The sequence below is a fragment of the Mesoplodon mirus genome (assembly GCF_964341445.2).
Source record: "Mesoplodon mirus genome assembly, chromosome: 2".
NCBI classification, from domain to species: domain Eukaryota; kingdom Metazoa; phylum Chordata; class Mammalia; order Artiodactyla; family Ziphiidae; genus Mesoplodon; species Mesoplodon mirus.
Window position 1 is genome coordinate 81,093,854 of NC_138977.1, and position 63,858 is coordinate 81,157,711.

A 63,858-nucleotide genomic window follows, 5' to 3' on the forward strand; every position below is an offset into this window, starting at 1 on the left:
TACCATCAGTTTCCTGCCAGGACCCATATATTATAAACAGTAAATGATCTAGTCTATTACCACCAAGCACAATAAAAGAATACTAAGAAATGCTAGTTTCCCTTCTTGTCCCTGTTATAATTTTTATACCCCCTGCAGTGGTTATCAGTAGTGCCTTTAACAAAATAGCTATTTAATAAATACTTGTTGAATGAAAGAGAAAGATTTCTAAGACACTTCTGATCACAGTTTTGTATTCAAATACATGGAAATCAATTAATTGTACATTAATCTAAGTTATCAAGTATTAAATTTAGAGAAGTTTTTATTTCAGTAGTTGAAAATCAGTGAGTAGTTCTGCTTTACAAATTTAGATTCTCTCTTTTCTCATGTTCCAAGTGAAACAATGATTAGCCTGCTGGGCTTATGACTCAACCCCAGGAAACAATACCAAGAGATGAGCAGACATCTCAGGGCACATGTTGTTCAACAGACTAAGTGATTAGTTTACTGGTCCTTCCTAGACCTTGGAGGAAACAGTGATTTTATTTCATGTCATCTAATTCATATGAACCGATTTTGCAAGTTCGTCACTTTCTATCTCCTACACCTGGATAGAAATGCAGATTGGGGCAAACTATACCTCCTTGGATCTATTCACGTTTATAATGAATAGTCAAATTGTCAATGAAGCTGAAGCATCACTCACCGTGTATATTGATCTTGCTGATGCGCCGTGGAAATAACTTCTAGTTCTGGTATTGGAGGAAGCGCGTCCTTGACATGAGCCATAGGCAGCCTCTGCGTGGTCTCTGCTGTTTAAGAAGGAGAGATGTTCTAGTCTGTATTTAGTCAAAAGCAATGCGAAAGTAGACACAGTATATTCCAATGTAGTAAGAGAACCATGCCTTCCACCTAGACAACTTTGGCAGTTTCCACGACTTACTAAATTTCCTGCCTGCAACTCTGACACCTTTTTTTTCCTCATTAATCATCAATTTTATACACATCAGTGTATACATGTCAATCCCAATCGCCCAATTCATCACACCACCATTCCCACCCCCCAGCGGCTTTCCCCCTTGGTGTCCATACATTTGTTCTCTACATCTGTGTCTCAACTTCTGCCCTGCAAACTGGTTCATCTGTACCATTTTTCTAGGTTCCACATACATGCATTAATATACGATATTTGTTTTTCTCTTTCTGACTTACTTCACTCTGTATGACAGTCTCTAGATCCATCCACGTCTCAACAAATGACCCAATTTCATTCCTTTATATGGCTGAGTAATATTCCATTGTATATATATGTACCACATCTTCTTTATCGATTCATCTGTCGATGGGCATTTAGGTTGCCTCCATGACTTGGCTATTGTAAATAGTGCTGCAATGAACATTGGGGTGCATATGTCTTTTTGAATTATGGTTTTCTCTGGGTATATGCCCAGTAGTGGGATTGCTAGATCATATGATAATTCTATTTTTAGGTTTTTAAGGAACCTCCATATTGTTCTCCATAGTGGCTGTATCAATTTACATTCCCACCAACAGTGCAAGAGGGTTCCCTTTTCTCCACACCCTCTCCAGCATTTGTTGTTTGTAGATTTTCTGTTGATGTCCATTCTAACTGGTGTGAGGTGATAGCTCATTGTAGTTTTGATTTGCATTTCTCTAATAATTAGTGATGTTGAGCAGCTTTTCATGTGCTTTTTGGCCATCTGTAGGTCTTCTTTGGAGAAATGTCTATTTAGGTCTTCTGCCCATTTTTGCATTGGGTTGTTTGTTTCTTTAATATTAAGCTGCATGAGCTGTTTATATATTTTGGAGATTAATCCTTTGTTCATTCGTTTGCAAAAATTTTCTCCCATTCTGAGGGTTGTCTTTTAATCTTGTTTACAGTTTCCTTTGCTGTACAAAAGCTTGTAAGTTTCATTAGGTCCCATTTGTTTATTTTTGTTTTTATTTCCATTACTCTAGTAGGTGGATCAAAAAAGATCTTGCTGTGATTTATGTCAAAGAGTGTTCTTCCTATGTTTTCCTCTAAGAGTTTTATAGTGTCTGGTCTTACATTTAGGTCTCAAATCCATTTTTAGTTTATTTTTGTGTATGGTATTAGGGAGTGTTCTAATTTCATTCTTTTACATATAGCTGTCCAGTTTTACCAGCACCACTTATTAAAGAGACTGTCTTTTCTCCATTGTATATCCTTGCCTCCTTTGTCATAGATTAGTTGACCATAGGTTTGTGGGTTTATCTCTGGGCTTTCTATCTTCTTCCATTGATCTATGTTTCTTTTTTTTTGTGCCGGTACCATACTGTCTTGATTACTATAGATTTGTAGTATAGTCTGAAGTCAGGGAGTCTGATTCCTCCAGCTCCATTTTTTTCCCTCAAGCCTGCTTTGCTATTCGGGGTCTTTTGTGTCTCCATATAAATTTTAAGAATTTTTGTTCTAGTTCTGTAAAAAACACCATTGGTAATTTGATAGGGATTGCATTGAACCTGTAGATTGCTTTGGGTAGTAGAGTCATTTTCACAATATTGATTCATCCAATCCAAGAACATGGTATATCTCTCCATCTGTTGGTATCACCTTTAATTTCTTCCATCAGTGTCCTATAGTTTTCTGCATACAGGTCTTTTGTCTCCCTAGGTAGGTTTATTCCTAGGTATTTTATTCTTTTTGTTGCAATGGTAAATGGGAGTGTTTCCTTAATTTCTCTTTCAGATTTTTCATCATTAGTGTATAGGAATGCAAGAGATTTCTGTGCATTAATTTTGTATCCTGCAACTTTACCAAATTCATTGATTAGCTCTAGTAGTTTTCTGGTGGCATTTTTAGGATTCTCTATGTATAGTATCATGGCATCTGCAAACAGTGACAGTTTTACTTCTTCTTTTCCAACTTGTATTCCTTTTATTTCTTTTTCTTCTCTGATTGCCGTGGCTAGGACTTCCAAAACTATGTTGAATAATAGCAGTGAGAGTGGACATCCTTGTCTTGTTCCTGATCTTAGAGGAAATGCTTTCAGTTTTTCACCATGGAGAATGATGCTTGCTGTGGATTTGTCATATATGGCTTTTATTATGTTGAGGTAGGTTTCCTCTATGCCCACTTTCTGGAGAGTTTTTTATCATAAATCGGTGTTGAATTTTGTCAAAAGCTTTTTCTGCATCTATTGAGATGATATATGGTTTTTATTCTTCAATTTGTTAATATAATGTATCACATTGATTGATTTGCGTATATTGAAGAATCCTTGCATCCCTGGGATAAATCCCACTTGATCATGGTGTATGATCCTTTTAATGTGTTGTTGGATTCTGTTTGCTAGTATTTTGTTGAGGATTTTTGCATCTATATTCATCAGTGATATTGGTCTGTAATTTTCCTTTTTTGTAGTATCTTTGTCTGGTTTTGGTATCAGGGTGATGGTGGCCTCATAGAATGAGTTTAGGAGTGTTCCTTCCTCTGCAATTTTTGGAAGAGTTTGAGAAGGATGGGTGTTAGCTGTTCTCTAAATGTTTGAGAACAATTTCAATTTCATTACTTGTGATTTGTCTGTTCATATTTTCTATTTCTTCCTGGTTCAGTCTTGGAAGGTTATACCTTTCTAAGAATTTGTCCATTTCTTCCAGGTTGTCCATTTTATTGGCATAGAGTTGCTTGTAGTAGTCTCTCAGGATGCTTTGTATTTATTCAGTGTCTGTTGTAACTTCTCCTTTTTCATTTCTAATTTTATTGATTTGAGTCCTCTCCCTCTTTTTTTGGATGAGTCTGGCTAATGGTTTATCAATTTTGTTTATCTCAAAGAACCAGGTTTTAGTTTTATTGATCTTTGCTGTTGTTTTCTTTGTTTCTATTTCATTTATTTTGGCTCTGATCTTTGTGATTTCTTTCCTTCTGCTAACTTTGGGTTTTGTTTGTTCTTCTTTCTCTAGTTCCTTGAGGTGTAAGGTTAGATTGTTTATTTGAGATTTTTCTTGTTTCTTGAGGTAGGCTTGTATAGCTATAAACTTCCCTCTTAGAACTGCTTTTGCTGCATCCCACAGGTTTTGGATCATCGTGTTTTCATTGTCATTTGTTTCTAGGTATTTTTTGATTTCCTCTTTGATTTCTTCAGCGATCTCTGGGTTATTTAGTCATGTATTGTTTAGCCTCCATGTGTTTGTGTTTTTTACATTTTTTCCCTGTAATTCATTTCTAATCTCATAGCATTGTGGTCAGAAAAGATGCTTGATATGATTTCAATTTTCTTAAATTTACTGAGGCTCGATTTGTGACCCAAGATGTGATCTATCCTGGAGAATGTTCTGTGCGCACTTGAGAAGAAAGTGTAATCTGCTGTTTTTGGATGGAATGTCCTATAAATATCAATTAAATCTATCTGGTCTATTGTGTCATTTAAAGCTTCTGTTTCCTTATTTATTTTCATTTTGGATGATCTGTCCATTGGTGTAAGTGAGTTGTTAAAGTCCCCCAGTATTATTGTGTTACTGTCGATTTCCTCTTTTATAGCTGTTAGCAGTTGCCTTATGTATTGAGGTGCTCCTATGTTGGGTGCATATATAGTTATAATTGTTATATGTTCTTCTTGGATTGATCCCTTGATCATTATGTAGTTTCCTTCCTTGTCTCTTGTAACATTCTTTATTTTAAAGTCTATTTTATCTGATGTGAGTATTGCTACTCCAGCTTTCTTTTGATTTCCATTGGCATGGAATATCTTTTTCCATCCCCTCACTTTCAGTCTGTATGTGTCCCTAGGTCTGGACTGGGTCTCTTGTACACAGCATATATACGAGTCTTGTTTTTGTGTCCATTCAGCAAGCCTGTTTCTTTTTGTTGGAGCATTTAATCCATTCACGTTTAAGGTAATTATCAATATGTGTGTTCCTATGACCATATTCTTAATTGTTTTGGGTTTGTTTTTGTAGGTCCTTTTCTTCTCTTGTGTTTCCCACTTAGAGAAGTTCCTTTAGCATTTGTTGTAGAGCTGGTTTGGTGGTGCTGAATTCTCTTAGCCTTTGCTTATCTGTAAAGCTTTTGATTTCTCCATCAAATCTGAATGAGATCCTGCTGGGTAGAGTAATCTTGGTTGTAGGTTCTTCCCTTTCATCACTTTAAGTATATCATGCCACTCCCTTCTGGCTTATAGAGTTTCCCCTGAGAAATCAGCTGTTAACCTTATGGGAGTTCCCTTGTATGTTATTTGTCATTTTTCCCTTGCTGCTTTCAATAATTTTTCTTTGTCTTTAATTTTTGCCAGTTTGATTACTATGTGTCTCAGCGTTTTTCTCCTTGGGTTTATCCTGTATGGGACTCGCTGTGCTTCCTGGACTTGGCTGGCTATTTCCTTTCCCATGTTAGGGAAGTTTTCGACTATAATCTCTTCAAATATTTTCTCTGGTCCTTTCTCTCTCTCTTCTCCTTCTGGGACCCCTATAATGTGAATGTTGTTATGTTTAATGTTTTCCCAGAGGTCTCTTAGGCTGTCTTCATTTCTTCTCATTCTTTTTTTCTTTATTCTGTTCCACAGCAGTGAATTCCACCATTCTGTCTTCCAGGTCACTTATCTGTTCTTCTGCCTCAGTTATTCTGCTATTGATTCCTTCTAGTGTAGTATTCATTTCAGTTATTGTATTGTTCATCTCTGTTTGTTTGTTCTTTAATTCTTCTAGGTCTTTGTTAAACATTTCTTGCATCTTCTCGATCTTTGCCTCCATTCTTTATGAGGTCCTGGATCATCTTCACTATCATTATTCTCAATTCTTTTTCTGGAAGTTTGCCTATCTCCATGTCATTTAGTTGTTTTTCTGGGGTTTTATCTTCTTCCTTCATCTGGTACATAGCCCTCTGCCTTTTCATCTTGTCTATCTTTCTGTGAATGTGGTTTTTGTTTCACAGGCTGCAGGATTGTAGTTCTTCTTGCTTCTGCTGTCTGCCCTCTCAACCCTGACACTTTTGACCCATTTCTCTCAACTCTGTATCTATCCTTTCAATTCCTCCTCTCGCATCTCCTTCTCAGCACAAGATCTGCAGTATAGTTAAGAAGGAGCAAAGTAAAGAAAAAATTTAAGGTACAATGTCAAGTTGCAAGAAAAGAATTTTAGTTTCGAAAGTACAAACATTTCCTTCTTTGCATATTGTTGAAATATGTCCCTAAGAGTAATATTAATAAATAACATCCTTGATTTCAGGGACAATTTTACCAAAAAGCAAAGTTACAAATTAGATGAACTCTAACCTGTCCTCCTTTGCTATGACTCTGTGACTTTATAAAATTCTTCTAATATTATCTTCAACTGACTTCAAGTAGAAGGTAAAACTTGATGTCCATGGCTCAATGGTATCTCTTTTATTCCACTGGGGTCCTGGGTCTTGCTTTTCTTGTCTTTATATTGAAACTTGAGTTCTACATAATACACGTGGTTTTTTGCTTCACAAATGTCTCTACTTTTTATACAAAGCCCTGAACATGGATGGAAATGAGGTGACCTCTAATTTAAAGAGAAATTTGTGTAGTTGCTTCTTAAGAATAGATATCAGAAAGGAAGATTTAAGTATAATCAAGAATATGATCCTTTTTTTCCAAGATTATTAAACACTGATGTAGTTTACCAAAAGGGAAATTCTGTCAAAGCTTCTCTCAGAATGTTATTCCTTTAATTAGAAAAAAATTTTTGATAAGAAAAACTTATTTTTTGGCTTTAATTTTCTGTATAAGGAATACATTAACCTGATTAAAAAAATTTAAACTATGAAGGGATATTCAATGAATATTCCTTTTTACCCCATCTCCCAGGCAATCACTTCCCACCATATCACATAGTTCTTTCCCTTCTAGATATTTAGATAGATAGATGATAAATGTATACTTTAATATATGTATTATTAAAATGTTGTTTTTGTCCTTCTTTACACAATTGGTAGAATACCATACATATATATCATGAATGATGTATCTTAGGGATCTTTCCACATAAGTGCTTCCTCTTTCCTTTTTACAACTTCCTGGTATTCCACAGTATGGATGTAACACCATGTCTTTAAACAGCCTAGATGGTGTCTGCTTAGATGGTGTCTAATCATTTTTGATCTTATAAATATACAAGCAATAAACATTGTATAGATGCCATTTCTCTCCTATGTGAGTAAATCTATAGGATAAATTCCTAGAAATAGAATTGCTGGCTCAAAGGGCTTATACATTTGTTACTTTGATAGTTATTGCCAAATTACCTATCCTGGAAGTTGCACCAATTTCGCCTCTCAGTTTACCTCAGTAAAGTATGAGTACCTCTTGCCCCTTGCCATAGAGTGTGACGTCAAACTTCTGGATTTTTGCCAATCTGATAAATGAAAGTGGCATCTCAGTGTAGCTTCAACTTGCTTTCCCACATTAATGAAGCTCCATAAGAGCAGAAATCTTTATTTTGTTTGGTTCACTGCTGTGTCTCCTATACCCAAGTGACCAATATTATTGGCACATAGTAAACAACAAAAAAAAAATTTTTTTTTAAGAATTTGGTCTGAGTGAAACCAAACAACCTTTCATATGTTTAAGAACTATTTGTATTTCCTTTTTCTGTAAACAGTCCATTCTTGTCCTTTACCCATTTGCCTACTAGGTTATGGTCTTTTCTTCATCAGTTATTAGAAGCTCCTTATATACTAGGAAAGGTTGCTTATCTGTGATGAACTACAAATAACTTTCCCCCAATTGCTTTTGCTGTGTACATTCTTTTTCACAGGGTCAAATTTATTAGTGTTTTAGCTGAGTTTTGTGTCATGATTAGTTCTCCATTAGTTGTAAATGAATTCTACCATTGTTTCTTCTATTACTTTTGTGGTTTCATGTTTTCTTTAAAATCACTGATCTGTATGGAATTTACTCCAGTATTCGTGTGGGCTCTGGATTAAGTAAAATTTTTTTTCCTAGATGATTATTCAGTTGTTCCAACATCATTCAGTATTTCTTTGTTTTCCTACTGATTTGATATGCCATTTTCATCATTTACTAAAGTCCTGAACTTTCTAATGTTTAATTGGATATTTTTATCTAGTCTGTACCAGTACCATAATGGAATGGATACTTCTCCTGTTTATTCTTCTATGTCCATTTTTTTCCTGTCTACTATTGACAGTTTATTTTTCATTGGGATATGGAAATGAACTTGTTTATTTATTGATTTAGGGAAAATTGGCATCTTTTTATATTCATCTTCCTTTCAAGAACATTATATACCATTCCTTTTCTTCAAGTCATTTTTATGTCTCTCAGGAGCATTTTTCTGAAGTTTTCTTCAGAAAGATCATGCACATTTCTTATGAAGTTTATTCCTAATTACTTTATTTTCTGCAGCTGTTTTAAATGCAGTATATCTTCTAACTGGTTGTTGTTTAAATATATAAATGTTGTTTGACTTTTTATATTAATTTTGTACCCTACCCCTTACTGAACTTTTCAAAGATGTTTTTAGGGAATTAGATTTCTTGGGTACATATCATCTGCAAAATAAGTGATCATTTTACCTATCCTTTCCAACTTGTGAACCTTGTAGTTCTGCCTCTTATCTAATTATGTTGACTAGTACTTCTAGGATAACTGTAGATAAAGTGGCAATAGTGAACATTCTTGAACATTTCTGGCTTTAGCTAAGCATGCTTTTAGTATTTCCCTACTAAGCATGATTCTGAGTTTTTGTTTGAGACAGATATATTTTATCATATTATGGAAGTACCTATTTATCTTGTTTTTATTAGGTGTTTTTATGAAGAATGGGTATTGTATTTTGTCAAGTACATTTTTTTCACTTTTAACAACTTTATTGACACCTTTGACATATAAAAATAGTAATTATATAAGGTGTACATACAACTTGATATTCTGATATATGCATACATTGTGAAAAGATCACCACGATAAAGCTAAATAACTTATCCATCACCTCCACATAGTTACCATTGTGTGTGTGTGTTGAGAAATTTTAATTTAAAATATATGCTTTTAGCAGATTTCAAGTATACAATGCAGATTAAATAACACTTATACAAAATACCCAATTGTTTATACTTAGCATTATATCTTCCTTACTTTGTCTAAATTTTATACATTTTGCTTTTTGTGTGTGGTTTCTGGATTTTTAATTTAGATTTTACTATATGAATTATGCTTTCTGTAATTTAGTCTTAGGTGTTTTGATTGTTAGGTAAATTGTTTTTAATTTTACTAGTTTTACTAAAGGTTTACAAAATCCCTACAGCTATTGCTGTGAAATGACCTAAGCTAATCTAACCATGCACAACCCTTAGGTTCTTCTCAGTAGATAATATCAACCACCAAAAAGTTTGAGCATGGGTAGTCTCACCAGGAGAAATTTTTCCTCACATACAGGCGTTTATTAAGTATTTGTTAGCCAGTAGAGAGAGGGCAAGGACACATCTTGGAAAACTTGCTGTATAGGCTTGATGTGAGTCCATGCTCCCTGTCACTTGGGCTTCACAGCTCACTTGGGGAGGACAGGACATGCTCCAGAGGTAGGACTTGGTTAGGCTTGCAGTTGGCATCATGCAACCAGGGACCTGTGCAAGGAGTTGGACGATTCCTTAAGTAGAGGTTACAGTGTTGGCTGGGTTCTCATATCCCATTAGTGCAACCATGGAGCATTTTTCTACAATATTTTATTCAACTAACAAATCTTGAATGCCTCTAATTTCAACAATGAACATATAATTCGGACTTTGATTACCACTAATTTTACTAATGAAAACTCATTTCTAATATTCATCATTCTACTTAGCAAAATCTCTGGTTGATAGCTCAGACCCTTGTGGTGTGCTTAATATTTAACTGTAACATCATATTATCTATGCTGAAATGTTTTCAATCAATTGAATATAGCATAACAGCTATATTTGTCTTTTAAAAATTAGAAGTAAATTTGTAGAATAAATAATGAGAAAAGTAGGCCTTCTAAGTCTTCTTCTTTTGTGCATATAATCAAATACATTTTTTTCATCTATAGAAATGATCCAACAATCGTTCCCTTGGATCTGTTAATATGATGAGTGATATTAATAGATCTCCTAATGCTGAACTGTTCTTGTATTCGTGGAATAAGCCCCACTTGATCATAGGAGTGTGTGTATGTATGTATGTATACATATTTTCTTAAACTGTGCTACTGGATTCTTTTGCTAATATTTGTTGAGGATTTTTGCATAGATAGACATAAGTAAGATTGCTTGATACTTTCATTTTAGACACAGTGTTCCTTGGGCTTGAATATAAATGTTTATTTCATAAATAGACGTAGGAAACATCCTTTTTTTCTATGGTCTATAACAGTTAAAATACCACTGGAAATATCTGTTGTTTAGAAATTGTTAAAATTCCGCTGTGTACTGCTCTTCCTGTTATTTTTTTGAGAGATAACTGACAAATTTTCTATTTCTTCTATGATAATGGTTTTGTTTAGATTTTCTGTTCTTCTGATGTGAGGTTTTGTAAGTTTTCTCAGAAAAGTATCCGTCTTAACTAGACATTTTAAAAATTAAGGTAGCAACTACTCTTTAAGGGAATTAGATGCCTTTTTGAGGCCATGTCCAGAAGACACCGAGGGCCATTTCATTCCTATAGAAATGCTAAAATCACCACCAAAGTCCACATTTTTTTCTATGGAGCCCATGGACATATATACACTACCAAACGTAAAATAGCTAGTGGGAAGCAGCCGCATAGCACAGGGAGATCAGCTCGGTGCTTTTTGACCACCTAGAGGGGTGGGATAGGGAGGGTGGGAAGGAGGGAGATGCAAGAGGGAAGAGATATGGGAACATATGTATATGTATAATTGATTCACTTTGTTATAAAACAGAAATTAACACACCATTGTAAAGCAATTATACTCCAATAAAGATGTAAAAAAAAAAGAAAAAGAGTAAATGACAAAGCTTTCCTGACTGATTAAAGCAAAGGTGGGAAAACAAGACCAGTCTTTCCATTTTTATTTTATTGTCAGTAAGGAGCAACGGCACCTATGAGACTAGATCTATCAGCCTTATCTGTGTCACACTGAAAGTTCCCAGGCGTCTGTGATTTTTGTCTTCTGAAATCTGTGCTTCTCAAGGGTGGCTGTAGCAAGCAGGATCTCAAGCAGCCCCCAGATTCCGCCCCCTGGTGTACATGGCCACCCTCGTGACTCCCTTCCCTTGAGCGTGGGCAGGGCGGTAAATAGCATCTCATTCCGGTGACTAGGTTACACTAAGGTGAAGAGCTTTTGCAGGCGTAATTAACATCCCAAATCAGTTGATTTTGAGAGAGACTATGTTGGGTGGGTCTGACTTAAAGGGTGAAAGCTTTTAATAGAGAGACTGGGCCCTCCCTGGGGTCAGAGAGCATCCCTCCCTGGGCTCAGGAAGCATGCCGCCATGTCTGCACTGTCTATGGAAAGGGTCCTGTAGCAGGGGTCTGCAGCTGGCCTCTAGGACCTGAGAGTGGCCTCTGACTGAGAGCCAGTTAAGAAGCCAGGGCCTTCAGTCTATAGCCTCAAAGAAAGGAATTCTGCCAACAACCTGAACCAGCTTGGAAGGAGAGCCTCCAGATGAGAACACAGGCCAGTTCACATCTTGATTTCAAGCTTGTGAGTCCCTGAGATCCAGCAAAGTTGTTCCCAAATTTCTCACTCACAGAAACTGTGAGATAATGAACATGTGTTGTTTTAAGCCCCTAAGGTTGTGGTAATTTGTTACACAACTATAGAAAACGAATAAAGTGGTCAACAGAGCCTTGGCTTGAAAATCCCCAGAGGTAGTAATTTAAAATGCAGGTTCTAGGACCCTGCCCCAGATCTACTGAATTACAATCTCCTTTCATAAAGGCCCAGGAGCCTTTGATGGTTAATTCTGATGCACTTTAAAGCTTCAGAATGAACTTACCATGCGAATAATTGTTTAGACATCTTTGACAAAGCACATTTTTTTAAACTTTTTATCTTATATTGGAGTATAGTTGATTAACAATGTTGTGTTAGTTTCGGGTGTACAGCAAAGTGATTCTGTTACACATATACATGTATCTATTCTTTTTCAAATTATTTTCCCATTTAGGTTGTTACCAAATATTGAGCAGAGTTCCCTGTGCTATACAGTAGGTTCTTGTTGGTTATCTATTTTAAATATAGCAGTGTGTACATGTCAATCCCAAACTCCCTAACTATCCCTTCCCACAACCCTTCCGCCCTGACAAAACATCTTATAACCTTCCAGAATTTGAGATTTGGAGGTAATTCTTTTTAAAGGTTAAAATCTCAAAAGAGCCTATTCATGAAACCAAATAATTGTCAAAGAAAATTAACAGAGCTCTTTTGGTTGGAAAGCCAAACTGCTCATCATTTGCTTATTCATTAGGTTTGCTGATGATTTGTAGTATGGTATAACCATAATTCAGAAAACCATTATCTGTCAAAATGACAGCTAGTCCAAAGTAACTCTCTAGTGGTACGTTATCTTCTATTTCTCCTAGTATCCAAAGTCATGTAAGTTACATGCTAATAGGAAAATTTCTGAAAATTTGATAAAAAGGCAAAAAGGTAGGATATGTTGTCATTTTTATACCTTCTTTAGAATAGCTAAAACAGGTGGAATTTTTTTCTAGTTTTACACTGAGAAATAGGGTTTCTTTCAAAGCATATTAATTCAGCAACACTAGTTAAGTCAGCAGAAGCAGTCAGAAGTATTTTAAAACCTCACAGAAGTCTTTTCATGAGTGTGTCAAATCTCTAAACCAAATATTTCTTTGACTTTTTCCAAGAACCTTAACAGAACCTAAAAAATTAAAAAGAACCCCGGTCTGAGTTTTGACCTGGTTGAGTCTAGTGAACAAAATGGATTTCCAACAGTAGAAACTTTGATTAAAAATAAAACTCCATGCCTTAGGTTCTTGAATAAAGCCCCTATCATTCCATCCATGACAGTGTCCAAGTTGACCTCTGATATTTCTTCCTCTTATTTTTAAAAAATGTTATCACTTTTCAAAATGCTTTATATCTATGTCATCTGGTATCTAACCTCAATTCATCTTTCCAAAGTAATTCTTGATTCCCACTTAGTAATGGACACTTATGAGGTATTTTCTTCACTTTGTTCCTGATGATTTTCGTGTCAAAGACAAGGTACATCTCCCACACTGAAGACACATCTAAAACTTCCCCATCCTAGTCAGGCTGTCTTGGCCACTAAGGGAATTTGCCCCATCAATGTTTGATATTCGTTATCTCCAAAAATACTTGTTCAGCTAAATTTTACTTGGTTATTAAATTGGAAAGCCAAAAAACAAAAGAAGGAGAACAAAACAGATTTATGTATCCATACTATCTATGACCCTCTGTGACTTCTACTTTCCCAATAGTGAATTTATCCAATTTTGCATAAATTTGCATAATTTATCCTTATTTGTCTGCCTCCTTGTGTACAGAGATTGTATTTTTATGCATTTTTTTGTACTCCCCAGAACCCACCTTGGAGCATGACACAAAATAGGTACTCAATAAATACATGTTGAATGACTGAAAGAATGTTATTTAACTTCTTTGTGCCTCATGTTTCTTAATAAAATGGTGTGGGTTCAAGCAGAACAGAAAGTCAACTCTGGGGTGCCACCCAGGAATTTGGAGATAAGGAAAATAAGAGTGCCCTGTGAGAAAGCACTACCAAGTGCAAAAGAAAGTATTTTTACTGGCATCTTTTTAAGCCCAATGGAGGGCCCTGCTCAGAACTTAGTAGGACCTGTGTGTGAACTCAGCAGGGAAGGGCTATGGATAGCTAAACTCGGAAGCAATGACCTTGGGCACTTCCTTCTCTCCTTCGTACTTTGGGAGATTCAGCCATGACTCTTTGTGGAGACAATGGCAATAAATGTCTAAACTGTTACCCACAAAGTACTTGGTTTCCTCATAAGAGCCTCTCCAGAAAAGAAGGAATTCAAGTTAATCATCACAGATTACTTCGGTCAAGACAGATGTGGACATTTTCAGATGGTTTGGTGATTCTTATTCAGTTCTCTAATCTGGCTTCAAAAAAACTTTTCAGTCTTAATTATTTCTTCTTACTGTCATAGGAATGCAGAATTTCAATATAGCTATGCATCATTCTGACCTTTCCATCACATAAAAACACAGGCACTTCTGTGCAAGCCTAAGATAGCTAGTAGCCTTTTAGGGTTAATAGAACCAATTATGGTGGCTTAAAATAGATTTCCATTATTCAAGACGCCAACTCCCTACTATGTTCAAAGATCAATCTGTTATTTTTAACAGTGATCCTAAAACTACTCAGCTATTCCAAATCTGGCCAGTGTGAAAATCAAATGAGGATGGAAAAATAAATGACTGCAGAATTATCTAGAAATAGCAATTAAAGAGGGAAAAAAACCCTCCTTGAACAGACAGCTGCCAATATTCTGAGCCATTGACTCAGTTTCCAATTCATTCACACTGCAGGTATCCTTAATACTCCAAGGAATAAAACTTATGAAGTGCTTAACCATTCTCCTTTTGTTATTTTGGGCAGGCATTATCAAAACTTATAATCTGGGGGGGGGGGAGTATTTGAAAGGTCTTTGTAAGACAGCAGCAGTCATTCTTTCAACAGAGTGTAAAGTTGTATTCATTTAACAAATATTTATTGGGTACCTATTCTGAACTCATATGCACTGTGCCATGATCTGGGGATGCAGTGATAAGTATTATCAGATAGTGTCCCGGATCTCAAGGAGCTAACTGGCTCATAGGAGAGACATCAATAAAATAATAACAGAAATGTAAAAGAGCAACAGTGATAATTGCCGCAAAGAGAGATGTGTGATGTTATGAGGGTGTAATTTACCTGGTCCACCAGCTCTGAGACAACTTTCCTGAGGAAGTGTTAGTTAAGCCAAAATCAGAAGGACAGGGTTGGACTTAACTAGATAAAGGCAGGGTGGGAAAAGGGGAGGATTGCAAGGGAGGTGTCAAGGGAGGCCAGATGGTTCAGGGAGGGGGAGTCTGTGCGAAGATGGAGATGTTTATCTGCATATGTTTTATCATCAGTTTTTTCAGACCTGGCACAAATGGCTGTCACATAAAGTCATTCAATGAATGAATAGAATAAATCATCCTATTTTGCCTATAGATTCTTCACACTTTATGAATTTCCTCCTGCATGTAGAGTCACCCTCTGAATCTTGATCTATTCTGTAACCAAGCAGATGGCTATAACCTTTACTGTTTTATGAACCCCAATGTGTATTTTGAGTCTTAAATATTATAGTTAAGCAAGTAAAAATTAAATTTTCATGTTATCTTGCTTGGTTGCTAGACATCTGGCTCCAGTAATTTATCTTCTCTTCGGCAGAAAATTGAAACCTGCTTAGTCTTTATTATGTTGGCCTTAAACATGTTGCAAACTATAATTTTACATTGCCACTAGTTTTATTTTGGGGTAATATATATTACTGGGTCATCCACTTCCTTTTGGCATTTAGCAATTCTCCTTTACAATGAATTTCCGTTTTCTTTGCTTTGTGGTCCCTAAGAGCCCACCCACATTAAGTGCCAATGCTGAAATGTTACTTTGAGGATGACTCACATTGTCTCACACAAGCTTCTGATACCTTACAGAGAAAATGTCTCATCTTGGTTCCCAGCGCTAAATGTAAAAGAGCGAGAAAAGTTTTGATCTGTGGCTTGAACCAGCAGGAGTAAACTCCCCAGTTCATCTTGCCATTAAGTGATGCACTGGAAAGTGCAGCCATTGGACAGAACTGAGTTTGAACCCTAACCTGCTGGGATCTGGCAGTGGGTCAGTTACTTTAAACTCACTTTAGCTTCAGTTTTCTCACCAGGAAAAAAAGTGAGGTTCTTATGAAACGAAGTCAAATGATGTGTGTGGAAGTACTGTGCATGTGGAAGGTGCTGAATGAGTTTGTATAGCTTAATTAGCTTCCCTTCTCCTAAGGAACTAGGAATTGAATCTCCTGAAGGGTGGTGTCAGCTCCATGGAGGCGAGGACTGCGCTGTGGTACAGCCACTGCATTGGCAATGCTTAGCACAATTTCTGGCCCATAGTCAGTGTTCAACAGATTTTTGGTTGAATATTAGAAGGTGAAGAACTTCAAGTTTTAAAGATCTCACCATTTTTGATGGACAGAGTAGAGAGATGACAGGACTCCCTTGGCTGACCCATGCAGTGAAGGCTCGAATCCTAGGAACCTGGTGTTGTGCTTGTAGATATTTATTTGTTGGCTGACCAGCATGTGGACATCTCAGGGGTACTCTCAAGTATGCAGGAAGCCAGAGGGGCAGATATCTCCTCTCCCTGCCTTCTGGTACCCAGAGTACCAATCTGTGGCCTGCATTCAGTCAACCAGATACCCCTCCTTAGGACAGTGATGCAAAGTTGCAAGGTGGTCAAAGGGAAGCTCTAGCAGCCCAGAGGGAGCATCCAGTGATGGTGACACCAGCAGAAGCATTCTCACCAGACCATTCCTATGGGGCTGTATTTTTGGCTGCTTGGCCTCTCTTGACTCCTGCATAAGCTCAGCTTGCCTAATGTTCCTGTTGCTTGCATGGGTTACCTACTGGTTTTCCAATAAATTTCCTTTCTGCCAAGTCAGCCAAGTTGGTTTCTATTGTCTGCATCCAATAATTTGAGTCCTAGTACACTGCTCCTGCCCCTGGCCTTGGTCTCCCAATGTGGTCAACTCAATAAGCACTGTTTCTAGAGATGCATTTCAAAGTTACTTTTGCATCGTTCTCAAAATCTCTTCTTCAAGATTTTTTTTATTATTCTTTGATATCCTTAGCAATTCTACAAAGTGCATTTTATGTTCTTCAATGAAATGGAATTATGTTCCCTCTGAACACTCTTTGTCTCTCCATTTGTTTTCACATTTCCCAACCCCCAAGATTCATTTCTCGTTCATCTTCTCTTTTTACTCAATACTCATTTCCCCTTAGGGTTTGCGCAATTTACTAAGCTTTTATTGTGCATGAACTACATGCCAGATATTATGCTAGGGACAGGGATCCAAAGATGACTAAGACAGAGTTATCACCTGTGTGAAGAGAATAGTCAAGTGAATAAAATGTAAATAGATTAATACCAAGGCAGGCAACAGAAGGTATCACACTTCCCCAAGCAAGGAAGAAAATATCAGAGACACATAAAAGCTTGGGATTTGAGTCTGTATGATATCTCTTTCTACAGCGATGAGGCTCATTTACTGTCGGGGTTTAACCTGCCCCAGTACATGCCAAGCCCCGTGCGGTGCCAGGGTGTTGGTAATCTCTCCTTATTCCTCTCTTATCTTTTTGAGAGTGTGAGTTATCTAATAGCTCTGTGTGTATGTGTGTCACAATACTTACTTTGCAATACATGAGCAACTAGAGACATTCTGGAATGTACAGCCAGAGCTGACAGCAAGCTGCTCGGCTGAATGTGACTATAGTTACTGCTCTCTTTGAACTACATTTTTTTTTTCGCTCGTGTTACTGCTTCTCCCGAGAACCACGCTGGCACATATTTTTCCCTTAGATTCTCACTGCTGCCTATAATCCATCATTACAAAGAGAGGCCTTAAAAACAGCACTCGGGGGAGACATTATTTCCTTCCCATTTCGCTCTCAGAAAGAGCAACTTATAATGGGAGGGGAAAATTGCATTTATGTTAAAGGAATATATATAACAAGAAAGCCTCTGCTTCTACCCCTCTTTAAGATGCTAAGCTTCAAAAGGCCTCTTAGTTTTAAAAAAGGCCATCACCCCTTGGCCTGCTCTAAACATTAATATTATATGCCTGGTAATAAAGCCAGAGGATTTTTTGTGAGAGCCATTAAAGGGAAAGGATGGCCGAGACAGATTTCTCTGGTGAGTGAAAATCACAGGCTCATAAATAGAACCTGTGAGGTTGGTCTTGTGGTTAGCTAGTACTTTAAATTTGTGATTCCCCCAATTATACTGGTTGATGGGAACTGCTGACCTTTTCTCAGACGAGGCTGTGATGCTCAAAATTATGACTTAAAAAGAGAAAGTACCAGAATTCCTAAGGAAACCAAAAGCCCAGCAGCACCAGGTTAAAACACGCCTGGTACATGCACGTCACGGTACTGATAAGAGGGGAGAACAGAGGAAATGTAATTTTCTCCCCATAAAAATTAATTTTGCCATTTGAAACCGCCCTGTGATATTTATATCATACATCAAACAAGATTGTCACTGACCCCACAAAATTTTCATCACATTTAGCTGGTGTCAAATGACTACTTAGCTAATGCTTATTATTAGCCATAGGTTAATAATTTTACTGCTAATTATGAGACTAGAAAGTCTAAATTCTTTTTAATTGAGCTCTTTAGGTGCACCCAACCCAATTTTTCCTCACGCTAGGGATGTGAGTACCTCCTAGTTTAAATAACTAAGGAAAGTCTCAGCACAGTTCCCAGTGAAATGCTGTGCAAATCTCCATGTGGTTACAGATGCAGCTATGGTGGGCGCTCAGGGTTTGTTTGGTTTCCTTACATTTTTGAAAACCGTTTACACACCAGACTTGAAGCTCCTTATCTAACTTGTCACAGAGTACGAAGGCGCCCGCTCCCTGGCTGTGTGCAAGGAGCTGTGGTAACATTAGTCATAATTCTGTGGTTTTCAAAGAGTCAAGGACATTATTTCTCCCTGATGAAAAAGAGGCCTTTGCCCACGTTGCACTCTCTCTCTCCTTCTTTTTAATGCGGTTTGACAACTTGAATTCAGAAGGAGGTTTCACAATTAGAAGAACGAGATCGAACCACAGCATCTGTGCTCACAGACCCCTTAGCTGCTCTAATTAGGATTCCCTTATTCCATTTCTAGTTCTCAGAAGAGGACAGGGGACTTTTTTTTTTTTTTTTTTCTCGGTACGCGGGCCTCTCACTGTTGTGGCCTCTCCCGTTGCGGAGCACAGGCTCCAGACGCGCAGGTTCAGCGGCCATGGCTCATGGGCCCAGCTGCTTCGCGGCATGTGGGATCCTCCCGGACCGGGGCACGAACCCGTGTCCCCTGCATCGGAAGGCGGACTCTCAACAACTGCGCCACCAGGGAAGCCCGGACAGGGGACTTTTTAATTGGGGCTATTAGACGTTCTCTTTGTACAATGGCACCCTCTGCTAAGCGAAGGCTCCAGCAAAAGCCATACCCACTCTGCAGTTACTTCTTGCAATTCCGAGGAATAATGGTATCTCGTCTCATTTAAAAATAAACCTGAGGCTTCTTCCTTATTGCTTTCTCTCCTCTGCCTACTCACATGAATTTCTTCTTGCCAATTAAACCAACTTTCCATTATTTAAGGAGGTAGTTTTGATCATAACTGTCGCCTGATAATAAGACATATTAAACTAGATTTCATTTGCTCACAGCTCCTTTCTTCCAGCTACAAGACTAATTTAAATGAGCTCAGATCACTCGATCTTATGTTTACTCAATAGTGAGTGGTGAAGTGTTGGAATTTCATAAGTGGTACTCTGCATGTCGCAGAACTCACCTGAAATAACCTGCACGTTCAATGTTCGCAGTTTCTCAGAATCACTTCCTCTTAAGAGGACAGATGTAGGTTTGTATTTATGACCTATTCCAAGAAAAGAAATTAAATATTTAGATGATAAGCAAGCACGTTCTTAATATATATTCCCCATGTTGGTTCCAAGGATTACCAAGGAAAATGGGCCATTCACAGCAGAGCCTGGAGTAACAAGACATTAACAGCCTTTTCTTATTGTTATTTTCCATTAACAAATAGGTACTTTCTAAAACCAGTGGCTTCTCCACTGCCATAAATGCCATTATGCATCTCTTCTTAAATGCAGAATATTATTTACATTATTACATACAATAGATAAATACAGAATATTTGATGTATATTTAATATTTAATAATATTTAATGTCATAAATGACGTGGTATTTTCCACTACTTCATATGCTTGGATTTGCAAGGCAAGCTTTTGAAAGCCAGTAAGCCTGTCATTTAGGTAGATGTTCATAAAAATTTAATGTCACTCCCCACTATTGGTCTCTTTCTAGGCATTTTTTTCTATCTGGCTTCTATTCTGTCTTTCCTAATATGTAATCATTTATAGAAAAACAGATCAAGAAACTCAAAACTATGCACTAATTGCAAATGACACACATTTATTTAAAATAATATAATTTTCAAAACTGAAAGACCCTGGGTCTTAATTCTGTCATTTTATTAGCTGTATTACTTTGGACAAAACACTTAATCTCTCTGAGGCTCAGGGGTTTTTTCATCTATAAAAAATGAAAAGAATAGCACATACCCTGTTTATAAACTTTGAGAATCTAGTAAGAATCTCATGAAAATGTTCTGAAAATGTTTATTCTACAAATATACAATACTGATGATGTTATTAACCAATGCATTTAGGGCCTTATATACTAAAGTACCAATGACAAGACTTGATATGAAACTGCTCTCAGAAATATCTCCAACAAACACTTAGCCAAAAAAATTAATGAAACTTTCACTCAACCCTACAGGCAACCACTTTTTCTGCCTACTGAAAGGACTAACACAGCCTTGCCTGGTAAAGAACACAAGAGCCTTGGAAAATACTACACCAGCACAATGCTACTATCCTTTATTGAGGACTATTAGGCACAGGGCACTGTGTTACACTGCTTTGTAATCTCTTTAGTTCAATCCTTACCTCAGCCCTGTGGGAATGGTGATTATTCTTGTTTTACAGAGGAGGAAAGGGACGCTCAAATATGGCAAGTAACTTGCACAAAGTCACATAACTAGTAAGTGGTAGCACTAGGATTCTAACCTAAGTCCACCTGACTCCAAAGCCTAGTCTTGTAATGACACATTTTATCCTGTCTTTAAGAGACCAACTACTCATATTATAAACTGTCCATCAGGTCTGATATTCAGCCAGTATGTGCACGGGTGCACACCAGAAGGGTCATGTATACATACTCACACACCACTAGGGCCAGTATATACATGGGTACACACCATAAGACCACGATAGTAGTTGACAGTCAATGTCCATTCTGATAGGTGGATGCCCATGTTATACTCGTTAATTCTTTTTAATACCATCCCTACTTCCTGATTTCCAACTACACATTTTAGTGCTTCATAGTCAAAAATCTACTGTACCCCCACACTTATTAAAGACTGACTCCTGTTCATTACGTAGAGCCTAGAGCTCAAGACTTCCAACTCCGAAATTCTTTATCACCACTCCCTATTCTTCTACCCCTCTTCTGCCCTCACTTCTACCAAGCTCTGTTCAACCTCCAGTCCACCAACTCCTCCCAGTTCACGAAGCCTTTCTTCCCCTTCTATTCACTTGTCTGGGCTGGAGAAAGACACATGAAAATCCTTGAGTGCTGGCACTATGTCTTACTTATGCTTATGTTCCTTGGGTTACCTAGAATCACCACTTACACACAGTAGGTGCTCAGTTAGTGGTAAATTGAACTAGAAAAAGAAATTGAACCTACAGATAAGATTAGGAGTACCTTGATACTAGATGAATTCTCCCAAAAGGTGGATTTATTTTTCAATACTTACCCTGACACTTCTGCACTCTCCTGTGGGCTTCAAGTATTTTGTGGATAATGAAGATGAGCAAAAATATAAAAACTAATAGAACCAGAACATACCAAGTGATCTTCATGGAACAAATAAAATCTGCAAAGAAAAATGTACTATAAAAATACGGTAAAATGATGCAGCAGATAAGAGGCAATATGGTGATGTAGCTGGCTTCTACTATATATTCTGCCCATAACTGAAAAGTTGAATATATAACCATCACTGTTACAAGGTCACTTGCTTTCCTGAGTTCTTTCCTAATGTATTAAATGAAGAAACATGACCAAGTGGTTTCCAGGGATCCATTTAATTTCAAAATTCTAGGATTAATTTCACTTCCAAGTTATATTGATATTAATTTTGCTATCATTGCTATCACTAGGTTAAGACCACAACAAGCAGAGTGCCAAAATCAGAGCCATTTGTGATTAACAATTTGGCCCTGGACCAAGCAGCCAAAAAATGTTTCCTCAAATCAACAAAGATGCAGTGTGTAAGATGAGGATGGGGAATAAAGGGAAAGGCAAAGAAAGAGGTTGGATTGAGGCATATAAGAGACCAGGGTAGACGATTAATCAGATCTTCTTTCCACAGGGGCTCACATGGCAATGATCAGATCAAGTGCATTCATTAGTTAAACATACAGTTACTCTCACCTAAATTTAATAAGGATACAGGTAAAAAATCGCTCATTCAAATGACAGTGAGGCAACATGGAAGTAGAGTCACCATCAGCAATAGCTTAGCACGATATTCTTTCGTCCCATAAACACACACTGGCCAGCAGACCCAGGAATCAGTGACTTAAAGGAGGTTGACTTCATTATGTCCAAAACACAATTGTCTACTGACTTTCTAAGCAACCCTATGTACTCTCTTCCTTGTGTGCAAAATACATCTAGTGCTTACTCAACTTAAAAAGATATATAACTTGTTCATACCCTTAGATGACTGCTCTTTTGGGGCTCATGATCTGGGTACCCCTTTTACAGGTCCCCACTCCATAAGCAGATGTACATTAAATAGGCAGTGAACATTTATTTAGAGAAGACACTGAATGGAGAAGGTAGAGGTCGACTGGAATGACAGCACTCAGCCTTCCTAACATCATTCCATACTATTTAGACTTGCATACCTCACTCAGAAAAATAAAAGCATGCAGTTAACTGCCATAGAAAATGTTCATTGCCAGCAAGAGTCAAGGTGGGCCCAATACCAAGGTATCATGGGGCATTGATCAAGCTATGAAAAAAAGAACCATGCATTCACCAACTTTATATTACAATAGCAGAATGTACACAGTTGGGGCCAAGCCAGCCAGAACACCCACCAAAGCACCAGTGAGAACACAGATGAGTGTATCTCCCTACATCCTATGCTGTCCCCCTACTCCCTGTCCCTGTAGCCGTCTTGGAGAGAAACATGGGGAAATGGACAGGAATCTGAAAAAAATCTAAAGAGGTAGATTAAATTATTTTTTCTGAGTAAATTTGCCAGATTGGACTAAATTTAGTCCCCCCACCCCGCCCTCCAGTAGATAGGACTTTTAAGGGAGATCAACTTAGTCTTTGCACAGCAGAGTAAAATATGAATAAATTTTTAATCTTCTACACATGGCAAAATAGGTATACTTTTTCCCAAATACAAGACTATATATTTGCACTGCTATATATAAAATAGATAACTAATGAGAACCTACTGTATAGCACAGGGAACTCTACTCAGTGCTCTGTGGTGACGTAAATGGGAAGGAGATCCAAAAAAGAGGGGATATGTGTACATGTATAGCTGATTCACTTTGCTGTACAGCAGAAACTAACACAACATTATAAAGCAACTACAATAAAAATTAATTTAAAAAAGACTTCATATTTGTACACCTCTGTTATCTTTCTGATTTATGGACCCATAAAAGCTGTCAATTACTACTTCACTTTGACTGAAATTTATGATTTTTTCCATTAACACAAAAATTAATTCTCAAAATAATGAATATGGTAAGCTTATTTTGCCTTCATGTTTTAGAAAACATAAAAAGCAATTAGATAGATACATAAATGGACATTGAAACAAATATAAGTTTTGAATATCTATAATCTAAACCTCTTTATCTTTCAGATTTCATCATAGTCTCCTTCTCCATGTGGTCTTTTCAGAACCTCCAAACTCATTCCTGAGCCAGAGGGAATTAACCCCTCTGTTCAGCTTCTCAGATCCTCTCCCATACCCCCTACACATACGCACACATTGAAATACCCCCCCTAACTGCAGAGACTGTAGGGCCTTGGGCAAACTAACTCACAGGAGAAATTTATTTGAAGTCTTATATTTCACTTTAAAAATGCATACATATTATATATTTGTGTTTGCTTTAAAATAAATATAACATTTTAAAATAATTACCTCTAATAGAAGTAAGGCTTTAGAAACTCATTCTAAGGCAATCTGAAAGGCTTCCCTATGTCTGGAACCTCAGAAAACACAGCAAGTTACTCTGCCATAGCACCTGTGCGACTGATTGCACTGACTCCATTGTTTTACGTACATCTATCTCTGTGTCTCCAGTGCCTGGCACACTGATTGGCATACAGCAGGCACTCATTAAATGGTTATATCATAAAATGCTCTTCAAGAGTAGAGCTTATGGGTCAAGTGAGGGTACCCTGCTTAGTAGTGAGGATCAACTGTGTTAATTCAGAATAGGGTGACTAGAGTGTTAATCAACCTTAAGCAGAATTAAGATATATGTAAGTTTTATATTTCAGACTCCTACCTTTCCCTCAGAGTCATCCAGTGCCTCAAAATGCTTAATCTGTACCCCACCTAACTTCACAGCAATATATCAAAAATCCCTTTAATTCAGGTCTGTTTCTCAGCTCTAAGAGAGGACATGTTAAATCAATTCAAAATGTAATAGCACATCACAATGTATATGTATATTTACATTTAAAAAGAAATATCATCCTTTAATACACAAGTGTGATAGTGTTACCTCAAGCACAGCTAATAGGCATTCCCAGAAGTTATTCTGGGGCAGAGGGTCTTTCTAATGCCCCTCAGATCACAACTCATAGATGTCTCCTCCACCTCTGAGTACAGCTGGGCTCCACAAAAAGCACATTTTGAAAGAAAAATAAACAGATAAAGGGCTAACATTCTTTCCAGCGTTGCTATTTCATCAATAAAATTCTTCAACTATTCGACTTACAATGCAGTTAATGTGATAGTCCTTACTTAACTTTGTGTCTATATTCCATTCTCCTTTTCCCTCTAATTTCCTTAAAAACTTACTTTTTACATCCATTTCTAGGTGCAAAGAAATATTTATACAATTATTCGGGTGTTCCATAATTCTACAAGTATGGTTTATATCTGTTTCCTTGGGTGGATCTTCCTCTTTGATTGCTGACCTTCTAGTGTGGGTTTTTAGATTACAGGTAATGTTATATTCCTCCAAGTGGTCAACCATAGGAGTTACAGTGAAGTTAAAATGTTGACAAGGTGAATGAAAATCATTTGCCTTCACTTCCATTGATCCTCTCATGATAAGAACTAGAAAGAGATTAAGAAAATGTTATTCACAAAAAATAGTAATACATAGTAAGAAAACACATACAACTCAAAACTAAATCCCCTCCTTCCTATACAACAAAAAAGAGTAGAAACAAGAAGTTACCAGCACTAAAAATAACAATTACAGTGCTTACATTTTTTCAGAGAGTGAAAACCAGGTGAGTTTGAAATAAAATTGGAGCATCTCAAAGAAAAAGAAAACATTTCCCTGATGACTTGTGGGACAGATTTTATTTTCCAAAATGGTCACAACAATATTTCCCATCCCACATTATACTAGTTTGCTAGGGTTGTCATAACAAAGTACCACAAAATGGGTGGCTTAAACAACAGAAATTTATTGTCTCACAGTTCTGGAGGCTACACTTTCAAGATTAAGGTGTTGTTGACAAGGTTCCTTCCTTCTGAGGGCTGTGAGGAACAATCTGTCCCATGCTTCTCTTCTAGCTTCTGGTGGTTTGCTGGCAGTCTTTAGTGTTCCTTGTCATAGAAGCATCACCCTGATCTCTGCTTTCATCTTCACATGGCATTCTCCCTATGTGTGCATGTCTATATCCAAATTTTTTTTATTTATAAGGATGCATCAAGGATTCAATGACTCCTTGGGGAATCAAAGTGTGATTTTATATGAGAACCTGCAAGTTTACTTAGAATTTTTTCAGTACTTTTGAAGAGAGCTTGCTAAATAATACTTTAACCATTAAATGTACATGGATTATAGTGGCATTTTGATGTATTTTAAGCATAGATTTTTTGATAAATCAAAGTAAACCAAGAACAAGTTATTATACTATCTCAAAGCCTGTAAGTCACTCATTAAGCACCACATGGCTGAGTGTTCCAGGGCCACTAGACTTAAAATTGGGATGTATTATTAATACATTTTAACAGAATATGGTTATTTATCCTTGATAATTTTAATTCTCACTTTTCTTTTGCATTTACCTTTTGATGTTTGTTCCTGAGAAATAAAATCCATGTTTCCTTTGGACTCACAAGCCAAACATGAGCAGCACGTTTTAAATTCACTTGTGATGTCTTGGCAAATCCTGGTGAAGTTTTGAAAACTGGAGTGATTTAGAAAGATTCCCATAATAGTCTGAGTTTCTTTTATTGGTTGCAGAAAAGTCACGAAAGAAAAATTTAAAGAGGAGAATGAATAGGTGAAATTAGGTTGTAAGCATACTTCCAGGCATGATAGCTCCAACGTGTTTCCTATAAAGGAAAAAACAAAACAAAACAAAAAACAACTTTCTTTACTGTAAAATTTTGAGTTTTTGGCATTCAAATGAATACACAATAAGCTCCCAGTTTTTCTTAGGCAGATTCAGTACATTTCAGTTTACCACTGACAAGACTTTGTTTTCACATGAATTAACAATATCTAGTCCATTTAAATATATTTTTTTAATTTGTCAACATTCCCTATTAATTTTCAGAGAAGAGAAGTCCTGCTGAGATCTTTGAAACCCTAGCATTGTAACCATTCTCTTTTCTAGGAAAGTTTTTTTTTTGTTTTTGTTTTTGTTTTTGTTTTTGCGGTACGCGGGCCTCTCACTGTTGTGACCTCTCCCGTTGCGGAGCACAGGCTCCGGATGCGCAGGCTCAGCGGCCATGGCTCACGGGCCCAGCTCCTCCGCGGCATGTGGGATCTTCCCGTACCAGGGCACGAACCCGTGTCCCCTGCATCGGCAGGCGGACTCTCAACCACTGCGCCACCAGGGAAGCCCCTCTAGGAAAGTTTTAATGGAGAAACCTTAGTTTCCTCTGAATCCATCTGTTCCCAAATAGAGGTTCAAGTGAATTGCGTGGAGTTGAACAGGGAATGGAAAACTTGAACAGTATCTCTGTATTAGTTTCTGAGGGCTGCTGTAACAAACTACTACAATCTTGGTGGCTTAAAACAAGAGAAATTTATTCTTTTACAGTCCTGAAGGCCAGAAGTTCAATGCCAATGTTTCTGGTCTGAAATCGAGGCGTTCCCAAGGCCTCACTCCCTCTGAAGACCTTGCACCTCTTCCAAATTTTGGGGACTGTTGGCATTCCTTGGCTTGTGACCATATCACTCCACTCTCTGCTTCCATGGTCACGTTACCTTCTCCTCTGTATCTCCATCTCCTACACTTCTGTCTGTGTCAAATCTCCCTCTGCCTCTCTCTTATAAGGACACTTGTGATTAGATTTAGGTCCCACCGGGATAAGACTCAGGATAATCTCCCCATCTCAAGATCCTTAACTTAATCACATGTGTAGAGACCCTTTTTCCCTATAAGGGAATCTTTATAGGTTCCCAGAGAGTAACACCTGATATATTTGGGTGACCGTTATTCAACCTACTTGAAATTTAATAGGATAACATCATAATTTTTATTTTGGTCTGAAGACAAGTATCAGATTTGGAAATAATGGCATGATAGAAGGAAGACTGAGTTCAAAGCAAAAGACAAAGACTTTAGTGCTAAAGCTGTTATTAGCAAAGATACCTGAATGATTTACTTTGTCTCCACAAGTCTCATTTTCTCATTAGCAAAATAGAGATAATAACAAGATCCTGCTAACCTTGTGGGGTTATAGTAGCATCAAGTGATATATATGAAAATATTTTTGAAAATTGTTCAAATGTATATTATTAAAATGCAAACCCATATTCCAAAGTAAAAATTTTAAATTCATCCTTTATTTAAGATGACATTATGTAAGATTTAATCCACATGAGTAATTAAAGCTCACTATATGAAAATTGGGAATCCCTATGGAGCAGTAATGATAAACTAAGGAATAGGTAACCTCTTTCAGATATTCTCAGTTTGACAGTCATTTACTAGCATGAGAAAATAGCTGACATGCTCAGTTCCACATTTATGTGGCTTTCTTTACCATTTCTCATAATCATATGGGGCAAAATATATTTTTAAAATTTTCTAAATAATGTGGAGCACAATGGAAGAATTACTTCATTTCTAAGAATGATTACTCCTAGTCATACCTCTTGATTCAAACATAAAAGAAAATCAAACTATTGATTGATATTAAAACACATTTTTTATTTGTTGAATTTGTACTGATAGTAATTTCATAATTGTTTCATTGCTGATGATTATATTTTTATTACTTAACAAATTAAAGGTTCATTTACCAGCCCTCTACATTTGAAATTGCTTCTGTAATAATTCACATGTAATTTCCAGCTATAAACACATTTCATACTTGAGTTGCTATAAAAGTTTTGGGAGGTAGAGATTGTATTTTAGTCAAATACACAATTTTGTAATGTCTCAATATATTTGTAAACAAAGTTGTAATCAAATTAAAGCTAATTTTTTAAAAAATTGTCTTCAATAATAATGTCTCAAAAAGAAGATAGGAATGTACCATTTGATAGGAATCTATAATCTGTAGATTTTTTGTATTACTAAACACATGAAAAACTTATTTCTTGCCATCTTTCCATTTTCCTCACTGGCATTTTTCATCTTATGAAATTTTCAACTTCTTGAATTTATATTCTTATGTTATAACCTAGAAGGGAGATAGAGAAATTTTTACTGTCATAGAGAAATTTTTACTGTCAATATTGCAGTCTTCTTATCCATTAAGTGACAAACTTGGCTTTCTAGAATTGTTGAGATATATCCTTTGTATTTGGCTATGAGGTCATTTTATGATGGTTTTTAAATCTTAGTTTTAAATAATTCAATTAGGAAAGAAAGAAATACAGGACATATCCTTCCCCAGTATAATTTTAAGAAATAAATGAATTCTACTCATTGATTTTTGTTATCAGGTGGGCTGTATTCTCATCTTCATAAACAAGGATATATGAATTTAACTACTGCCATTAATATTGCTGAAAGTCAGACATCTAAATTCTCACTCCCAGAGATAGAAACGCATTCCAGAATTACTCCAGTACTAAGACTGCAATCTTTCAAGATAAGGATATAGAATACTAAGTAGAATTAGGAAAATAAGTTACAGTTATAGGACAAATGTCCAAGTCAATGATGTTTTCTTTTTAAAGAAAAGCAAAGAGTAAGGTTAAACTGTCTTTATTTTCTTTTTTAACTTTTACTGTAAACATATATCATATACAAGCATATATAAAATGTATTGTTCCAGTTAAAGAATAATAAAAATAAACGAACACCCATGTATCTATCACACAGATTAAGAAATAGAATATTAGCAACATCTCTGAAGCACCCTATCCCTCCCTGCCCCTACATACTCCTTCTTTCACAGAGGTTAAGCACCACATTGAATTTTGTTGCATTAGCATACTGTATACATATATATGGACTATATTGTAGGTATTCATCTATGACTTGATTTTTTTTGCAGAATATGTTTTAGTTGTGTTGCTACACATGGCTGTAGTTAATTATTTGTGGTACGTTTTGAATGAATATACTACAATTTATATATCTATTCTTCTGACAGTGAGCATTTGGGTTGTTTCTATTTTTGCTGTTCTGGATAATATTGCTATGAACCATAACTCTCATACATTGTTGGTAGGAATGTAAAATAGTACAACCACTTTGGAAAACATTTTTATTTTCTTTAAGTTAAACATATACTTAGCACATGACCCAACAGTTCTCCTAGGAGTTTACAAAAGAGAAATAAAAACATATGTCCATACATATACCTGTACATGAATTTTCATGGCACCTTTAAAATTTATAATAGCTAAGAACTGGAAACAATCCAAAAGTCCAACAGCTAGTGAATATATAAACAATTCCTGACATAGCCATAGAATGAAATACTACTCAGCAACAAAAAGGAAGAAAATGCTAATACAAACAACAACACGGATGAATCTCAAATGCATTATGCCAAAGGAAAGAAGCCAAACACAAGTGACTATATACTAATGTGATTCCATTCATATGAAGTTCTAGAAAATGGAAAACTATATTGATAGTGGGAGAAGGGTTCTTCTGCAAAGGAGAAAGAAGGACATTTTGGAGGTACTGGAAGGTTGTATAACTTGATTGTGTTGATAATTACATTGCTGTAAACATTTGTCAAACCTCAAACTTTATACTTAAAAATGGCAGCATTTTATTATATGTAAATTATATCTCAATAAAGCTTATTTTAAAATAGTGCTACTATGAATATTCATGAACATGTCTCCTGGTACACAAATACAGAAGTTTCTCTAGCATACATATTGAATGAAATTGTTGGGTATTCAGTATGCACATCTTTGATTTTACTAGAAAATGCCAAATCATTATACAAAGCAGTTGGACCAATTTAATCTCCCACCTGCAGTGTGTAAAGGTTTCCCATTGATGCATATCTTGGCCAGCACTTTTCAAGTTTTGACAGTTCAGTGAATGTTAAATAGAACCTCATCATGGTTTAAAAGTGTATTTTCCTGTTTTTCCCTACTTTTTCTATTTTTCCATTTTTCCGGTAGGTTGTGTGTCTTTTCCTTATTAATGTTTAGGAGTTTTTAACTTTCCTTTTTAAAATTTTAAGAAGTTCTTTACATTTTTTATCAAGATATCTTCTCACAGTTTGTACCTTGTCCATTCATTTTCTTTATGATCTTTTAGTTAAAGGAAGTTCTTAACTTGAATGTATTGAATTTATCAATCATTTTCTTTACAATTTGTGCTTTGCGTCTTGTTAAAGAAATCCTTCTCCTGGACTTCCTTGGTGGCACAGTGATTAGGAATCGCCTGCTAATGCAGGGGACACAGGTTCAAGCCCTGGTCTGGGAAGATCCCACATGCCGCAGAGGAGCTAAGCCCATGCGCCACAACTACTGAGCCTGCACTCTAGAGCCCACGAGCCACAACTACTGAGCCTGTGTGCCACAACTACTGAAGCCTGCACACCTAGAGCCCGTGCTCCGCAAAGAGAGAAGCCACTGCAGTAAGAAGCCTGCACACCACAACAAAGAGTAGCCCCCACGCGCCACAACTAGAGAAAAACCCGCGTGAAGCAACGAAAACCCAACGTAGCCAAAAATAAAATAAATAAATAAATAAATAAATTTATTTAAAAAATAATCCTTCTCCTTTAAAAAGATCTTCACCCACATGGTCTTCTAAAAGTTTTGAAGTTTTGCCTTTTATGTTTAAGTTCTTAATCTATCTGATATTGTGTACAGTATGAAGTAGGAAACCAGATTAATTTCTCCCACATGTGATAATCGTACTACCAATTATTAAGTAGTCTATCTTTTCTCCACTGTCTGTAATGACATCTCTATAATCTATCAAAGTATCCATGTATGTATGACTGTGTTTCTAGGTTCTCAATTTTGTTCCATCAGTCCATTTTTCTATCTTGGCAAAGATATCTTACTGACTTAATTACTTTTGCTCTGTAAAGCTCTTATATCTGACAGGAAAAATCCCCTCACCTTGTTCACTTCTTTAGGAACATCTTAGTGCTTCTTGGCCCTTTGCTCTTTCCAATACATTTTAGAATCAGCTAACTAAGTTCAGTGAAGAACCCAGTTGTGATTCTGACTTGAATCTCAAAATCAGTTGGAGAAAAAAGATATGCTACTGAGTTTCTCCTATCACTCCTTTCTTCCTTTCTTTCTCTCTATTTATATAGGTATTCTTTGATATCTTTTAATAAAGCCTCCAAATTTTCACCATTATGGTCCCATATATCTTTTGTTAGATTTCCTCCTGGCTACCTTATTTTTTGTTGCTATTGCCAATAGTATCTTTCAAGAAATACGTTTTCTGTTTATTAGTGGTACATGGAAATACAGTTGACTCTTGGATATCAATTTTATTTTTTACCACTTTATAAACTTCCTTATTAATTTTAACTTTTCCTATAAATCTTTTGAGTTTTCTCTGCAGATATGCATGTTGACTGCAGATAATGACACTTTTATCTCTTGCTTTTCAATCCTTATACCTTTTATTTCTTTTGCTTGTCTTAATGCACTGACTAGGACTTCCAGTACCATGATAAATAGAGGTGTTGAGAGCGGACATCCTTGCTTGCTCCTGCATGCTTATGATGTTCAACGCTGAGAGTGATGTATAATCATTTTTAGATATCCTCTTTCACTTTAAGGAAGTTCTCTTCTATTCCTAGTTTGCTAAGAGTTTTTAATTATAAGCGTTGTTGAATATAATTGAATGCTCTTTCAACAACTATTGAGATGATTATTTAGTCTTTCTTCTTTAATCAGTTAATACAGTGAATTACATTATTAGATTTTCTAATGCTAACTCAATCTTGCATTCCAGGAATAAATCTAATTTGATCATCTTTGTACATTGCTGCAATCAGATTCTTTTTTTTAAATCAGATTCTTAATGTTTTGTTTAAATGTTTTTTACCTATATTTATAAATGAGATTGGCCTGTAAAGTTTTCCTTTTTGTCTTCGTTGGGTTTGGATACTAAGATATACTAGCCTTAAAAATAAATTGGAAAATGTTCCCCTTTTTCTATTTTCTAAAAAGTTTTATTATAAAATTGCATTTATGCATTGCACAGGGAGATCAGCTTGGTGCTTTGTGACCACCTAGAGGGGTGGGATAGGGACGGCGGGAGGGAGATGCAAGAGGGAGGGGAAATGGGGACATATGTATACGTATAGCTGATTCACTTTGTTATACAGCAGAAACTAACACAACAATGTAAAGCAATTATACTCCAATAAAGATGTTAAAATAAATAAATAAATAAATAAAAATAAAATTGCATTTATCTGTTCAATCCATTTCTTGAAAGTTTGACAGAACTTGCATATAAAAGCATCTGAACCTAGTGCTTTTTCAGGAAAATAAAACCACTGGTTCAATTTTCTTTATTGCTGTATGATTCTTGGGTTTTCCATTTCTTCCCAAGTAAGTTTTGGTAAGTTATATTTTTCTAGAAATGTGTCTTTATACATTAAATTTATTGACTTAAAGTTATTCATAATAATCGCATTATATTTTAAATTTCTATGTCCCTTTTTCATTCCTAACATTTGTTACTTGTGCCTTCTCTTTTCTGATTATTCAGTTTTAGTAGGTAGAATAATGGCCTCCCTAAGATATCCATATCCTAATTCCCAGAACCTGTGAATATGTTATATTACATGGCAAAGAGGAATTAAGGCAAAAGATGGAATTCAAGTTGCTAATGAACTGTTCTTAAAATAAGGAAATTATCCTGGCTTATCTGGGTGGGCATAATGTAATCATACATGTGTCAGATGGGAGAAAAACTCAACAGGCCATCCCAGGCTTTGAAGATGGAAAGAAGCCACAAGCCAAAGAAAGCAGGCAGCTTCTAGAAGCTGGAAAAGACAAGAAAATGAATGTATTCTTTCCTAGAGCCTCTGAAATGAATGTAACACTACTAACACCTTGATTTTAGCTCAGTGAGAACTCTGTGGGACTTTTACAGGCTGTAAGATAATATATTTGTGCTGTTTGAAGCTACTGTTTGTGGTCATTTGTACAGTGGCCATAAGAAACGAATACATCCGTCATTCCAGAAGTGTGTCCATTTAATTAGTCTTTCCAAAGAACCAACTTTTGACTTTATTGATCCTTTCTATTGTATCTTTTCATTTCTTTGACTTTTGCTTTTGTCTTTATTATTTCCTGCCTTCTACTTTCCTTGGGTTTATCTCACTGTCCTTCTTCTGACATCTTACATATAAGTACTTAAAGCTATAAATTTTCTTCTAAATATCTGCCATTTTTATAATATCCCACAAGTTTTAATAGATGTTATTTTATTATCATTAATTTTTACCATTTTCTAATTTCCATTATGATTTCTTCTCATCCATGGGTTATTCAGAAGTGAACTTTTTACATTTCCAAATACAGTGTTTGTTTTTAGTTTTCTTTTTGTTACTAGATTCTAGCTTAATTGCATTTAGTTAGATATATATTAAAGATGGTTTGAAATTTATTGAGGCTTACGTACTTTCATAACCTAGTATGTGGTGAATTTGTATTAATGTTTCATAAGTGACCCAAAATAATACGTATTTCCAGATGTTGAGTTAAGTATTCTAAATATGTCATTAGATAAAACAAGTTATATAAATTGTTTGAATCATCTGTATTCTTATTATCTGTCTGATTATATTTTATACTGGAGGATCATGTTTAAAATCTCCCACTCTAATAATGAATTTATAAATGTCTCTTTTAAGCTATCTCATTAGGGGCATACAAATTTAGAACTGATAGATATTTTTGTGAAGTGAACTCTTTTCCATACATACTGACCTTCTTTATTGCTAATAATGACTTTGATCTTAAATCTTATATTAAGACAGTGATACGTGCTTTCTTCAATTACTATTTGCACCTTATATTTTTCTCATCCTTTTATTTTTATCTTTCTCATATTCTAATGCTTTAGGTGCATCTCGTTTAAATGTCATATTGCTGAAATTTTTAAAATTTAACCTGATAATTTTTTGTCTCTTTACCTGGATCGATTTACCTACTTACATTTACTGAGATCATTGATATATTTGGATTTAACTCCCTCATATTATTTAGTGCTTTCTATTTTTACCACTTTCCCTATTACCTTTCTTGCTATCTATTGATTTAATGATTTTTTAAATTCCATTGTTTTTCTCTTTAGTTATTTGTAGGTTAGACACTATATTTCTATTATTTTAGTAATTTTTAACATGCATCCTTAACAAGTCTAAAGCCAATCAATAATGTTACCCTCTTTCAAACAATATAAAGATCTTAGAATACTTTAACTCTTCCTGACTTAAATGCTATTTTTGTACATTTTAGTTCTACCTTGTTTTTTCATTGACACACAAATTAGTAGTTAATTTTGTTTTATACAGTAATATTTTCAAGCTTTATTTGTATTTATTCATATGTTTATAATTGTTGTTGAGGGTTCTTTTCCTGCCACTTCTTCTTTCATCTCTGTCTTTTCTCCTGGGATTATATTCTTTCTCCTGAAGTTAATTCTCTAGCACTTCCTTCACTGAGGATCTGCTGATTATACACTCCCTGTTTTTGTTCATCTGAAGATATATATCTCACCAATTCTAGATTGACAATAATTTTCCCCAGCACTTAGCAGACATTATTCCATTGCCTTCTGATTTTCATTGTTGCTTTCAAGAAGTGAGTTCTCAGCCTAACTATTGTTCCTTTGAAGACAATCTGCCTTTATCTCTGGTTATTTTTAAGATCTCTTTAGGTTTCATGTTCTACAGAATTTCTTTTTATTTATTCTATCTAGAATTTATTGGGTTTTCTGAATCTGAGGATTTGAGTTCTTCATTGCTTCTGTAAAATTATCAGCCACATCTCTACAAACATTTTCCCCATTCTGTCTCTTCTCTCCTTTCATAGGTTTAGTTAGAAATATCTCCCTTTGTTCTCCCATGGAGAGCTATTTCTAATTCAACTCTGTTTCACATTTTTTATTTCTTTGGTTCTCTGAAATGTGTTCTAAGTAAATTCCTTACATCTACATTCCACTTCATTAATTCATTATTCAGTTGCATCTAATCTATTTATTACATTCCTTGTGTTTCTACTTCAAATTATTATATTTTCGTAATTAGAATTTCTAGTAGGGTTCTTTTTCAAATCTGCCTGGTTATATTTAATAATCTTGTTTCTTAATCATATATTTTGATACCATTTTTAATGTATTGAAGCAAATTCAATACTTATTTTATATTTTCTGTCTCATAATTCTGATATCTGAATTCTTTAAAGGTCTGACTATATTTGTTGTTTCTGTTGACTCTTGTCAACTGGAGTCTTAATATGTTTTATGATTTTTGATAGTAGCACATGTTCCTTAGAATTTTATTCAGGAATATCTGAGACCTGGTTTGAAGGTATTTTCCTCCAGAGAGGATTGTGTTTGCCTCTACTTGATGTCTAATGGCACCATTAATCCAAAATCACTTTAAATTAAATTTTTGGATTGGGCTTTTCACACCTCATAGACAATGAACCTCAGTATCCAAATTATGACCATCTTGTGTTCACAGACTCTCAAAGGAACTTTTTCCTTACAAAATTTACTTACAAACCAACAGGTTATATTCCTTGATTACTCTTTCATGGAGCATATCATCTTTTGGGTCCCAGACTTACATGTCCTGCCCATGTATGGCCCAATGAAACTGAGACTCTAGCCACCAGGAATTGGTAGATGCTCCTAAGGTGACCAATTTCTTCACTCTTGCTTATCCACCTAGATTTGTAATTTCTAGTCATTTTCCAACTTTAAGGAGTTTTTTTTATTTTCTTATCAGTTCAACTATGTATTTTTAAAGTTTTTAATATGTTTTATCTCTTATTTTTAGATATTTTGTGCCAGAAGTGTTTTTCAAAGTATGACTGCAAGAACAGAAGTCTCATCTATCTGCTGACCTTCAAAAGTAAGTGAGAATTTATAATAAAATCTTCATTGTTTGGCCCACAATAGGAGCTCCAGAAACTACTTTATGTCATACTTTCCCAATACCTAGGTTATTCCTCTGTTAATCAGTTGTCAGGGAACTCTAAGGAAGCATGGATTATTTCAGACAATATATATATTCTAAGTGTTATTGCTCCAATATATTAGATATAAACCAGAGAAGATAAATTTTACCATGAGCTATAGTGAGTACAACTCCTTTGGAGAAGCATTTGGTGATTTCTTATAAAATTAAATATACTCAGCTATTTCACTACTAGATGGTTATCCAATGAAATGAAGACATATATTTATTCAAAGATTTGTAGAAGAATATTCATAACCACATTTTTATAAAAGCCAAAAACTGGAAACAACCCAGTGGTTGAAAGGAAAATTGTAGTGTATTTGGACAATGGGCTACTTGGCAATAAACAGAAGGGAACTACTGATACACTCAATAACATGGATAAATCTCAGAAACATTATACTAAGCTAAAGAAGCCAGACCAAAAGTAGATACTTTGTGATTATTCCATTTATACAAAGTATAAGGGACTTCGCTGGTGATCCAGTGGTTAAGACTCCATGCTCCCAGTACAGGGGGCCTGGGTTCAATCCTCTGGTCAGGGCACTAGATCCCGCATGCCACAACTAAGACCTGGTGCAGCCAAATAAACAAATAAACAAATATTTTAAAAAATATATACCAAGTAAGGGGCTTCCCTGGTGGCACAGTGGTTAAGAGTCCGCCTGCCGATGCAGGGGACACGGGCTCGTGCCCCGGTCCAGGAAGATCCCACATGCCGCGGAGCAGCTAGGCCCGTGAGCCATGGCCACTGGGCCTGCGCATCCGGAGCCTGTGCTCCGCAACGGGAGAGGCCACAACAGTGAGAAGCCCACGTATCGCAAAAAACAAACAAACAAACAAACAAACAAACAAACAATATATATATATATACACACCAAGTATAAGAAGGGACAAAACTAAACTATGGTGAGCTAGGTCAGAAAGTTGCCATGGAGTTGGAAGGAGAATGATCGGAAAGAGCAGAAGGAATCTTCCTGAGAGTGATGACAATCTGTACCTTGTATGGGGTGATAGATAGGTGCATACAACTGTGAAAATTCATGAAACTGAACACTTAAGACCTTTCCATTTTATTATATGTAAATTATGTCTTTAAAAAAATAGTCAAACAGAACAAAAGGTAGCCAATTGTTTCTAAAGATCTTTCAACATTACTGGATATTCTGTAGCTAAATTCAGCAATTTAAAAATATTAGCTGCCAGAGGTGTAGACAAGATGGCAGAGTAGGAAGATCTTGAGCTCACATCCTCCCATGGGCACATGAAAATTACAAATATTTATAGGTCAGCTATCAATGAGAACAAACTGAAGACTAGCAGAAAAGATTTTTCACAACTAAAGGTATAGAGAAGAAAGCACATTTAGATGGGAAGGAGGAGCAGAGACGTGGTACAGTCAAGACCATGCCTCCAGGTAGGTGGCCCACAAATGGGAGCATAATCACAACTGCAAAGGTTCTTGCCACGGAGCGAGGGGTTTGAGCCCCACTTTGGGCTCCCTAGCCCAGGGTTTCTGCACCAAAAACATGAGCTCCCAGACCACTTGGTTTTGAAGGCCAGAGGGGTTTATATATGGGAGAGTCAGAGGGCTGTAGGAAACAGAGACTCCACTGAAAATCTCACACCCCCTAAGTCTCAGCACAGAAGTAGTAATTTGAAAGAAGCCTGGGTCAGGCTGATCCTGGAGAGCCTCCCAGCGACGTGGGAAGCACCTGGGATTCTTGCTTGTGGACATAGATGCTGGTGGCAGCCATTCTTGGGAGCTCATTCTACCACAAGAACACAGGTGCAGGGAAGTGCCATTTTGGAGTCCTCCCTCCAGCCTATTAGCATCAGAGGCTTACCCACCCACTAGCAGGCCAGCCACTAGCACCAGGCCCCCGCAGGCCCCACAGCCACCTGCACCAGGGCCTGGCTCCACCAGCTGGCCAGCAGCCACCACACAAGCAGAGCATGGCAGTCAACCAGCCAGGGGCCAGCCCCGCCTACCAGAGTGCAAACAGTAGTTGGCCCCAAAACAACAAAAGGGCCCACACAGCCAAGTAGGAAGTACCCCTAGAGCATATAGCTCCAGTGACCATGAAGGAGTGTTCTGTTGGGCCCCGTGAGACTTCTCCTACATAAGGCCACTTCTCCAAGATTGGGAAATGTAAATGACCTAATAAATACATATAAATAAACACAGAGAACTGGGCAAAATCCGGAGACAGAGGAATGTGTTCCAAACAAAGGAAAAAGACAAAATCCCAGAAGAACTAAGTGAAATTGAGACGAGCAATCTATGCAATAAAGAATTCAGGGCAATGATCATAAAGATGCTCAATGAACTCAGAAGAATAAATGAACACAGTGAGAGGTTTAACAAAGAGCAAATATAAAGAAGAACTCAAAAGCTAAAGAATACAATAACTGAAATAAAAAACACACTAGAAGGAATCAACAATAGATTAGATGATACAGAGAAACAGATTAGCAAACGAGGAGACAAAGTAGTGGAAATCATCCAAGTTGAACAGAAAAAGGAATTTTTTTCAATTTCAAGCATACTAATATTTGCATTATAGGGATCCCAGGAGAAGAGATAGAGAGAAATGTGCAGATAATTTATTTGAAGACATAATAGCTTAAAAATTTCCTAACCTGGGAAAGGAAATAGACATCCAGTTTCAAGAAGTACAGAAAGTCCCAAATAAGATGAACCCAAAGTGTTCCACACCAAGATACATTATAATTAAAATGACAAAAATTAAAGATAAAGAGAATCTTAAAATCAGCAAGGGAAAAGCAACTAGTTATGTATAAGGAAACTCCCATAAAACTCTCAGCTGACTTTTCAGCAGAAACTTTGCAGGCCAGAAGGGATATATTCAAAATGATGAAAGGAAAAAAACCTACAACCGAGAACACTCTATCCTGCAAGGCTATCATTCAGATTTGTAGGAAAGGTAAAGAGTTTTACAGATAAGCAGAAGCTAAGAGTTCAGAACCACTAAACTGGCTTTACAAGAAATAGTAGGGGCTTCCCTGGTGGCGCAGTGGTTGCGAATCTGCCTGCTAATGCAGGGGACACGGGTTCAAGCCCTGGGCTGGCAGGATCCCACATGCCATGGAGCAACTAGACCCGTGAGCCGCAACTACTGAGCCTGCACATCTGGAGCCTGTGCTCCGCAACAAGAGAGGCCGCAATAGTGAGAGACCTGCGCACTGCGATGAAGAGTGCCCCCCACTTGCCACAAATAGAGAAAGCCCTCACACAGAAACGAAGACCCAACACAGCAAAAAAATTAATTAATTAATTAATAAACTCCTACCCCCAACATCTAAAAAAAAAGAAAAGAAAAGAAATATTAAAGGGACTTCTCTAAGTGGAAAAGAAAGACCACAACTAGAAATATGAAGTTACAAAAGGAAAAATCTCATTGGTGAAAGCAAACAGTAGATCAACCACTTATATTATGATGGTTAAAAAACAAAAGTAGTAAAATCATCTATATCTACAATAAGTAGTTAAGGGACACACAAAACAAAAAATGTAAAATATGATGTTAAAGGCATTAAACATTTGGGGGATAGTAAAAATGCAGGGTTATTATAATACATGCAAACATAAGAGATCATCAACTGGGCTTCCCTGGTGGCGCAGTGGTTGAGAGTCTGCCTGCCGATGCAGGGGACACGGGTTTGTGCCCCAGTCTGGGAAGATCCCACATGCCGCAGAGCAGCTGGGCCCGTGAGCCATGGCCACTGAGCCTGCGCGTCCAGAGCCTGTGCTCCGCAATGGGTGAAGACACAACAGTGAGAGGCCCACATACCACCAAAAAAAAAAAAAAAAGAGATCATCAACTTAAAACAATTACATATATTATAGGTTGTCATATATACCTGTTGGTAACTACAAACCAAAAATCCATAATAGATACTCACACAAAAAATGAAAAAGGAACCCAAACATAACACTAAAGATAATCATCAAATCACAAGAGAAGAGAGCAAAAGAAGAGGAAAGGAACAAAAAAGGACTGCAAAACAACCCCAAAACAATTAACAAAATGTCAGTAAGTACATACCTATCAATAATTACTTTAAATTTAAGTGGACTAAATGCTCCAATCAAAAGATATAGCATGGCTGAATGCATACAAAAACAAAACCCATATACATGCTGCCTACAAGAAACTCACTTCAGATCTACAGACACACGCAGACTGAAAGTGAGGGGATGGAAAAGAATGCTCCATGCAAATGAAAAATAAAACTGAGGTAACAATAATTATATAAGACAAAATAGACTTCAAAACAAAGGCTATAACAAGAACCAAAGAAGAACATTATGTAATGATAATGGGATCAATCCAAGAAGGTAAAACAACTCTAAACATATATGCACCCAACATAAGAGCACCTAAGTACATAAAGCACATATTAACAAATGTAAAGAGAGAAATTGACAGTAACACAACAACAGTGAGGGACTTTTAACACTGCACTTACATCAATGGACAGATCATACAGGCATAATATCAATAAGGAAACACTGGCCAACAGATTAGAGCAGATAGACTTAATAGATATACATAAAACATTCCACAGAAAAGCAGCAGAATACACATTCTCTTCAAGTGAACATAAAATGTTCTCCAAGATAGATCTCATGCTACTCCACAACACAAGTCTCAGTAAATTTAAGAAGATTGAAATCTTATCAAGCACCTTTTCTGACTACAACAGTATGAGACTAGAAATCAACTACAAGAAAAAAACTGCAAAAAACACAAACACATGGAGGCCAAACAATATGCTAAGTGACCAATGGGTCACTGAAGAAATTAAAGAGGAAATCAAAAAATACCTGGACAAATGAAAATGGAAACACAACAATCCAAAATCTATGGCATGCAGCAAAAGCAGTTCTAAAAGGAAAGTTTATAGCAATATAAGCTTACCTCAGGAAACAAGAAAAATAAATAAACAATCTAACCTTACACCTAAAGGAACCAGAAAAGGAAGACAAAGTTAGCAGAAGGAAAAAATCATAAAGATCAGAGCAAAAATAAATGAAATTGAGACTGAAAAAAAAAAAAACCAGAAAGGATCAATGAAACTAAGAGCTGGTTCTTGGAAAAGATAAACAAAATTGATGACCCTTTCACCAGACTATCAAGAGGAAAGGATGGCTTCCCTGGTGGCGCAGTGGTTAAGAATCCATCTGCCAATGTAGGAGACATGGGTTCGAGCCCTGGTCCGGGAAGATCCCACATGCCGTGGAGCAGCTAAGCCCGTGTGCCACAACTACTGAGACTGCATGCCTAAAGCCCATGCTCTGTGACAAGAGAAGCCACCGCAATAAGAAGCCCTCACACTGCAACGAAAAGCAGTCCCTGCTTGCCACAACTAGAGAAAGTCTGCACACAGCAATGAAGACACAACCGAGCCATAAACAAACAAACAAACAAATAAATAAAATTTTAAAAAGAGAGAGAGAGAAAAGGAGACAGCCCAAATAAATAAAATCACAGTAGTTACAACCAACATCACAGTAATACAAAGGAATCATAAGAGATTAGTACAAACAATTATATACCAATAAAAAGGACAACCGAGAGAAATGGATAAATTCCTAGAAACGTTCAATCTCCCAGGACCAAATCAGGAAGAAATAGAAAGTATGAACAGACTGATTAGCAATAATGAAATTGAATCAGTAACTTTAAAACTCCCAACAAACGATAGTCCAGGACCAGAGAGCTTTGCAGGTAAAGTCCACCCAACATTTAAAAAGAGTTAATACCTATCCTACTTAAACTATTTCAAAAAATTTAAAGGGAAGGAATGCCTCCAAACTCATTCTACAAAGACGGCATCACTCTGATACAAAAACCAGATAAAGACACCACCAAAAACAAAAAGAAAATTATAGGCCAATATCACTGAAAATATTAGCAAACCAAAGTCAACAATACATTAAAAGGATCATACACCATGATCAAGTGGGATTTATCCCAGAGATACAAGGATGGCATTTTTCACAGAACTAGAACAAATAATTCTAAAATTTGTATGGAACCACAAAACCACAAAGACCCCGGATAGTTTAAAAAAAAAATCTTAAAAAAGAAAAGCTTGAGGTATCACACTACCTGATTTCAAATTATACTACAAAGCTACAGTAATCAAAGAGTATTACTGGCACAAAACAGATACATAGATCAATGGAACAGAATAGAGAGCTCAGAAATAAACCCACACTTAAATGGTCAATTAATCTATGACAAAGGAGGCAAGAATATGCAATGAGGAAAAGACAGCCTCTTCAATAAACAGTGTTGGAAAAACTGGACAGATACATGCAAAAGAATCGAGCTGGGGTACTTTCTCACACCATATACAAAAATGAACTGAAAATGGATTAAAGACTTAAATGTAAGACTTAAAACCATAAATCTTCCAGAAGAAAACATAGGCAGTAAGTTCTTTGATATTGGTCTTATTAATATTTTTGGATCTGTCTCCTGAGGCAAGGGAAGCCAAAGCAAAAATAAACAAAAAGGACTATGTCAAACTAAAAATCTTTTGCACAGTGAAGGAAAATAGCAGCAAAATGAAAAGGCTGCCTACTGAATGAGAGAAGATACTTGCAAACAGTGTATCTGATAAGGGGTTAATATCACAAAGAGCTCATACAATTCAACAGCAAAAAATCCAACAACTAAATTAAAAATGGGCCAAGGACCCAAATAACATTTTCCAAAGAAGACATACAGATGGCCAACAGACACATGAAAAGATGCTCAACGTGACTAATCATCAGGTAAATGCAAATCAAAATCACAATAAGATACCACCACACACCTGTCAGAATGGCTGTTATAAAAATACAACAAATAGGGCTTCCCTGGTGGCGCAGTGGTTGAGAGTCCACCTGCCGATTCAGGGGACACGGGTTCGTGCCCTGGTCCGGGAAGATTCCACATGCCGCGGAGCGGCTGGGCCCGTGAGCCATGGCCGCTGAGCCTGTGCATCTGGAGCCTGTGCTCCGCAACAGGAGAGGCCACAACAGTGAGAGGCCCACGTATCACACACACAAAAAAAAATACAAGTAAGTGTTGGCAAGAATGTGAAGAAAAGGATACCCTTGTGCACTACTGGTGGGAATGTAAACTGGTGCAACCACTATGGAAAATAGTATGGAGGTTACTCAAAAAATAAAAACAGAACTACCATATGATCCAGCAATTCCATTTCTGGGTATTTTTCCAAAGAAAACAAAAACACTAATTTGAAAAGATATATGCATCCCTATATTCATTGCAGCATTATTTACAATAGCCAAGATATGGAAGCAACCTAAGTATCCATTGAGAGATGAATACATGAACAATATGTGGTATACACAGTTGACCCTTGAACAACACAGGTTTGGAACTGCATGGGTCCAAACTTCTACATGGATTTTTTTCAATAGTAAATACTACAGTACTACAAGATCCACAGTTGATTGAATCTGCAGATGCAGAACAGTGGGTGGGTGTGGAGGAACTGCATGTTTGGAGGGCCAATTATAAGTTATGCATGGATTTTTTACTTTAAGGAGGGTCAGCACCCCTAACAGCTATGTTGTTTAAGGGTCAATTGTATATTCAATGGAATATTGCTCAGCCATAGAAAATAACGAAATCTTGACAGTTGTGACAACATGGATGGACCTAGAGGGTATTATGTAAGTAAAATCAGTCAGACGGAGAAAGACAAATACTGTATTATTTCACTTATATGTGGAATCTAAAAACAAAACAAACATCAAAACAGAAACAGACTCATACAGAACAAACTGATAGTTGTTAGAGGGGAGAGGGGTGAGGGGAAAAGTGAAATAGATGAGAGAGATTAACTCTCAGGGATGTAATGTCCAGCATAGGGAATATAATCAATAATATTGTAAAAACTTTATATGATGACAGATGGTAACTAGACTTATTGTGGCAATCATTTTGTAATATATAAAGATATCAAATCACTATGTTGTACACCTGAAACTAATATAATATGGTAAGTCAATTATACTTAAATTTAAAATTTTTAATTAAAATATTCTTGTCTCTAACCACATAAACAGCATAAAAGATATGCCATGATAAATTTCTATTCCACAAGAATTAAAATATGCATATTGGTTGCCAGGATAGAAGTTCATGGCTTAGCTGCCTAATTTACAAAGACGTTAGTTAATATATATTGCTTTCCTTTGGTCACAGGTCTGCTTCTTTAACAACTGGCATAGACTCAAAAGAGTATCAATTTCAATAGCAAAAACTCAATTATATTTCCATTTGAGTACAATAGTTGAAGCTTCTCTAGCAATATTGAGCAGGAAAGGGTGAAAAAATATCATGTTGTGTATGGATGATACATCCATGATGGTAACCAGATTAGGAAAAGGGCAGTCTAGAGAGAATATAGATTTATTCAGAGTTCATTTGGGAAAGACAATATAAAATATTTCCTAGGAGGAAGGGGCAAGGTTTGGGATTACTTTTAACCTATGGTCGCTGTATATGAATGTCAGGTTTGGGACATAAGAAAGAGATTACTGGTTTTATTTGTCAAAACAAGGAAAGTAAATGCACACTGTGAAATTCTCCATTGGGGAAAAAAATGGTAGGTAAATGATTCAGGGTAAAGTGATGCATATCTTTTAAGTAAAATATTCTGTGAAATAAATTTCAGAGGCTGCACAACCTAAAAGTTCTAGTTTGTGGTGAAATTTTATGTTTCAAAAATGTAAGATGAAGATAATAATGCCTGGCCTACCTAAATTAAAAGATGGTTGTGAGGGTCTGATGGGAAATACTTCCTTCCAGAAAGCATTTTCTTTTTTATTTCCTTTATAATATTTTTAATTGCCTTTACAATATGACTCAGAAATTTCACTTAAGCACAAATTGAGTGCCTTCTAATGTGGCGGGTACATCCTAAGTGATTGAAATATGAACAAAACAGACAACAAAACCTCATTTTCATTGAGCTTACGTTCTATTTGGAGAAATCAGGCAACAAAAAATATAAGCAATAAATAAGTAAATAATATAGGTGGTAAGTGCTATGGAGAAAAGAAACAGAGCAGTATAAGGGGAATATACATCACCATATTAATGTTTTAGAGAAAGCCATTTTTTCTATAAAAACAAAGAAGATATTCCAAGAGAACATTTATCTACCAATGCAAATGAATGAGACATGTAGTGAGAAAGCTTCCCAAGCAAGGGTTATTGGTATTGTAACCTCCCCTATGAGAGAATAAGGCCAATTCTGCCAAAGCAGTGAAAAGCATTATGTTCAGCGGTATTTTTTTTGCCAGTACATATGTCTAAGATATATATGTAAAAATACCATGTCCATTAGTAGCCATTTTAAAAGTATAATGATTCAGAAAATTCAGTAAGAAATAAAATCTTAAATAAAAGCAAATTTATCCATCTAGGCTTATTCCTTCTTCCTGTAGATTTTCAGAATAGTCTCCCTTGAGAATGATGCTTCACCATTAATGAGTTGAAATCTTTAATGAGTTAAAATGAGTTATTATATGTAAAAGTACTTGGTATATAGTACCTGCATATGTATGTATAAATATTTGTTAAATTTTTAAAAACATTTTTAATAGTCATGACTATATCCCGAACCTGATTGGGGATTACTGATTAAATTATTAATGCATCAGCCAATAAGAAAATAAAGTGCCCATTTTTTGAGAATTAAGATAAGAATTTCTCAAATTAATTGCAGTTACCCTGATTACACTGGTCTTTATAATATAGACATAAGTAATGTGTACATACGCTCATATACTTCAAGGTTTATCCTATAGTTTGTAAGTATTTGAGGTTCCTTTATCCTTTGTTTTCTTCCATTTCACTGCTCACTATACAGCCATTTCCATCAGAAAGTGTTAAGTGGAAGGGAAATGAAAGCTGGTAAACATAGTGTATGCCAGTTTGGCTCTTAAAAGTAAGAGAGGAAATCAAAACAGCTAGATGAAATTAGGTATGAGGTGTTTTCATCTGTGCTATTCCTGGTCCTCATCACCACAGTCAGGAATATACTCACATAACTCACTAAAATTTCTGGCTTCAAGAATTTCTGAGATATAAATACGAGTATATTTTATTTGAAAATCAATAACAATTGCTTCTTTTAGAAAGTGCTCCTGCAAGTAGCTAAGGAGAAATATTAGGTGATCATTAGAACTCTGACAATTATTTCTCTTTGTGAATGAAAATGGAAGAAACATCCTCCCCCAGACAGGACTGGAAGCGACTTTTATGTTCCCATTGCATCTTTTTAACGTTGCTATTTTCATGATTACAGTATTGTATTTAATTATTTACCAGTCAGTCCTTCCCTTGACTGAAAACTTTTTGAAGGAAGAATTACCTTCATTTTTGTAGCCTTGGGTTCCTAGTACAGTTAGACACTATTCATAAGTGAAAGAATAAATAAATAAAAGATCACTGAGATTTATATGAGTTAACCAGGTCTCTCTCTCTTAAACACTGTAAGTCCACCTAAAGCAGGTTGATAAAACATCTCTTATTTGGAACAACCCAGCTCCCTTAATTTCAAGAAGCTCTGAATAAATATATATCCATACCCTTTCATATCTCTATTATCTAATGCAATATAAGAGTATGAAACCATTATATTAACTACTGTGTCTCAGTATAAGCTGCCTTTCCAATAAACTGAAAACTAGAATAAGCTATCTTGCCAGTGCAAACCAATGCAAAGTCATTAAAAGTCCCAAACACCATTAAAGAAGTTCCCCATCTTTGCTAAAGTTAGACTAAATAGCTTATACTATGTAATTATAATAATTGAATATTCTGTGTAATGATTATTCAGATACATTCTTGATGAAAAATGATCAAACACAGTGCTCTATTTTTAACTTAGGCCTTCAGAGGATTTATTATTTTGAAATCAAATCCATTAAACCTGGTGAATACATTATTCCTCATTAAGATTCCTTTTGAATTCATTTGACATGTTAAAGACAGTGTATCAATAAATAACTTGCAAGTAAAAATCATTTTATAATATTCATCTTAGAAATTAAAGTGAATAGAATATAAGAATGGAAAAAAGCCACAAGTAACTGATAGGAAGGGTAAGACTACATGGGAAACTGTCAAGGTTAATTTTAGCACTTCTGGAACTCTTTTATCTTATCCTCTAAATAATCTTACTAGATATTTTATTTTATGAAATACATCAGTTAACAAGTCAACTCATTTCATAAGTCAACTTATTGTGATTAAAAATTATTTTAGGGCTTCCCTGGTGGCGCAGTGGTTGAGAGTCCGCCTGCCGATGCAGGGGACACGGGTTCGTGACCCGGTCTGGGAAGATCCCACATGCCGCGAAGCGGCTGGGCCCGTGAGCCATGGCCGCTGGGCCTGCGCGTCTGGAGCCTGTGCGCCACAACGGTGAGAGGCCCACGTACCGCAAAAAAAAAAAAAAAAAAAAAAAATTATTAAAAAAAAAGACAAAACAATTATGTGCCCTTAGTTTAATCAATGTAGAACTGTATAAAATGAAGCTATATAAACTTGCTCCTGGTGATCCATAAACCATTATAAAATATAAAGCATTATTATTACACTATTGCATGTGTAAAACATTTTGCCTAAGAATCAACTTTTCATTTATGGCAGCTCTGTGCAAAATTCCTTCTACCACAAAATGGTGGTTTTCAAACAGTTTTGTTTGTTGGTTCCAAGGAGAGTTCCTTTGAAACAAAATTCTCAGATAAATCCATCACTCTAAAAAGAGTTGGAGGAAATATCTACGTTGCTCTTGGACAAGGAAAAGAGAAATGGGTATTTTAAATTTTAGGAGGCAGTAAAGGTAGTATTGGAAGCTATTGTAATCAGTTAAGAAGCTAAGAGTACAAAATCATTATCAATGATGGTTGATTATTGTCGAGACATCTGCCCCCAAAAGAAAAACTTTTAACACGCTCTTGTAGTCACCAGTTCTCACAAAACACTAACCAATACTTAGCAAATAGATCATTAAATCTTTTAGACTGATTACCTGGTTTTCATTAGATCCAACCTGATTTTCTTTGGAGGTGCTAGATACATCTATCTGACCTACCTTAGACAGCTATTAAATGAGCTACCCCTCAGCCCACAATAGCTTAAAAATTGAAATAGGTTATCTCCATTCCAATTCTAACTATTTCTTTTATATTTTCACTCAGTGAAATCAAGAATTAAAATGTATGCTATGATTGCTTAATCTAAGCAACATAATGCCAGAAAACCAAGAATAATTTGAAAAATTCAATTATTCACAAAATGGACATTCATAGTGTTTATTTATCAAAAAAATTTTATCTGCTACTTCACATCATGTATATGCAATATTAAATAATCATTGCAATATGTTACCAAATGTTATTAGCAAAAGTATTTTCATCTGGCCACTTAGTATTATGTATATAATAAATAATAATTGATAATAATATACAATATATACATGTATATATATTATATACAATATAATAGATAATAATATACAATAAATAATCATTGCAAAAAGTCATGAAATATAAGCTTTTCTCTGATTTTAATCAAATTCATATGATAACTTTTTAATGATAGAACACAACATTTTCTGTTTATTTTTTCTTATAAAATGCTAGGGAGCACAATTACCATTCAAACAATCACACTAATATATTTTCAAATCTTTTACTGACACATAAACATAGTTTAAATTTACATCTATTTATTTTCCTACCCTAGGTTTCAGCAATATCACAATTTTCTGAAATATACACAAAGCTAATTTTGTTCCATTTTTCTCTAGTTGCAAATATGCACAGGCATACACCTGCTTAAATTTGCACCCATCTTATTTTGAAAAAAATCTAAATACATTTCCATAAAGTGACAGTAAGTGATGTGCATGAAATCGTTGTGATAGAGGGAATTCAAGCATTTTTAACATAGTAAATGTTACTTTCTTTATAAAATAATTCTAGAATGTAAAAGCATACTTAAAACTGTTTTGAAGGAAACTTTCAAAGAGCAAAATCGTATGATAAGATTATTGTAAACTCAATGTTTGAAAGCTAGACTACAGATTTCAAGTATTTCTTTTCATTTTTTCATTTCATTATTGTATGCTACAATACTTAAGTACTGTACTATACTGTACTATATAACAGTCAACTAAAATTGCAATCTCACTTTATTAGCTTTTCAGACATAGAACTTCAGCCCACACAACATGTACTAAAAAAAAGGCCTTTCCTGTAACCATTAGCTGACATAAGTTTTAAAAATTAAAAAAGAAAAAATAGATTGTAATTAAATACTCACCGTTCGGTGTCTTGAAATATTCTGGCAAAATTAAAATGAACGTGATCACCATGGCCAAAAGTAATTTAAGGAGGGCTGTATTTGTCATGTCTCTTCACATGACACATGTGTTCTCATCAAGTACATTGATGGCATGTTTCTTCCTGGTTTAAGTTTCATCTCTGCGGTACTTTGTTTATACAGTTTACCTCATACTCACTTCCTTTTTTATAAAAAGGAGGCCTTGAACTGAGACTTCTTCATTTTTGAGTCACTTTCCACTAAGAAAACTATCTTCTAGCAAGCACTTTCAAACTGTCTTCTAAACAAGAAAGAATAAAGAAATGATCTCAGGAAGTAAAGGGCTCTTGTTCTCATCTGAATTTGAAGCTATTTTCCTACACTTACCAATCTATGTGAGTAAATATAAACCTACAATATACTCACCAAAAGTGAAATGATGAATGTCAGTTATGTCCAGGTTGTAAGAACGTCATTCATTCATTTACTTATTAAGTGATTATTGACCCACTTTTAAGTGCATTGTCCTGGATTCTGGTGTTCAGAAAATATGTCTAGAAGACAGTAAACAGTATAAAATGTAAGGATAAATTAAAAAGACACGTAAAATTTTGGCTCTACTTTACTACATTGTATAAAAGCAATAGAATGGTACTTATTATCATTGTACCTATAAATACAGTGATTATTTTTGCAGAATCCACATTTTCAGTTCCCATTTCAAAAAAAGATCTTTCATTACAGTAATTCCAGTGAAATAAAATGCATTGTCTTAGAATATAAATGAAGGGTAGGCAAAAGTCATGGTGAATCTAGAATATGTGCAAACAAGTATTTTTATTCTATTGTTCTTGTTTTCTGGTTTTAAAAAAAAAATGGTATCAGATATGTCCAATCTTCTCTCCCTGCTCATTCCCTCTTGTACCCTCACCACCCATCCATTTCCATTTATCCTATTTCTTGTTCTTTACTCACCCAGCCCTGAGCTTTATGGAACAATGGGTGAGCTGGGGGTAGGAAGCAGGGAACAAAGGTCATCCTGTGAATATATTGTGAATATGAATTAACTGTCTTTTCTTCTGATTGGGTGCAACAATTTGTTGGACAAATGGGAATCATGGACCTTAGGACTTGAGTCTAAAAACAGTCAAAATGGGTGTATGACTTCAAACATAGGATTTATTTTATGACCAGCATCAAGGATCATTCAAAGGAAGAGAGGAATTGATGAGAGTTATGGCCTGCACCAATTACTGGACTGAGATACATTGGATTACAGGTCAGGCAGTGTCTTCAGGAGAGATTCTGGTAAGGATGGATGGGAAACCCTGTTCCTTAATTCTTACAGGTATTACTAAGTGGTCACTGGACTCTCTACTCCCCATTTTGACCCTGTTTTGATTCCCTCAGACATTCGAACTCTTATTTATGAATACAAACATTCCAACCATAACTTTACCAATGGTGATAAAATTGATCAAGAAAGTATTCACTTGACATAGCACTATTAAGTCAGTTTAATTCCTGGATGAATTTTCTTATAAGAGCAGTTAAACCACTTCTATATTTTTCCCCTTTAATTTTGATTTTACTGAAACTACTTTTGTTAGTACCTGTCCTTTTTTATGAACGACAGCACTTTGGTTCATTTATTAATTATTTTGTCCATATTAAATTTTATGGATTTGTGAGTTTTTTGTTTGTGTGGTAGTATTTCTTATAGATCTGCTTCTTTCCTTGCTACTCCCTTCCCTGCAATATGAACTCAGGCTGCTAAACTTATTCCTGAACACCTAGAAGATAAACTTCCCTAGCGGCTCCATGGGTCCTTTGTCAATATGGGCTGTTCCATGTTCTCTGCAGCTTACTTCTCTGGTGTGTACAGATGGTGGATGTCAGAAGACCAGTCCAGGGTCCCTTAGTCCCAGGCCACTGCCTGGCTGCTCTGAGGATGTAGGGGCTCAGTGTCTCAGACCTGGCCTATAATCCATTTGCTGGATACCAGTGTATCATCTCTGATTTAGCAAATCATGAGAAAATTGTGGTATTCCTTCAGATATTTCAAGAATCTTTTATTGTTCTCAATTGTTCTATTATATTTTAATTTAATTTTCATAAATACTTTTGATCTTTCTGCTTACAGTTACTAATAGCTTAAAGGGTTAGCAGAACAATAGCCAACAAGAAGTTCCAAGTACCCCTTGGGTCAAATCCTCCAAGATTCAATAGCAAGGGTGAAAAGAGCTGAAGTATCTTGCTTTTTCTGACTGCCATGATTCATCCACTAAAATGTTTTATTACTGACATTGCCACATAAAGTATGTCATTAAATATTTGCATTTTAAACACCACCAATCACTAAAATTTAAGAATTAGGCTGAAGTTTCTTGTAGGTAATCCAACTTAAAATGATAGTGCTTTAGAAATAAATAAATATAGGTTGTGTTAACTCTTACTTTTATTTAACTTTTAATTTTAATTTGAAGGTAGAACAGAAGCAGCAGAAAAGTAAGAAACAAATAAGTAGATAAGCATCTAGTGGTGTGTAAGAAACTTTGTTTAACAATGTTATTTGTGGCTTTGAAGGCCAGAGTAAGCTCTAAACCTTTAAGTGTGTGACTCTGAGTTACTGTTAGAATTTAATGTGAATATTTACCCTAAGGTACTGTGAGAAGCCCAGGAGACTCCCAGAGCCTGAGAAGTGCATAAGGGTAAAGGACACTCCTCTTTAGATGTCCCCCATTGCATCTGTGCTCTCCTTTCTTTCATATTTCTGTACCATCACCTCTCTGTCAGCCAAACATGAAAACTCTATAGAATAAGTTATTTCTAAAGACTATTTGATGTAAAATAGATAGCTAGTGGGAAGCAGCCGCATAGCACAGGGAGATCAGCTCCCTGTTTTGTGACCACTTAGAGGGGTGAGATAGGGAGGGTGGGAGGCAGACGCAAGAGGGAGGAGATATGGGGATGTATGTATATGTATAGCTGATTGACTTTGTTATACAGCAGAAACTAACACACCATTGTAAAGCAATTATACTCCAATAAAAATGTTAAAAAAATAAAATAAAGACTATTTGATTTTTTAATGGTTCATAGATCAAAATTTATTTAAGCATACTCCATTTGTCATTAAAAATTTTTATATAGCGCCACAATGTGAATAGTCACATGCATATATCTTTGTGCAAGTCTGATTATAGAGTAGAATTATGAAGATAAACAGCATAAAGATTTTTGAAGTTCTTAATTCATATAGATAACTGTCTCCCAGCAAAGTTGTGTCAACATATACTCTACCCACAGTGGATGAGAGTGCCCTTGTATCACCAAACTTCAACACTGGCCATTTTATTCTTTTAACCTTTGTCAATTTGAAAGGGAAAAAAAAAAAATTGTTTTAATTTGTGTTTCTCTGATTGCTAGTAGGTCTGAACATATTCCATATTTACTGGCAATTTGAATTTCTTCTCTTTTGAATTGCCTCTTCATGTCTTTTATGGGAGCACTCATATCCTTGTTGTTGCTCTATAGGCCTCTTTTCTCTATTGGGAATATGTATCTTTTGCCATATATGTTGCAAACATTTTCCCCAGGTTGTCATGTTCCCTTTTGTTTTGTATACGGTGGGGTTTTTCTCCCCCATTTTGTGACAATTTCCAAAGCACCTTCACAAACATCAGATTATAAAAAGAGGACAACTACAAATCTGCAGTTACCTACTGTGGGCTTCTCTCTACTATCTCAGTGAAGGAATAAAACCTTAATAAATCTAAAACACAAGAGACTGTTGATACCGTACTAGTGTTTAACTTTCCTAAGTTTATATTTCATATTTGAGAGTTGGATTCTGGAAATACTTTAGTGTATCTATAATTCTAATTGAAAAAAGTCTTAATTAAGTAATCGTATGTTGTGTGCTAGATACAACTTTTTAAAATGAGAGAATCCTTTATTTCAAGGAGCTGCTCTACCAGGAAAGCAAGAGCAACATAGTTTTAAAAAATAATAGTCTTAAAAGTGATGGTTTGGATTTAAATTCTGTGTAGTTATCTCTTATTATATGAAATATACACTTGTAATACTTTATATGAGCAATATTTTTTCTATTTTTTCTTTGTTGAAACTACCCCCAATCCCTTCACTATATTCTGTGGAAAGATCTTTTGAGGTCAACAAAAACAATAACAATGATCAATGACATTTATTAAATGTTTACTATGTGCTATTACACATTGTTGACTTAAAACAAGTAGACTGCCAATTATTTCTCCAGGAAACAAAAAGTGGGGGTTGTTATTCAGGATCAGCAAAGAATTGCAATTCAGAGTCTGCAATCATGGCAAGCCACAAGCAAGTCCCCAGCAAAAGTGAAGAGGAACACTCTTTTATAGAAGGGGAAAGGAAATTGGGAGGACTATAGTAAACAAAGAGTCCATGGATTTTCATTGGCTGAGTTGTGACAGTCTCTCATTGGTTGAGCTCTTGCCAGGCAAGAAGAGGAGTCTTTCTTCTTCCTATTAGGCTCTTCTATTGTTGTAGGACATGGGAGCTCCCTGCTCTGGTCTCCCAACTCTATTTAATTGAGGTTTCTGTTGATTAATTTTTTACAACATTATTGAGTGTTTTATATGGATTATTTTAATCAATCCCCAGCAACTTTCTGAGGGAGTTTCTATTGTTATTCCAATTTTATAGGCAAAGAATATGAGGCATAGAGAAGTCAAGTAATGTGCTTAAAATCACATTGTTAATAAACAGTAAAGCTAAGCTTCAAACCCACAGAGTCTGACTGTAGATTTAATGCTGTCAACCACTGTGCTCTACCCCCAGTTACAGACTGTGTGAGAACATTTGTCTGTCAGAGAAGGATCACTTATGAAATAATAATAATAGCAAACACAAATACAGTAAGTCCCCTACATATGAACCTTCAAGTTGCAAACTTTCAAAAATGCGAACATGCGTTCGCATGTCCAATCATGTAAGTTAGTTCATGTCTGGCGTTTACAGTCACATGCATGCATCCTCTACAAGTGGTTGTGCTTTTGTGTACTTTACTGTACAGTACTGTATAGAGTACAGTAGTACAGTATCTTTATTTCAAGCCCAGGTTGTCCAGAAGCAAGTGTAAAATCAGCAGTATATAGCCGATTGTGTTAGTTGGTTAGTTAGTACCTAGGGTAACTTTGTTTGACTTAGGAACAAAACTGGCCTTATGAACGCGCTCTTGGAATGGAACCCATTCATATGTAGGGGACTTACTGTATAGTCCTTTCTGTGTGCCAGACATTGCTCTAGTCGAGAGTTTCTCACAGGTGGCACTACCAACGTTTGGGGCTGGATAAATCTTTGTAGGGGGCTATCCTGTGCATTGTAGGATGTTTAACAGCAGAGGCCGGTAGCAACCCTCCTCACCCCTGTTTGGACAACAACAACAAAAAATGTCTGCAGACAATCCCAGATATCTCTGGGGTGGGCCAAATAGCTCCCAGTTGAGAACTACTGTGCTAAAAACTTCACTTACATTAAGTCATTTAATCCTAACAACAGCCGTATGAAATAGTTACTGTCATTATTTCCATTCTACCCACTTCAGACCAGTTCTATTCTAGATAATATAATCATCCAGAAAGTGAATTTAAAAGATAATTCATAATCTGGATCAGTCTAATTACCTCTAATTGTATTACTTGCAGATAAATCATCTACTTTGGCAACACAGCAATGCTTGGATTAACACATTTTGTGGGCGGAAATAATCTTTTATTAATGAGGCCTGCCTAAGTATAGAGAGGTTTGGGGGATGCTCCAATGTCCTCATTCATTTTGCAGTTCATTCAGCAGACATTTAGTGAACACCTACACAGTGTCAGGCAGTGTTCTGAACCCTGGAGCTGAAGTGGGAAATGAAGCAAAGTCCTGGCTCTCACATTCTGGTGGGAGTGTACATTCCAGTGACAGACAACAATCAAGAAAATAATGACAATAGTTCATTTTCAGATAATGTTAAGTGTTCTGAAAAAAAATAAGAGTATGATGTGCTAACAGAGAGTTGGGCAAGGTACACGTTGATTTAAATAAGGATGTTAAAGAAGGCTTTCTATGATTTCTTTTATATGACACCAGGGAAAAGCAGAAGTGCAGAGACAGAAAACAGGCCAGTTGTTGCCAGAGGCTGGAGGTAGAGGGAGGGGTTGACTACAAAGGCACATGAGGGAATTTTTAAGGTGATGGAAATATTATATATCTTGATTATATCTTGATGATGACGGCTATTATACAACTGTATGCAAAAACTCTAGAGCTGTACACTGAAAAGGGTAGATTTTACTTTCTGTAAATTGTAACTCAGTAAACATAATTCTCTCTCTCTCTCCACATAGGCTTTTTACTGTTTTAGAAACAAAGATTATTGAGAAAGAGACTGGGATGTTGTTCCTGAGGCTGGGAGTGTGGGCCAGAACTTGAACTTAATTGGAGAGAAATTCAGAGAAAGCCTCAGGTCAGGCTGACAGGAGACCACAGTGTTGCCCCTGCTTGCCTTGTTACCTTTAGTGGCTGTAGTGAGGCTGCTGCAAAGAACTGAGGTCATGTGGGCACACAGGAGGTCACCTGTGAGCAGCCAGTTGAGCCGGGCCAACGTGGGATGTACACCTGGCCCCTCAGAGAACCAGAAAATATGCTCAGACCACAGGCTACGGTTCACTGATGTACACCTGGCCCCTCAGAGAACCAGAAAATATGCTCAGACCACAGGCTACGGTTCACTGAGCTGCCTTTTCTTTGTTCAGCTCCCCTCTGGGGAGGATCTGGTTTGCTCTGCCACAGCTGTGTTTAGAACTCTCAAGACTAGGCAGAGTTCACCCAAGATCTTCACCCACAGGCCTCCTCAGAGGTGTCAGGCCTTCACATGCCTGGCCCATACATGGCTACTTTCCCTAACCTGTCCCCACCCCATCACCTGTGGCAGGAAAAGCAGAGTCTGTTTTCACTAACAAAACCCGTTGAACAGAGATAGCAGCCTGTGCAGGAAGGAACCTGTCGGGACCACTTTCCTTAAAAGGAATAAGAGGCAGACTTGTCTGCCCAGACAGTACAGTCAGAGAGGGAAGGCTAGACGGAAAGCCACCCTGGAATGGATTCCTTGGACCACTGCAGTATTTCAGCCTGTGGGAACAAAGTTTTGGGCAACTAGCTTGACCTTGAAATGCATTATCATGTTAATGACATGTATCAAGATACAGAAAAGCACAACCAAAACATTCTTCATGATGCTAGAATATAACAACCTTTGACTCTTTAGGAAATAGAGTAAAATCAATAGCTGAGCATCTGAAAGCTTAGGTCCAATAGGTCTATACTCAGATAAAAAGAACTGGCTGCAATAGGAGGGCTCTTCTAAATCTAAGCAACACTATTTCTTGATTTTCTTGGGAATGGAGGGGAAGAGAATGAAATGCATTCATAATTTGACATTGAAATGCCCTCTTGTTGCAGCAATTTCTTTATATCTGAGACTGGACCTGTTGCACCTAATACTTTCAGATGCTGAGCGATTGATTTTACTCTATTTCCTAAAGAGTCAAAGGTTGTTATATTCTAGCATCATGAAGAATGTTCTGATTGTGCTTCTCCGTCTCTTGATACATGTAATCTGTAAGTAATACTGTGTCTTGACTTTCTTAGGGACTGGGGAAGGAGAATGAAACGTTTGTTTTCTTCCCTGTCTTGCTGAAACCATTGACTTTGAGACTGTCTTTGAATGTGTATAGAACATGTCACTTTCTAGTCACCCACTGTTTTTGTATCTCAGGTCAGCAACTTATTACTCAACCTGAATCTTTCCTCAAGAATTCTGTGCTAAGTATAGATACTGAATATAGAATGCCGCTGTGAACAAAGAGGGATTTGTGCTTTTAAAAAGAGATGAGCAGGGCTTCCCCGGTGGCGCAGTGGTTGAGAATCTGCCTGCCAATGCAGGGGACACAGGTTCGAGCCCCTGGTCTGGGAAGATCCCACATGCCACGGAGCAACTGGGCCCGTGAGCCACAATTACTGAGCCTGCGCGTCTGGGAGCCTATGCTCCGCAATGACAGAGGCCGCGATAGTGAGAGGCCTGCGCACCGCGATGAAGAGTGGCCCCCGCTTGCCACAGCTAGAGAAAGCCCATGCACAGAAACAAAGACCTAACACAGCCATAAATAAATAAATACATTAAAAAAAAAAAGATGAGCAAAATGGAGGAGGAAGAGGAAGCGTAATGATTGATAAGAACTTTTCAGTTTACATATCTGTCTGAATCATCTTTGTTTAATACTTTCTCCCATAACAAGTAGCATTGTGTCTTCTGTGCTACAGGCCTCTTCATCACATCTGGTGAGTGTTGCTGCATGAATATTCGAAGAGCAAACCATCAGCACAGTGCCAAACCTAAATGCTTAACCCTGCATAGTGGTTATCAACTTCTTCTCTGAGACCATTGAGATGGAAGCCAGAGGAGTGTTTCCTGTCTGTTAGGCAGTGGACCCGGAAGTAATATATCAAATACGAAGATACATCGAGGAACATTTTTTAACTCATAAGAAATCAACATCAATTAGCAGTCTCGCAACTTTCATTTTTAAAAAGCAAAACAAGTATACTGAGATGCTGGAAGAATTTTTTTAATGCATGAAAATAAATACAAGTACTTTGTGTTCATTCTCTTGCCTTATAAGTAAATAGGATCCTAAATTAAGGACCTTCTAAAGTTTTATGAAACTGGTAGTGTTAACACTATAAATTAGAGGAAAGTTTCCATTCATATATGTTATAATGCTAAGGGGTAGAAATGGCCATACCCTAATAAGTTGCTATTCCTCAAGGCTTCATAGGCAAGGGAAAAAAATTCATTCATTCATTGAACAAATATTTATGAGTGTCTGCCATCATAGATTTCTCAGCTTGTCAGGGAGGCAGACAAGTAAACCAATGTTCATAGCCCATTAAGTACCTGTTACGATAGAGGAGTATGCAGGATATTATGGGAACACAGAGAAGGAACAAGGTCAGCCTGGAAGATTCAGTATAAAGATTGCCAGATGAGATGCCCCTTGAGTTGAGTCTTGAGAAACTCATGCAAGCAGAGATTGGAAAGGCAGGACATTCCAGATGGAGGAAACATATTTAAAAGTATAATTATAGAAGAAATGATACATTCTGGACACTGCAAATCATTCAGAATGGGCACAGGCCTGGATAGGTAAGAAAGGGGTAAGGTTATAAAGGATCTTACAACCATGCTAAGATGTTTGAACTTTACCCTGAAGGCAATGGAGTCACTAAAGCTTGTTAAGCAGGGTCCTGGGGGATGAACAGAATTAGTTTTGTGTTTTAGCAAGGTTAGGGAGACTGGCAGGAAGTGTTTAAATTTGTTTTACAAAAACCTTTTTTTCTGGTTAGAACACAGCCTGATTATAAAAGGCCTACTTACGAATGAGTGGATGGAAATATGTGCATGAGAGAATGCACATTCTTTCCCAATGTCCCCAGCAGGTTTGGGGGGTGGGGGGGCTTGAGGTTTTTTTGTGGTTTACTTTTCTTAATTTTTGGTAAAAAGTTGGCTTTATTTGTTACTTTTTCACTTATCTCAGTTATGCCATTTTGGCGACCACCGTGGCAATCCCCCAGAAGCTGGGGCTGGTACCCACCCGCCATGATCGTTAACCACAGAGCGTGAACCTGAGCCTAGCAGGGCCCTGCTGAATGGTTACAAGCTTCAGGCAGGGCTGCAGGGCCCCTCCACGAGGCCCAGTGCCCTCCGACTCACAGCCCCTGAGCCTGAGGACTACTACCCAGCCTGCCAGGGGCCACAGTGTTCCCATGGGAGGGGGGTTGCTGAGCAGACCGTGTGTCGGGCAAGATGCCAGATCTCTGCTCAGGACCGGGTCTGATACGGCCATCTGTGATATGGTGGTATGTCCTGGACTGTGGGAGGACAGACCTGTTGGGTACATCCCAGTTCTGCCACTGACTTGCTGGGCAGCTTTAGACAAGTCACTTCTTGTCCCTCTGTCAGTCTGTTTCCTGATAGGCACTGCCAGTGGTGTCTCCTAGGAGCCCCTCATGACTCAGACAGGTGCCAAGTTTGCCACCTCTGCTGAATTATGACCATGGATTTGTGCTTTGAAGGCCACTGTGTGTCTGTTGCTGAGCATCTCTCGCCATAGGGCTGCCCTTGCCCCTGGTGTTCCCTTCTTAGAACTGGGGCGCCCTCCAGCAAGAAACCCTCAGGCGGTCAGTGCCTTTGTTGTCTCTGCTGCCCAGCACTGCCAGGCCCCTGTCCCAAGAGGGGAGTCCTTAAACGTTTTAATTCCTAAGATCTAGGTCACCTGTTATTGTGAACAGAACTTATTTTAGACATAATTGTGAGTCTTTCTATTGTAGGGTAGTTCTTATGTGAATGCTCTGGGGACAGAAAGGAGTAACCTGACACTGGGCTTATAATGACCTTTCCTCCATAAAGAGAGTCCCACCTGAAGAAGGAACTCTCACATTGTGTCAGTCCCCAGAGTCCTGGCACTGGACTGGGACTATACCGTAGCCCTCGGACCAGAAGTAAGAATTGAACAGGTGTACAAGTCCAATAGTTGTGATTGGGACAAGCCTGATGGCTCTCATGTGAAAGACAGAAAAAATGGCCCTACCATGTGGAGAAAGAAAGGAAGTCAAGAGGGAAGGAAACTAGGTAGATTGCCTGCAAATTTATACCTGCCCTTTGGGGATGGAAATTTGATCCTGGAAGAATGGAAACTGGAGAAGAGCAGCTGAACAAATGAATGGAGTTATGGGTGTTGCTTATATTTTCCATAATAATTTCATTTTTATTTTCCTTTAGAATTTAGTAAAGTTCATTTTGAAAATTCTAGATTGGCCTGGCTGTGGTAAAGAAAGCCAAGGAAACCTTTAATTTAATTTAATTTAATTTGGTATTTGAACCAAGTTAAAAAGGGAAATGAAATTACCCTGGGGAACCAAGAGAAACCAGAGTGAGAATATGAAGTGAACTTCAAGGGGACACATTTTGGGTTGGGTTTCTTGGCCATCTATCTCTCCCAACCTGGAGATTCTCCTTCCAGGAGTATGATCTGCTCAGACCTTTTAAAGCTCTGTATTGTCATAGGAAACTGTTTCATGTCAAAACATGGATAGCAGCAATACTGTTAAAAGTAATCCTAAAGTCTCTAAAAAAGATCCCATTCCTGGGATTTTGAACATACTGTATATAATGATATTTAAGCCTTTAATTCTCCCCACTCACACAACTGGTAATGAGAGCAGAAAATGAAAAGTCAAAACACCTCTTTACTAAGGGCATCTATACACTAGGATTAAGTTCTCTTTGCTATCTATCGGTGCTACATTTTAACCAGACTTAAACATTAATTGTTAACCTCACTATCATGATTATTACCAACTAAAATCATCTGAGCACTCACAAAGGACATTGTATTGGCACCCTTTATCAAGTTATCAGTAGAGTAATCACATTTTAGGTTCAATTATTCTGCTTCTGATTACTGTTATATTGTTTCATCTCAGGGAAAAATATTAAGACTTTGACAACATTTATTGATCTATCATTATTCTCTGATTCTATGGATCCATTTTGGGCCAAGTTGTAAGATCTCAGCATACATTCTTAGCTGGGAATACTTCTTCAATCCCTGTTTCTTAGTGTATTGCCAGAATAAGAGATTAAAACCTGCCATTTTCAAATTCTAATTTTAAATAGGGTAAAACCAGGCTGTATTTTAGACCTTATAAATATGTCTAAGTCATATGACTCAGTTATAAGATACATTTCATGAAAGCCCTTTGGCCATTACAAAAAGGGATACAAGCTATCTTTCCTATGTGAAGTCATTCATTCATTTAAAACATATATGTATATATATATATATATATATATATATATATATATATATATATTTGCTGAGTATCTACTATGTGACAGACAACAGTAAATAATAAGACACTGGATATGGAACAGTGAACTAAACAGACAGGATTCTGCTCTCATGGAGCTTACATTCTTGTGGGAGTAGAGAAACAAATATATGTCAGGTGGTGCTAAGTGTTGAGAAAAGGAGATGGGGTGGGGTGGCGGTTTGCAGGTTTACATAACATAGTCAGGAAAGGTGACATGAAAAAAAAAGGGAGACAGTCATGTGTATGGCTAAGAGCCTTCCAAACAGACAGACATGCAAAGGCTTCACTGGCGAATTCTTGGTTTGTTGGCAAGAGTGAAAGGGGTCCACTGTGTGGAACAGCCTGAGAGCAAGCATGGTGCGAGCTGAGGCCAACAGCAGGATGCCAGATCATGAGGGATGTTTTATTTGATTTGTTTTCACTGGGGTGGAGGAGCAAATAAACTGAAAACAGATTAGTAAGTCAAAGAGAATAGATTTCAGGACCGAACAAACAATATACTTAGCATGGGGGAAAAAAAAGAGAGAGGGGGGGAATTCCTATTTCTTTTTTACTGCAATTGTAATCTGATTTGATTGTAATGCTTTTTTAGCCTTTCTCACTATAAACCCAAATGAAAAAGACTGAATTAAATTTCCAAAACTGAACAAATAACTATGAGAGGAAACAAAACTATGAGAAGAATGTCATTTGCTGTCAATGTGCACAAATGTTAACACTGAAAAATCAAATGAGAGCTTAAAATTAGTACCAAATTCTATAAATTCAGGCTGTGGGTTTACACGGTTGTCTTGTGTACTTAAAGACAATGCTATTGAAGTAATTTTTATCTATGCATGGTAGGTGAGATTACAAAGAGGGAGTGGGGAGTCTCTTCCAGGTGGCTCTGATAAAAAATGTATCCTGAGCTTTGCGGTTGGAGCCCTCAGTGGTAGATTTTGTGAAGTATCTCTTCCTGATTTTAACAGTTTAAAATCAGGTCATCCACTTTGAACTAGCATATCAATGCTTCATTGTTTTACATTACATTGCTTCTTCTAACCACTTCCCCAAGAGGGAGTGTACAAAATAGATCCCTAAATAGATCTCCCAGGCACCCCAGGCTGTTGCCACAATTTGGCTATGTTGTTTTGCTGATGACTTGACCCATCAGTCTTCTGGACCATTTGCTTCCATTGGGTTTTCATTATGAACACGTACTGAAGACCTTCTTAGTAAGTCATTTTGGGACGACTGACCACATGCAGCCCTCACCGATAGGATAGATAGAGATGGCTCAGAGTACACTGACTCTGCAAATAATGAACATATGCATTACATTGAGAACAAAAAGCAAACAAAAAGGTGGACATTTCCTTTACACATCAGTCTGAGACAAACTAAGGAAACCCCTTCCCTCCCTTATCCACCGTGAGCTCCGTGGCGGAGGGACCTTAACTGTTTTGCTTAAGACTGATTGAGTTAACATATATAAAGCGCTTTAGATTTGTGTTTGCCATATGGCGCTGAATAAACTAGTCATTGACATTCTCAGCATCTATCATATATATACATTAACATACATTGGCTAGAGAAATAAATAAGGAACCAACTTTTGCGGAATTCTTATTATCCCACCATTGGAAACCAATGATTATGGCCACAGAGTTGAGGATCATAATTGCTATGTCACAATACCCACAAACCCACTACCTGGAGCACAATAATTATCCGAGTGTTGCAAGAGGAAGGGTTGCAGGGGCTGGAGAAGAGAGGCAACTCTTGGTGAGTTCCCCCAAAGCTCTAGGACAATACAGTCCTGTTC

The 63,858-nt window shown here is 36.7% G+C and overlaps 1 protein-coding gene across 1 annotated transcript; it reads right to left on the reverse strand.

Moving 5' to 3' along the window:
* Positions 1 to 684: 684 nt before the first annotated feature.
* Positions 685 to 50,166, reverse strand: TMEM156 (transmembrane protein 156; the record flags this gene model as incomplete). Its single annotated transcript, XM_082608864.1, has 6 exons — positions 685 to 794; positions 19,542 to 19,625; positions 21,601 to 21,720; positions 24,916 to 25,176; positions 26,143 to 26,412; positions 50,079 to 50,166. 6 exons carry the CDS (start codon positions 50,164 to 50,166, stop codon positions 685 to 687), a joined length of 933 nt encoding a protein of 310 aa, XP_082464990.1.
* Between the last annotated feature and the right edge of the window lie 13,692 nt (positions 50,167 to 63,858).